The 72,089-nt window shown below is 46.8% G+C and overlaps 2 protein-coding genes across 2 annotated transcripts; both read left to right on the top strand.

Moving 5' to 3' along the window:
- The first annotated feature begins 39,860 nt into the window (after positions 1 to 39,860).
- On the top strand, positions 39,861 to 44,775 carry LOC119286315 (rho GTPase-activating protein 4-like). The gene is made up of 5 exons (XM_037565691.1): positions 39,861 to 40,844; positions 42,987 to 43,107; positions 43,217 to 43,336; positions 43,698 to 43,928; positions 44,004 to 44,775. Exons 1-5 carry the CDS (start codon positions 40,426 to 40,428, stop codon positions 44,568 to 44,570), a joined length of 1,458 nt encoding a protein of 485 aa, XP_037421588.1. The 5' UTR covers positions 39,861 to 40,425; the 3' UTR covers positions 44,571 to 44,775.
- Positions 44,776 to 45,683: 908 nt separating this feature from the next.
- LOC119286314 (protein FAF-like, chloroplastic) lies at positions 45,684 to 46,851 on the top strand. Its single transcript, XM_037565690.1, has one exon. The coding sequence runs from the start codon at positions 45,754 to 45,756 to the stop codon at positions 46,588 to 46,590; it is 837 nt and encodes a 278-aa protein (XP_037421587.1). The 5' UTR covers positions 45,684 to 45,753; the 3' UTR covers positions 46,591 to 46,851.
- The last annotated feature ends 25,238 nt before the right edge of the window (positions 46,852 to 72,089 follow it).

Here is a 72,089-nt window from a genome sequence, read left to right as displayed (position 1 = left end):
GGACTGTTGGACTATGGCGATACAAGATTGAAGACTTCGTCTCGTGTCCGGATGGGACTCCACTTGGCGTGGAAGGCAAGCTAGGCAATACGGATATGTATATCTTCTCCTTTGTAACCGACCTTGTGTAACCCTAACCCTCTCCGGTGTCTATATAAACCGGAGGGTTTTAGTCCGTAGGGCAACATACAATCATACCATAGGCTAGCTTCTAGGGTTTAGCCTCTCCGATCTCGTGGTCGATCAACTCTTGTAATACCCATATCATCAAGAATAAATCAAGTAGGATGTAGGGTTTTACCTCCATCAAGAGGGCCCGAACCTGGGTAAAACATCATGTCCCCTGCCTCTTGTTACCATCGGCCTTAGACGCACAGTTTGGGACCCCCTAGCCGAGATCCATCGGTTTTGACACCGATAGTCGCCGTGACAGAGCTGCACTAGGCGAGGGTTTTTGCGCTGCGTTGGTTCAACTCCTGTAAGGGCGTGACTTATCTCTTGAGTCTGGTGTAGTTCCTCAATGAAGCGCCTGGCCCGAGCTTCTTCCCACTCCCCCGCACTTTCCTTAATGCTCTACGTCCTCAGGTCCCGGCCCTCGAGCGAGCTCAGCCGCCGCTGGTATGACAGGTCGCGATGCCGTGGGTCAAGGCCAGGGGGTGAGGGCTGGAGAGCCAGTAGGAGCCCATGAGTCGTGATACTCAGGCACCCCCCTATTAACGTGCAAGCGGTCCGTGCCGGAGAGAGGGAGAGACAGCTCGCGATGTCCCTAGCGTTGCTCCTGGAGTAGGTCCTGCACACCAATCATGAAGAGAAACAAGACCTATCGTTACGGTTGCCAGCCAACCTTTGTCGCTCCGGGGAAGTGATTGGGGCACTGAGGGCCTGGTGAGGTGGCGCCTTGCGGGGCTGCCGCGGCCAGAGCTCGACCACTCAGATTTATCGGTGTTGCAGGGACGGACCCATGCGCAGACACCGTGCCAGAGCGAGCAGCTCCATAGGTAGGCGTCAATCGAGAAGGCGATTAGGTCGGGTGTGTTAAGCACGCAGGAGGAAATTCATTTAAATAGACGCGAGAAAAGCAAACGCCGCTAGGCCAGGCCCGAGCAGCTCGGGGATGATGCAGCCCGAGGGGCGCCCCCAACAAGGTAAGTAAAGAGCATAAGCAAAACGGATACATGCCACAGGGACGGACCCACGCGGCCTGGGAATGATGCGGCCCTGTGGGCGCTCCCAGCTAAGAATGGAACTTAGAAAGGTGTCACCTGGTGCCATTGAAGATGGAGTGATGCTGAAGAAGCGGGCGATGCGCGATGAAGACGTCGATCCTCACGAGCCCCCAGGCCCAGGAGCCTCGGGAGGCTCCGGGGGCACTGGTGGGTTCCCGAGGGCCATCTCCATCTCTGCCAGGACCGCACGATGCCTGACCTCCTGAGCCTCTAGAATGCTCCTCAGCAGGCGCTGATGAGCGGCGACCGCGTTCGGCAAGCCGAAAGGCATGCGAACGTAGCTGTGAGGTGGACCCTCACAACGCCCCACGCGTGAAGGCCAGAGGCGCTCCTGAGATGCGGCTCGGTTGAGCCCTGGCACGTCGATGCAGACGCGCAGCCCACCATCCTCGCCTGGATGTGGGGCTACGGTGGGCAAGCGGCGGCTGCCGCGCATGACTCTCAACTCCTGTAGCTCCTGGAAGCACCCCTCCAAGTGGTGCCCGAGTGCCTCCCTCGCGACCTTGGCAAAGTCGGTGGCTCTCCAAGAAAGAGCCCCCGAGCCCTGCCTGAGGAGGGTGCCGGGCACGCCTTCCTATGCAAGAGAGGGTGGCGCTCCCTGATTGGGCGCAGATCCTGACGTAACACCTCCGGAGGCGCCTGCCTCCTTATGGCTTGGGTCAGGCGAAACCTTCTTCTTCTTAAGGGTCACCTCGGGAAACCTTCCGTTCCTGTGGTCCGGGTCTTCGATTGCTGTGGCTTGGAACTCACGCTCAAGTGAACACACTGCATCCCTTTCTTCACAGAGTACGGTGATGACTCCACCGCTTCCTGGCATCTTGAGGACATTGTATCCATGGTGAGTCACCGCCATGAACTTGGCCAGGGCTGGGTACCCGAGAATGGCGTTGTATGGCAGACAGATGTGGGCGACGTCGAAGTCGATGAGCTCCGTGCGGTAGTTATTGCGTTGTCCGAAGGTGACTGGAAGGCGAACCTGTCCTATGGGAACAGTGGAACCATCAGTGACTCCTGAGAAAGGCTTGGTCGGCTGGAGCTGATCGTACGGCACTTGGAGATTGTCGAACGTCTCGACGGACAGGACGTTGAGTCCTGCTCCGCCGTCAATGAGGGTCCTGGTGACCTGCACGTTGCTAATGACTGGGGATCAAAGCATCAGGAGGACTCCGGCCGTTGCTGCGCACTTGAGATGATCCGCTGAGCTGAACGTGATAGCGCACGCAGACCACCTGAGAGGGCGCGTGGCCTCAAGCTTGGGGAGGACTGCATTCACCTCGCGAGCAAACTGCTTGAAAATGCGTTGTGAGGCTGGGGCCTGCACGCCACCCAAGATGCAAGCGACTGTGCGTGGCTCCAGGAAGCACCCAGCCCCCTCGTCTTGATGTTGGTCTTCGTTCCTCCTTGGCGGTGGAGGCAGAGGAGGAAGGCCTGCGTTGCCATACGGGCGATCCTCACGAGGCTGATCTCTCCAGCCTCCCTCGCGAGGCTGGTCCTGCCAGCGATCCTCGCGAGGTCGGTCACACCACCCTTGCCGAGGGCCACGGTCTTCCCATCGTCCGCCACCTCTTCCTCCTCCTCGGCCACAACCCCTGTCGTTGCGCTCGGGGCGTCGGCCGACACGTCCATCTCTCACGGCCCTGAGCTCTTGACATTCGTTGGTGTTGTGGGTGTGGAGGTCATGGTACACGTAGTACCGGGTGCCCTTGGATGACTCAGGCTGATCCCTGCCTCGCTTGGTGTCTGGTTCCGCTGCAAGCATGGCAGCCCCCTTGCGCTTCACGTCCTTAGCCTTGGGCTTCTTCTCTTCTGGGTCGGCAGCCGGGAGTTCGAGGAGGGAAAGGCGCCCTTCCTCAGCCCTGGCGCACTTGGTCGCCAAGTTGAACAGCTCCAGGGATGTGCACAGGTCTTCATGGATTGCTAGCTCCTCCTTCATCTTGATGTCGCGTACGCCATCGGAGAAGGCCGAGATGATGGCTTCTTCAGTCACCTTGGGGATCTTGAGTCGAGCGTTGTTGAAGCACTGGATGTATTTCTGCAGGGTTTCCCCTTGCTGCTGCTTGATGCGGCGCAGATCGCTCACGGCTGGGGGCCGGTCGCAAGTGCCTTGGAAGTTGGCGATGAAGCGAGTGCGCATCTCGTCCCAGGAGGAGATTGTGCAAGGAGCCAGGTTCAGGAGCCAGGTGCGGGCCCCGTCCTTGAGCGCCATGGGAAACCATTTTTACCATGACCCTTTCGTCTCCGTTGGCGGCTTCAATGCATAGCTCGTAGAGCTGTAGGAACTTCGCGGGGTCTGTCGTGCCATCGTAGCGAGGGGGCAGGTCAGGCTTGAATTTGCCTGGCCATGCGACGCCGCGTAGCTCGGGGGTGAGGGCGCGACAGCCTACCGTGGCCACCGGTGCCTTTTGCTGGTGCTGGACTTGTTCCTGGGGATTACCGCGCGCCGCCGCTTGGAGCAGCGCTGGGTCTTGGCGTGGGGGTGCAGGGACGCGATCTTGGCACACCGGCGCTGAGAGCGTGCGAGCACCTTCTTGGGGACGAGGGATCTCTTGGCAGCTCCTTTCTTGTTGCGCATGCGCCGGACGCGGAGGGTCTCGCCCTGGGGCTGCGCACCTTGGAGCCAGGGCGCCTTCTTGGGGAGGAGGTGGTGGAGGCGCCTCCTGATCCCTGCCTCCTGCGCGGAATGGAGGGCGAGGCAGCGAGAGGGACGGCAAGGGGGAGCCCCCTGCGGCGCTGACGAGCTCGGTGATGCGGGCGAGCCGGTCCTCGTAGAGGTCGTCGACGGGGTGGTAGTGCAAGAGCTCTCTTGCCAGGAGCAGCGCGGCGTGCACGTCCGTCAGGGCGCGACGTGCGTGGGACGACGAAGCGGCTGGAGTCAGCGACGGTGTGGCGGTGCGGCCCTCCAGCCGCACCGAGGATGCTGGGAGGAGGCCTGCTGCTCGTTCCCCGCTGGGCCGGTGGCGGCGTTGGCGGCAGGCGATGGGGAATGACGAGGACGTCCGCCGACGGGCGCCGTCTGGGCGACGCGGGTGGCGAGAGCAGCCCGGCGCTCGGCGCGAGCCCGACGAGCGTCAGCCATGGACACGACGGAAGATCGTACGCGAACAGCGGAAGAAAGATTCTGGCGCACCCCTACCTGGCGCGCCAAATGTCGGATTTCGGGTTCCGGCAGACCCTTGAGGTTCGAACACTGGGGTGCGCGCGGAGATCTCTACCCTACCGACTTGTGTCCAATCTCCTCACGTGATCTAAGCTAGAAACAACGAACAACATAAGGGACACAAGGTTTATACTGGTTCGTGCCACCGTTGTGGTGTAATACCCTACTCCAGTGTGTGGTGTGGTAGATTGCCTCAGGGGCTGATGATGAACAGTACAAGGGAAGAACAGCCTCACGAGAGGTGTTCTTGAGTTGGTGCGATGAACTGCTTGGGTGAGTTCAATCACCTCTCTCTCTCTATCTCTCTTTTTTGGTCCCTCCTCCTTCCTTCCTATTCTACTCTGTGGTGGCTAGCTCTATTTATAGAGGCCCTGGGCCTCTCCCCAAATAATGAGCGGGAAGGGCGCCAACAATTGGCCATTTTGAAGGGGAACATCTAGTACAAGTTATCCTGACCAAAGGTGGTCTTCGGCTGCCAAAAGTATTGGTGATGACGCCGTCTTGGGCTCCACGGTGACCTCCATCCTGCCGCTCTGTTGGTCTTGGTCTCATTGCACCGGAATGGTAACCTTTGCCCAGTGCCTTGGCCTGTGCTTGCCCCCTTTGCACCAAAGGGGAAACAAGGACACTGCGCAGGCCGGCGCCCTCCTAGCGCCCGCCTGGTCTCGATCGTCATGGCTTGCGTCACGGGCTCCTCGTGAGGTACCCCTGCCTTGATCTCTCCGCCTCCTCGCGAGCCTGCCTGATGAGGCTGCCTCTGAGGAAACTTCCGGTCGTCCGCCCCGCGAGGCTTGGCCCCTCGCGAGGGTCTTGAGCTTGAGCTGATGAAGATGGGCCGCGCTGGGCCCCCACTTGAGCCACGCCGCAGGCCGCAGGCAGGCAAGTCTGGGGACCCCCGTTCCCAGAACGCCGACAAAAGTATTTCTCAAATTCACAATTACTCGACTAGCACAACTCTAATATCACTATCTTCATATCTCAAAACAATTATCAAGCATCAAACTTCTCTTGGTATTCAATGCACTTATATGAAAGTTTTTATTATATCAAAAGCAAATTACCATGTTGTTCTAAAGGACTTTTAAAATAATATAAGTGAAGCATGAGAGATCAATTATTTCTATAGAATAAAACCACCACCATTCTCTAAAAGATATAAGTGAAGCACTAGAGAAAATGACAAACTACTCCAAAAAATATAAGTGAAGATCAATGAGTAGTTGAATAATTATGCAACTATGTAAAGACTCTCCCATTTAATAATTTCAGATCTTGATATTTTATTCAAACAGCAAGCAAAACAAAGTAAAATGACATTCTAAGAATGGCAAACATCATGTGAAGAAGCAAAAACTTAGGATCAACCGAAACTAACCGATAGTTGTTGAAGAAGAAAGGTGGGATGCCAACCGGGGCATCCCCAAGCTTAGACGCTTGAGACTTCTTGAAATATTATCTTGGGATGCCTTGGTCATCCCCAAGCTTGAGCTTTTTTGTCTCCTTAATTCCTCTCATATCACGGTCTCCCTAAATCTCAAAAGCTTCATCCACACAAAACTCAACAAGGACTCGTGAGATAAATTAGTATAAACCAATGCAAAAACCTTATCATACTCTACTGTAGAAAAACACTAAAATTATTATTCAACATTGCATACTAAATTCCTTTGCATATTTAATAGTCCTATCCTCAAATAGAATCATTAAATAAGCAAACATATGCAAACAATGCAAACATAACAACAATCTGCCTAAACAGGAAAGTCTGTAAAGAGTGCAGCAAGACCCATACTTCCCTACCTCCAAAAATTATGAAAGAAAATTCCCACTGTAGTAAATTTATCAGAGCTTATTATTCAAAAGGTTTCAACATTTTATCACATTCTGACTTTTCTAGGGAATTTTTGCAACAGCGGTAAACTTTCTGTTTTCAAACAGCAACATGTGGACTTGTAAAATAGGCATAGTAAAGGCTAGCAATGCCACTTTTATTGAAATAAAAGATGAAAAACATTGTTCTAAATAACAGAAAGCAAACCTAACAAAATAAATTGACACTCCAAGCAAAAAACAAATCATGTCGTGAATAAAAATATAGCTCCAAATAAAGTTACCGATGAACGAAGACGAAAGAGGGGATGCTTTCCGTGGCATCCCCAAGCTTAGGCTCTTGGTTATCCTTGAATATTACCTTGGGGTGCCTTGGGCATCCCCAAGCTTAGGCTCTTGCCACTCTTTATTCCATAGTTCGTCGAATCTTTACCCAAAACTTGAAAACTTCACAACACAAAACTTAACAGAAAACTCGTAAGCTCCGTTAGTATAAGAAAATAAATCACCACTTAGGTATTGTTGTGAACTCATTCTAAATTCATATAGGTGTAATATCTACTGTATTCTAAATTCTCTATGGTTCATACCCTCCGATACTACTCATACATTCATCAAAATAAGCAAACAACACATAGAAAACAGAATCTGTCAAAAACAGAACGGTCTGTAGTATCCTGTAGGTTCCGAATACTTATGTAACTCCAAAAATCCTGAGAAATTAGGAAGTCCTAGGAAATTTGTTTAATGATCTACTTCAGTTGGAATTGGTATTTTATCGCTCTCTGGTAAAACATGAAAATTATTCTCGTGAGCGCATACTTTCTGTTTTTACAGCAAGATCAAATAGGTCCTAAAGGCTTTACTTGGCACAAACACTAATTAAAACATAAAACCACATCTAAACAGCGGCTATATGAATTATTTATTACTAAACAGGAACAAAAATCAAGGAACAAAAATAAAATTGGGTTGCCTCCCAACAAGCGCTATCGTTTAACGCCCCTAGCTAGGCATGATGATTTCAATGATGCTCGCATAAAAGATAATAATTTAAACATAAAGAGAGCATCATGAAGAATATGAGTAGCACATTTAAGCCTAACCCACTTCCTATGCATAGGGATTTTGTGAGCAAACAACTTGTGGGAACAATAATCAACTTGCATAGGAAGGTAAAACAAGCAAATCTTCAAGATTTTCAACATATAGAGAGAGGAAACTTGATATTATTGCAATTCCTACAAGCATATGTTCCTCCCTCATAATAATTACATGTAGGATCATAAGCAAATTCAACAATATAGCTATCAGAAAACATATTACTAACACGATCCACATGTATGCAAACTTGACACTCTTCCAAAATAGTGGGATTAACACTAACCAAAGTCATGACCTCTCCAAACCCACTTTCATAATTATCACAATAAGATTCAACACCCTCCAAAATAATGGGATCATTACTTCCTAACGTTGACACTCTTCCAAACCCACTTTCATCAATATAATCATCATAAATAGGAGGCATGCTATCATCAAAATAAATTTTCTCATCAAAACTTGGGGGACAAAAAATATCATCTTCATCAAACATTGCATCCCCAAGCTTGTAGCTTTGCATATCATTAGCATCATAGATATTCAAGGAATTCATACTAACAACATTGCATTCATGCTCATCATACAAAGATTTAGTGCCAAACATTCTAATGCATTCTTCTTCTAACAATTTGGCACAAATATCGGAATCCTTATTTTCATGAAAGATATTAAAAAGATGAAGCATATGAGGTACCCTTAATTCCATTTTTTGTAGTTTTCTTTTATAGACTAAACTAGTGATAAAACAACAAACTAAAAGATTTGATTGCAAGATCTAAAGATTTACCTTCAAGCGCTAACCTCCCCGGCAACAGCGCCAGAAAAGAGCTTGATGTCTACTACACAACCTTCTTCTTGTAGACGTTGTTGGGCCTCCAAGTGCAGAGGTTTGTAGGACAGTAGCAAATTTCCCTCAAGTGGATGACCTAAGGTTTATCAATCTGTGGGAGGCGTAGGATGAAGATGGTCTCTCTCAAGCAACCCTGCAACCAAATAACAAAGAGTCTCTTGTGTCCCCAACACACCCAATACAATGGTAAATTCTATAGGTGCACTGCTTCGGCGAAGAGATTGTGATACAAGTGCAATATGGATGGTAGATATAGGTTTTTGTAATCTGAAATTATAAAAACAGCAATGTAACTAATGATAAAAATGAGCGTAAAAGGTATTGCAATGCTAGGAAACAAGGCCTAGGGTTCATACTTTCAGTATTGCAAGTTCTCTCAACAATAATAACATAATTGGATCATATAACTATCCCTCAACATGCAACAAAGAGTCACTTCAAAGTCACAAATAACGGAGAACAAACGAAGAGATTATTGTAGGGTACGAAACCACCTCAAAGTTATTCTTTCGGATCGATCTATTCAAGAGTATGTAGTAAAATAACACGAAGTTATTCTTTCTGTTCAATCTATCCTAGAGTTCGTACTAGAATAACACCTTAAGACACAAATCAACCAAAACCCTAATGTCACCTAGACAATCCAATGTCACCTCAAGTATCCGTGAGTATGATTATACGATATGCATCACACAATCTCAGATTCATCTATTCAACCAACACAAAGAACTTCAAAGAGTGCCCCAAAGTTTCTACTGGAGAGTCAAGACGAAAACGTGTGCCAACCCCTATGCATAAGTTCACGAGGGAACTCGCAAGTTGATCACCAAAACATACATCAAGTGGATCACGTGATATCCTATTGTCACCACAGATAAGCACATGCAAGACATACATCAAGTGTTCTAAATCCTTAAAGACTCAATCCGATAAGACAACTTCAAAGGGAAAACTCAATCCATTACAAGAGAGTAGAGGGGGAGAAACATCATAAAATCCAACTATAATAGCAAAGCTCGCGATACATCAAGATCGTATCACCTCAAGAACATGAGAGAGAGAGAGGGAGATCAAACACATAGCTACTGGTACATACCCTCAGCCCCGAGGGGGAACTAATCCCTCCTCGTCATGGAGAGCACCGGGATGATGAAGATGGCCACCAGAGAGGGATTCCCCCCTCCGGCAGGGTGCTGGAACGGGTCTAGATTGGTTTTCAGTGGCTACGGAGGCTTCTGGCGGCGGAACTCCCGATCTAATTGAAAGAAATATGCCCTAGAGGCAATAATAAATCTATTATTTATTTCCTTATATCATGATAAATGTTTATTATTCATGCTAGAATTGTATTAACCAAAAACATAATACATGTGTGAATACATAGACAAACAGAGTGTCACTAGTATGCCTCTACTTGACTAGCTCGTTGATCAAAGATGGTTATGTTTCCTAACCATAGACATGAGTTGTCATTTGATTAATGGGATCACATCATTAGGAGAATGATGTGATTGACTTGACCCATTTCGTTAGCTTAGCACTTGATCGTTTAGTATGTTGCTATTACTTTCTTCATGACTTATACATGTTCCTATGACTATGAGATTATGCAACTCCCATTTGCCGGAGGAACACTTTGTGTGCTACCAAACGTCACAACGTAACTGGGTGATTATAAAGGAGCTCTACAGGTGTCTCGAAATATACATGTTGGGTTGGCGTATTTCGAGATTAGGATTTGTCACTTCGATTGTCGGAGAGGTATCTCTGGGCCCTCTCGGTAATGCACATCACATAAGCCTTGCAAGCATTGCAACTAATGAGTTAGTTGCGAGATGATGTATTACGAAACGAGTAAAGAGACTTGCCGGTAACGAGATTGAACTAGGTATTGAGATACCGACGGTCGAATCTCGGGCAAATAACATACTGATGACAAAGGGAACAAAGTATGTTGTTATCCGGTCTGACCGATAAAAGATCTTCGTAGAATATGTGGGAGCCAATATGAGCATCCAGGTTCCGCTATTGGTTATTGACCGGAGACATGTCTCGGTCATGTCTACATTGTTCTCGAACCCGTAGGGTCCGCACGCTTAACGTTACGATGACAGTTTCATTATGAGTTTATACATTTTGATGTACCGAAGTTTGTTCGAGTCCCAGATGTGATCACGGACATGATGAGGAGTCTCGAAATGGTCGAGACATAAAGATTGATATATTGGACGGCTATATTCGTACACCGGAAGTGTTCCGGGTGATTTCGGAGAAAACCGGAGTGCTGGAGGGTTACCGGAACCCCCGGGAGATGTAATGGGCTTTATGGGCCTTAGTGGGGAGAGAGAGGGGCGGCCAGGGTGGGCCGCGCGCCCCCTCCCCCTCTGGTCCGAATTGGACTAGGATAGGGGGGGGCGGCGCCCCCCTTTCCTTCTCCTCCTCCTTGGCGCACCCCAAGGGCCGGCCGGCCTCCCCCCTTGCTCCTTTATATAAGGGGGCAGGGGGGCACCTCTAAACACACAAGTTGATCTTCAAGATCGTTCTCTTAGCCGTGTGCGGTGCCCCCCTCCATCATAGTCCTCGATAATATTGTCGTGGTGCTTAGGCGAAGCCCTGCGACAGTAGAACATCAAGATCGTCATCACGCCGTCGTGCTGACGGAACTCTTCCCCGACACTTTGCTGGATTAATTGAACTTTAATTTATCATGAACTTAGTCCTGGTAGTATTAGCATATCTATGTTGTAGATCATAGCTCGCGTTTAGCTCCCCTGTTTTATTTTTGATATGTTCCTAGAGAAAACTAAGTTGAAAGATGTTAGTAGCAATGATGCGGATTGGATCCGTGATCTGAGGTTTATCCTCATTGCTGCATAGAAAAATTATGTCTTTGATGCACCGCTAGGTGAAAAACCTATTGCAGGAGCAAATGCAGATGTTATGAACATTTGGCTAGCTCAATATGATGACTACTTGATAGTTTAGTGCACCATTCTTAAACGGCTTAGAATCGGGACTTCAAAGACGTTTTGAACGTCATGGACCATATGAGATGTTCCAGGAGTTCAAGTTTATATTTCAAGCAAATACCCGAGTTGAGAGATATGAAGTCTCCAACAAGTTCTATAGCTGCAAGATGGAGGAGAATAGCTCAAGAAGTGAGCATGTGCTCAGATTGTCTGGGTACTACAATCGCTTGAATCAAGTGGGAGTTAATCTTCCAGATAAAATAGTGATTGACAGAATTCTCTAGTCACCATCACCAAGTTAGTAGAACTTCGTGATGAACTATGATATGCAAGGGATAAACGGAAACGAACCCCAAGCTCTTCGTAATGCTGAAATTGACGAAGGTAGAAATCAAGAAAAATATCAAGTGTTGATGGTAGACAAGACCACTAGTTTCAATAAAAGGGTAAAGGGAAGAAGGGGAAATTCAAGAAGAACGACAAACAAGTTGTTGCTCAAGTGAAGAAGCCCAAGTCTGGTCCTAAGCCCGAGACTAAGTGCTTCTACTGCAAAGGGACTGGTCACTGGAAGCGGAACTGCCCCAAGTATTTGGCGGATAAGAAGGATGGCAAAGTGAACAAAGGTATATTTGATATACAGATTATTGATGTGTATTTTACTAGTGTTCGTAGCAACCCCTCGGTATTTGATACTGGTTCAGTTGCTAAGAGTAGTAACTCGAAACGGGAGTTGCAGAATGAACATAGACTAGTTAAGGGTGAAGTGACGATGTGTGTTGGAAGTGGTTCCAAGATTAATATGATCATCATCGCACACTCCCTATACTTTTGGGATTAGTGTTGAACCTAAATAAGTGTTATTTGGTGTTTGCGTTGAGCATGAATATGATTTGATCATGTTTATTGCAATACGGTTATTCATTTAAGTAAGAGAATAAATTGTTGTTCTGTTTACATGAATAAAACCTTATATGGTTACACACCCAATGAAAATGGTTCGTTGGATTTCGATCGTAGTGATACACATATTCATAATATTGAAACCAAAAGATGCAAAGTTAATAATGATAGTGCAACTTATTTGTGGCACTGCCGTTTAGGTCATATTGGTGTAAAGCGCATGAAGAAACTCCATGCTGATGGGGTTTTGGAATCACTTGATTATGAATCAGTTGATGCTTGCGAACCATGCCTCATGGGCAAGATGACTAAGACTCCGTTCTCCGGAACAATGGAGCGAGCAACAGATTAGTTGGAAATCATACATACTGATGTATGTGGTCCGATGAATATTGAGGCTCGCGGCAGGTATCATTATTTTATGATCTTCACAGATGATTTGAGCAGATAGGAGTATATCTACTTGATGAAACACAAGTCTGAAACATTTGAAAAGTTCAAAGAATTTCAGAGTGAAGTGGAGAATCATCGTAACAAAAATAAAAGTTTCTACGATATGGTCGCAGAAGTAAAATATTTGAGTTACGAGTTTGGCCTTCAGTTAAAAACAATGTGAAATAGTTTCACTACTCACGCCACCTGGAACACCACAGTGTAATGGTGTGTCCGAACGTCATAACCGTACTTTATTAGATATGGTACGATCTATGATGCCTCTTACCGATCTACCACTATCATTTTGGGGTTATGCATTAGAGACAGCTGCATTCACGTTAAATAGGGCACCATCTAAATCTGTTGAGACGACACCGTATGAACTGTGGTTTGCCGAGAAACCTAAGCTGTCGTTTCTTAAAGTTTGGGACTGCAATGCTTATGTGAAAAAGTTTCAAAATGATAAGCTCGAACCCAAATCGGAGAAGTAAATCTTCATAGGATACCCAAAAGAAAATGTTGGGTACACCTTCTATCACAGATCCGAAGGCAAGTTATTCATTGCTGAGAATGGATCCTTTCTAGAGAAGGAGTTTCTCTCGAAAGAAGTGAGTGGGAGGAAAGTAGAACTTGATGAGGTAACTGTACCTGCTCCCTTATTGGAAAGTAGTTCATCACAGAAATCTGTTCCTGTGACTACTACACCGATTAGTGAGGAAGCTAATGATGATGATCATGTAACTTCAGATCAAGTTACTACCGAACCTCGTAGGTAAACCAGAGTGAGATCCGCACCAGAGTGGTATGGTAATCCTGTTCTAGAGGTCATGTTACTTGACCATGACGAGCCTACAAACTATGAGGAAGCGATGATGAGCCCAGATTCCGCGAAATGGCTTGAGGCCATGAAATCTGAGATGGCATCCATGTATGAGAACAAAGTATGGACTTTGATTGACTTGCCCAATGATCGGTGAGCCATTGAGAGTAAATGGATCTTCAAGAGGAAGACGGACGCTGATAGTAGTGTTACTATCTACAAAGCTAGAATTGTCGCAAAAAGTTTTTCGACAAGTTCAAGGTGTTGACTACGATGAGAGTTTCTCACTCGTATTTATGCTTAAGTCTGTCCGAATCATGTTAGCAATTGCCGCATTTTATGAAATCTGGCAAATGGATAAACAAAACTGCATTCCTTAATGGATTTATTAAAGAAGAGTTGTATATGATGCAACTAGAAGGTTTTGTCAATCCTAAAGGTACTAACAAAATATGCAAGCTCCAGCGATCCATCTATGGACTGATGCAAGCATCCCGGAGTTGGAATATACGCTTTGATAAGTTGATCAAAGCATATAGTTTTATACAGACTTGCGGTGAAGCCTGTATTTACAAGAAAGTGAGTGGGAGCACTACAACATTTCTGATAAGTATATGTGAAAGACATATTGTTGATCAGAGATAATGTAGAATTATTCTGCAAAGCATAAAGGAATATTTGAAAGGAGTTTTTCAAAGAAAGACCTCAGTGAAGCTGCTTACATATTGAGCATCAAGATATATAGAGATAGATCAAGATGCTTGATAAGTTTTTCAATAAGTACATACCTTGACAAGATTTTGAAGTAGTTCAAAATGGAAAAGTCAAAGAAGAAGTTCTTGCCTGTCTTACAAGGTCTGAAGTTGAGTAAGACTCAAAACCCGACCACGGTAGAAGATAGAGAGAGAATGAAAGTCATTCCCTATGCCTTAGCCATAGGTTCTATAAAGTATGCCATGCTGTGTACCAGACCTATTGTATACCCTGCCCTGAGTTTGGCAAGGGAGTACAATAGTGATCTAGGAGTAGATCACTGGACATTGGTGAAAATTATCCTTAGTGGAATAAGGATATGTTTCTCGATTATGGAGGTGACAAAAGGTTCGTCGTAAAGAGTTACGTTGATGCAAGTTTTGACACTGATCCAGATGACTCTAAGTCTCAATCTGGATACATATTGAAAGTGGGAGCAATTAGCTAGAGTAGCTCCATGCCGAGCATTGTTGACATAGAAATTTGCAAAATACTTACGGATCTGAATGTGGCAGACCCGTTGACTAAACTTCTCTCACAAGCAAAACATGATCACACCTCAGTACTCTTTGGGTGTTAATCACATAGCGATGTGAACTAGATTATTGACTCTAGTAAACCCTTTGGGTGTTGGTCACATGTCGATGTGAACTATGGGTGTTAATCACATGGTGATGTGAACTATTGATGTTAAATCACATGGCGATGTGAACTAGATTATTGACTCTAGTGCAAGTGGGAGACTGAAGGAAATATGCCCTAGAGGCAATAATAAAGCTATTATTTATTTCCTTATATCATGATAAATGTATATTATTCATGCTAGAATTGTATTAACCGGAAACATAATACATGTGTGAATACATAGACAAACAGAGTGTCACTAGTATGCCTCTACTTGAGTAGCTCGTTGATCAAAGATGGTTATGTTTCCTAACCATAGACATGAGTTGTCATTTGATGAACGGGATCACATCATTAGGAGAATGATGTGATTGACTTGACCCATTTCGTTAGCTTAGCACTTGATCGTTTAGTATGTTGCTATTGCTTTCTTCATGACTTATACATGTTCCTATGACTATGAGATTATGCAACTCCCGTTTGCCGGAGGAACACTTTGTGTGCTACCAAACGTCACAACGTAACTGGGTGATTATAAAGGAGCTCTACAGGTGTCTCCAACAATACATGTTGGGTTGGCGTATTTCGAGATTAGGATTTGTCACTCCGATTGTCGGAGAGGTATCTCTGGGCCCTCTTAGTAATGCACATCACATAAGCCTTGCAAGCATTGCAACTAATGAGTTAGTTGCGAGATGATGTATTACGAAATGAGTAAAGAGACTTGCCAGTAACGAGATTGAACTAGGTATTGAGATACCGACGATCGAATCTCGGGCAAGTAACATACTGATGACAAAGGGAACAAAGTATGTTGTTATGCTGTTTGGCCGATAAAAGATCTTCGTAGAATATGTGGGAGCCAATATGAGCATCCAGGTTCCGCTATTGGTTATTGACCGGAGACATGTCTCGGTCATGTCTACATTGTTCTCGAATCCGTAGGGTCCGCACGCTTAACGTTACGATGACAATTTCATTATGAGTTTATATATTTTGATGTACCGAAGTTTGTTCGGAGTCCCGGATGTGATCACGAACATGACGAGGAGTCTCAAAATGGTCGAGACATAAAGATTGATATATTGGACGGCTATATTCGGACACCGGAAGTGTTCCGGGTGATTTCGGAGAAAACTGGAGTGCCGGAGGGTTACCGGAACCCCCCCGGGAGATGTAATGGGCTTTATGGGCCCTAGTGGGGAGAGAGAGGGGCGGACAGGGTGGGCCACGCGCCCCCTCCCCCTCTGGTCCGAATTGGACTAGGATAGGGGGGGCGGCGCCCCCCTTTCCTTCTCCTCCTCCTTGGCGCACCCCAAGGGCCGGCCGGCCTCCCCCCTTGCTCCTTTATATACGGGGCAGGGGGGCACCTCTAAACACACAAGTTGATCTTCAAGATCGTTCTCTTAGCCGTGTGCGGTGCCCCCCTCCATCATAGTCCTCGATAATATTGTAGTGGTGCTTAGGCGAAGCCCTGCGACAGTACATCAAGATCGTCATCACGCCGTCGTGCTGACGGAACTCTTGCCCGACACTTTGCTGGATCGGAGTCCGGGGATCGTCATCGAACTGAACGTGTGCTAGAACTCGGAGGTGCCGTAGTTTCGGTGCTTGATCGGTCGGGCCGTGAAGACGTACGACTACATCAACCGTGTTGTCATAACGCTTCCGCTGTCGGTCTACGAGGGTACATAGACTACACTCTCCCCTCTCGTTGCTATGCATCACCATGATCTTGCGTGTGCGTAGGAATTTTTTTGAAATTACTACGTTCCCCAACACTATTCTGCTCCCCAATGTTTTTAGGGTATATGGACATCTATAGGCGAAAGAAGTCGGTCAGGGGAGCTACGAGGGGCCCACGAGGGTGCGGGGCGCTCCCAGGGGCATGCGCGCCTCCCTGCCTCGTGGCCACCTCGAAGCTTCCTTGACTTCAACTCCAAGTCTCTTGGATCACGTTCGTTCAAAAAATCACGCTCCCGAAGGTTTTATTCTGTTTGGACTCCGTTTGATATTCCTTTTCTGTGAAACACTGAAACAAGGGAAAAAACAGAAACTGGCACTGGGCTCTGGTTAGTAGGTTAGTCCCAAAAATAATATAGAAGTGTTTAATAAAGCCCATAAACATTCAAAACAGATAATATAATAGCATGGAACAATCAAAAATTATAGATACGTTGGAGACGTATTAGACATCAACAACGCTGTTCTATACGGTCATCTCCAGGAGTGTGTTCTCTGCCAGCAGCCTATTGGTTTTGTTGATCCTACCCGGCCTGATGATGTATGTCTACTATCACGGTCTCTCTATGGTCTCAAATAGGCGCCTCGTGCGTGGTATCAACGCATCGCAGCATTTCTCACCGCTCTTGGGCTTCGCACCACTACCTCTGACACGTCGCTATTTGTGCTTCATCGAGCTGATCATGTCGCCATGCTTCTTCTGTATGTTGATGGCATCGTCATCACTGCCTCTCGCGCGGATTTACTTCGCGACATCATTGGTCGCCTCGGTTCTGAGTTTCGACTGAAAGACTTGGGCGCATTGCACTTCTTCCTCGTCATTAATGTGCGACGTGATTCCTCCGGATTTTTTCTTCATCAAGGACAGTATGCTCTTGATCTCTTGGATCATGCTGGCATGACCGATTGCAAACCTGCTGCTACTCCTGCCGAGCTCAAGCTGAAGCTCTCTGCCACTAACGGACAGCCTGTCACTGACGCCGCTCTTTACCGCAGTATTGTTGGTGCTCTTCGGTACCTCACGCTTACCAGACCAGATACTCAGTTTGTCATGCAGCAAGTTTGCTTGCATATGCACTCGCCTCGTGATGTTCACTGGTCTCTGGTCAAGCGCATTCTTTGGTACATTCGCGGCACACCGACCTTTGGTCTTCGTCTCCGTGCCTCCGCCCTCACTGAGTTGTATGCCTACACTGATGCGGATTGGGCCGGTTGTTTTGACACTCGACGCTCTACATCGGGCTATTATGTCTTCTTCGGCGACTCTCTCGTCTCATGGTCCTCTAAGCGGCAGCCCACCGTCTCCCGCTCGAGTGCTGAGGCCGAGTATCGTGCCGTCGCCAACGTCGTTGCCGAGACTTGTTGGCTACGTCAACTACTTGGCGAACTTCGGGTCTCAATCCCGAAAGCTACGGTGGTTTTTTGTGATAATGTTTCGGCCACCTACCTCGTGGCCAACCTGGTGCAGCATAAGCGCACCAATCACATTGAACTTGATGTTCACTTCGTTCGCGAGAAGGTTCAGTTGGGTCAGCTCCGGGTTCTTCATGTATCGACCACCCAACAGTTCGCCGACATTATGACCAAAGGGCTCTCAACCGCTGCATTTCAGGAGTTCCGTTCCAGTCTTTGCATCGCCAACGCCGACGCTTTGACTGCGGGGGGTGTTGAACATGACATATTTGTACTTCTAATCCTATCTTCTCTAGCCTTGTATAGTTGACTCCTAGAGATATGGTAGGGTTAGTTTCTTTGTCATGCAAGACATCTCTTGTATATATTGTGACCTACTTCGAGGAATACAATTGAGTTGCACCGCATATTCTCTCTACAGACCCAAAAGCAGCCAGACATCCCATCCCCAGAAAGGGTTATGTTATTGCTATCAAAAATTATAATAAACTATATTGATCGTGCCATCACATAGTGCAAGTCCATAAATCAAACTTTTCATGCAAAAAATATACAACCGTCGGGTTGGCATTTCTAAAATGCAGCTTTGGGCTTGTTCTGAACAAACAGGAAGTGCACAAATTGTAGAGCCGGGTACGTCGTATGAAGACTAGAACTGGCAGCTTCAGGGTCAAACTTTAGCTTAAAAGGGTGTAAATTAGCTGTTCAGAACCCCGGTTATTCTGGTCAACGCAAACAGTGGAACGTATGGTGCAAGTTGCAAACCATCGGAATGCCTAACTTCTGAAAAGAAATATTGTCAGTCAGAGTGCATCTTCACCTGTAACTTTTGCTTCTCGGTCACGCCATGCATGCTGCTTTTGCAAGATTGAATTGAATGCATCAGCTTAAAGCCTTAAAGCATGTGAGCAAAATCCCAAGAACTCTTTGTTATTTTTATGTCTTTTCTGTTGTCTGTGGAACTGGGATGTAATGTTCCAGCAATGCAGAGACTTTTAATCGCCTGCTGACTGCTGTAAATATAGTGCAGAGAAACCTCGACTCGAATGAAAAGAAAACTAGTGTCAATTCTCAGGTGAGCCCACACATGCTGAGCACATCACGGGTAGAAGAATCATATGCCTCCTTCCGTTAATGAAGTGTCAGATCTGTCCAGCATAACGGATTGGATAAGAATAGTGATTGTCCAGTTAATGAAGCCTCTAACGTTTAGGAGTATGAAGAAACCCTATGCCTAAGCATCAACAGCCGGATTTAGCTAATCCGGCCCTAAAAGTCCCGTTGACGCGCAGCGACAGTGACCGGTCAATCATTAAATATCCACTTTTACATCGGGTACCTTATTAGCAAACCCTATAATACATACAATCACATGCATCATAAACCACGTTTGCTTAAATACATCTCGATTCCGCACATAGCGTGCAGCTAATTCATTATGCATGCCATCAGACTACCAAAAATTGATACGCTCTACTACATCAATACATGCCATCACACTATCAAAAATTGATATGTTCTACATACGGAAGCTGTGAAGCAGAAAGATCATCCACCGCTTCCCTTGACCTTTTCCTTGTTGCCGCCCTTGTTGTCTTTGTTGCGGAAGTAGAGGTCAAAAATGCAAAATGTCGGCGTTCACCTCTAGGGCTGGAAAAAAAGCTCGAAGCTCGTGAGCTAAAGGAGTAGCTCGTGACTCGGCTCGAATCGACTCGAACTGGAAGAATAACGAGTCGAGCCAAGCTTTAGTTTAAGATCGTTTATAGACCAAGTTAAACGAGCCAATCTCACGAGTACTCGTGTAACTCGTTAGGCTCGGTACAAAAGATCAGCCACTCCCAATACAAAAAAATATCAGCCACTTAGCATCCTATGTCCTAGGCGCACAACACAAGGCCTAGCCATTGAAGGCCCAACCGCCTAGGAGACTCATGCGTTAAAAGGAAATTACTGTTGTTAGTGATATATATGTTTAATATATACATAATAATTTTTATAATATTTGAAGGTTTTATGTACATATCTTTAACGAGCTTAACAAGCTAAACGGGCCAGCTCGCGAGTTATATGAGTCGAGCCAATCTTGGATTTGAGATCGTTATAATAACGAGTCGAGTCGAGTTAGCTCGTTAACGAAACGAGCTCTAGCGAGTCAAGTCGATCTGGCTCGACTCGGCTCGAATTCTAGCCCTATTCACCTCCGACTTGGATCCCGACGCCACGGGGACGAGGCGCCACCGAAGGGGTTGCGTCGCCAACCTGGAGTTGGGGCGACATATGGTGGTCACTGCGTCTAGCGAGGCCGTGATCACACGCCTTGCGCCACCAACCCCGTCGGATCTGAGTGTCATTTGTGCCAACACAATGGATTTCCACCGGATCGAGTCCGACCGCGGTCGAGCGCACTCCTCCGGGAGTGGAAGAGAGCCATGCTGACGACAATCTCCTCCTCATCTCCGCATGGGACGAGGTTCTAATCGACAGATTGAGAGATCTCGAAGTCAGATCCGCTGCCAACACAATGGATTTCCACCGGATCGAGTCCGACCGCGGTCGAGCGCACTCCTCCGGGAGTGGAAGAGAGCCATGCTGACGGCAATCTCCTCCTCATCCCCACATGGGACAAGGTTCTAATCGACGGACTGAGAGATCTCGAAGTCGGATCCGCTGCCCGTCATGTCGGAGAAGGCCTGAAATCGCCGGAATGGAGTTTGGGGGCAGGGTGGAGTGGAGTGTCTAGGGTTTCGTCCGAGATGCGGATATGAACAAATATATGTGGGGTCGAGGCAGGCCAGCGTGGGCTGGATCCGACGTGGCGGACACGCCCAGGTGCGTCCGGATCTCCCCATATCTGCCCTAGATATGGGCTGGATACGAGGGGTGCCGCATGCCGGTTGGCCCAGACGTATAGGGTCATATGGGGGTGCCGCGTGAAGACAAGTTTAGTGCTAAAAGTTTACTTTTTCATATCACTCATTTTATTTTTCCGAAAGTTTCTTCACATGAATGTTTACAACCATGATAAATAGTCAAAGATGAATACACTTTTATTCAAAAAAAGGTATGTATATAATATTCTCCCATCAGAGGAGACACCATCGTCGAGGAAAGCATGACTATCTATATGTACCAGTTAGCCGACATTTTGATCTAACAAAAGGTAGTAACATGAAATAATTATGCCACACGGACAAACTAGCATATTAAAAAACATTACCAAAATAAGTAGCTACATTTTGTGCCGCCGGCTATTCAAACTAGAAAAATAATATAATAGTGCGCCACCAGGATAGGTTTGAAGTTTATACTTTGTCACACAGTTGTATCCTTGATTTAAGCTGGAGAGGCGCGGACGGCTTATTAACAGAAATGATTCTGATAACTATAACGATATGGTACACATTCTTTGAACACAGACAATCACAGATGCTCTCACACACACATATGCATTCATCTTTATAAATGCACACACACATATCCTATCCCTTATGAGTATCTTGATGCTTCGCCGACACAATATTTTAAGATTGACGGAGTTATCATGTGACACATGTGGTAAGCAATTCAAACAATTCAAAAAAAAAGATTGATGAAGTCATTATAGACGTTTCATAATCGATGAAAGATTTCCTCTCTCTGAACGAATATTGTCGGAAAGCTTGAAATAAATACAGAAAAATACGAGTGCCAATGCCAAGTCTAGAATACATATGGTTGTATACACTTGGAAGTCTGAACAACTTTGAGCCCTTTGCTTGCACTTGCAGTGCAATGATGCAAGTATCACATGTCCTGTCAAAGAGCGATGAACTAGCCCATCCTTTTGCACGAGTGTTTCTACTTGATATTGCTTCTTGGTGGACACTTAAACACCTCCTTGGCCGCCTTATCACCGCCATCTACCATTGTCACCTTATACCTCGTCAACACGTAGGGCGTTGACGCTAGACGTCAGCTCAATGTCACCTCATACCCCGCCAGGCAAGGCGTCGACGCTACGCGTCGGTCGCTGATCTTTCAAAAGATCAGCCGAGTCACGAGTGATTGGATCCATTGCGGGATAGCTGTCCGATCCAGCTTACGAGGTTTGCAATATGGGTCATGTTGTGCTTGGAGTTTTGCAACGTATGGATCATATTATGCTTGAGGATTTGCACAAGTGCTTCGCAACATGAGCCATGTTGAAAGGTGATGGGAATCATTATATGGAAAACAAAACAATTTCTACGCACACACAATGATCTCTCCATGAAGATGCATAGCAACAAGGGAGAGAGTGTGTCTACATACCCTCGTAGACCGTAAGCGGAAACGTTTCACAACGCGGTTGATGTAGTCGAACTTCTTCTCACGTCAACAAGTACCGAACGCACGGCACCTACGCGTTCTGCAAACGTTCAGCTCAGTGACATCCCTCTCCTTCTTGATCCAGAAAGACGCCGAGGTAGTAGATGAGTTTCGTCAGCACGACGGCGTGGTGACGATGATGGTAAGTGATCTCCGCATGGCCTCGCCTAAGCACTACGAAAATATGATCGGAGGTGTAAATGGTGGAGGGGGCGCTGCACACGGCTAACAATTGATCTGGTGTCTGCTAGGCACCCCCCTCCCACATATATATAGGTGGGAGGGAGAGGGGAAGCTGCCAGGAGGCGCCCCAAGTAGGCCGAATCCTACTTGGGGTCCTCCCCAAGTGGCGCCCCCTGCCATATTTAACCGAGGGAGAAGGAAAGAGGGGGAGGGGAGGGAAGGAAGTGGGAATCCTAATCCACACTTTCCTTTCCCTTCTCCCCTTTTCTTCCCCTCCTTAGGCCAGCCCATATGGGGGGCACACCAGCCCCTTGTTGCCAGTGCGTTTCCCCTCTTGACTCATAAGGCCCATATCTTTTGCCGGGGGTGCCCGGAACCCCTTTCGGTCATCCGATAAGTACCCAATACCCTCCCCCCCGAAACACTTTCGGTGTCTGAATACCCTCGTCTTATATATATCAATTTTTACCTCTCGACCATTTCGAGACTCCTCGTCATGTCCGTGATCTCATCCGGGACTTCGAACAACATTCGGTTACCAAATCACATAACGCATATAACACTATATCGTCAACGAACGTTAAGCGTGCGAACCCTATGGGTTCGGGAACTATGTAGACATAACCGAGACACCTCTCCGGTCAATAACTAATAGAGGAATATGGATGCCCATATTGGCTCCTACATATTCTACGAAGATCTTTATTGGTCGAACAGTTATGACAACATACGTAATTCCCTTTGTCCATCGGTATGTTACTTGCCCGAGATTCGATCATCGGTATCTTCATACCTAGTTCAATCTCGTTATCGGCAAGTCTGTTTACTCGTTCCGTAATACATCACCTCGTGACTAACTCCTTACTCGTTTGCTTGCAAGCTTGTGATGTGTATTACCGAGAGGGCCCAGAGATACCTCTCTGATACTCTGAGTGACAAAACATAATCTCGATCTATGCCAACTCAACAAACACCTTCAATAGATTTTTTTCTCGAATACGCTATTGTCAGCGTATCATTGCATTGATAGAGGGGTGAGAACATATAGAGTGGCATCGTGAGCACGTACACTACAAGGCGTGCACACGATACAAAGAAAACATTGAGTGGGTTGCTTAGCCCAGACAGTAGAAACTACGTTACAGGAATGATATTACTAAGTCCTTTGGCTCCTGCGTAGGCCCAGGAGCGGGCGTCATCCTAGATCGCCATCAGGAGGGAGGCGGAGGAGGGCGCGATCTTGTCGAAGATGACCACATTGGGATGACGCTAGAGGGACCAGGTTGTGAGCGCGGCAATAGTGGATAGCCCGCGTCGTTTGTCCATGGTTATTGTATCGAGAGCCGAGCTGAGCTAGTTCAGAAAATCAAGAGCGCCATCCGGCGCGGGGATCTCAATGCAGCATCAGGAATGGACGTCGTACCAGATGGTGTGTGAGAAGACGCACCCAATCAAGAGGTGGTGTAGGCTCTCGTCATGCTGGGAGCATAGTACACAAGCTGGCTCATGCGGCAGACCACGTCTCTCGAGCCGGTCAGCCGTCCAACATCGACTGACGGAGGCAAGGTAGAGGAAGAACTTGACAGAGAGGGGGCCCCCTGATTTCCAAATGAGGCGCCAATGTTCAGAGGACGTAGAGCCGGTGAATAGGGCATTGTAGCAAGAGGAAGCGGAGTAAACTCCGTTCTCTGTCCACTGCCAAGCAATGGTGTCAGGTTCTTGGGATAGAGTGACGGCCTGCAGTCGACACCAGAGGTCAAAGTACTCGAGCGCAACAGCCGGACTGAGATGGCCATGAATGTCACTAGTGCACATGCGATCTTGCAAGGCTGTAGCGATAGTGCGCGATCGGCGGCGCCGGTAGGAACAAGGGTTGTAAGACTCGGGGTGAAGTCAACAATAGAGCAGCCCTGGAGCCACTTGTCAATGCAGAAGAGGCAAGAAGTGTCATTGCCAAGAGACCAGGTCGTAGAGGCACGAAAGAACCATAGGGCCTCGGGGTCAGAGGGCGGCTGAAGATGGGACCAAGGGCGAGAGCTGTCCGAGGCATGTAGCCAAAGCCAGCGGACATGAAGAGAGATGCTAGTGCGATGGAGATCACGAATTCCGAGCCCACCAAGCTCAATTGGATAGCAAACTCGTGCCCAGCTGACAAGACAGGAGCCAACACGGGCATCATTACGTCCATGCCACAGAAAGTCACGAATGATCCGATTAGCTTTCTTGAGAATGGGGAGAGACAGTGACATGGCCAGCAAGATGTGAACCAGCATGGCTGTGAGGACTTGTCCGACCAAGGCAAGCCGTTCACCACGCGAGAGGAGTGCGGCTTTCCAAGTCGCCAATTTGTGGAGCAGCTTGTCGATGAGAGGTAGCAAGTGGGTGACGAGCACCTTGCAGAGGGAGAGGGGGAGGCCTAAGTATTGGATGGGGAAGGCCACGACCGGACAAGACAAGGAGGAACCCACAGCTTGAGAGACCTTGGGAGTGCATTGGATTGGTGCCGCCGAGCACTTGGTGAAGTTGGTGCGGAGCCCAGACATGGCCCCAAAGAAGTCGAGTAGGCTGCTAACAACAACAAGATCAGGGGGGTTGGGTGGCAGAAAATGACCACGTCATCCGCAAAGAGGGAGATACTAGAGGTAGCCAGCCGGCCAGTTAGTCCCCGGATGATGCCCTTGGTCACCGCGTGCTGCAAGAGCGAGTTGAGAGCATCAATCACGAGGACGAAGAGCATCGGTGAAATAGGGTCGCCCTGTCGAAGGCCTTGGCAGTGTGCAATGGGAGGGCCCGAAACGCCATTGATCAACACTCGAGTGGAGGCCGTGGATATAAGGATGGACACCCACTCGTGTCACCTGGGTCTGAAGCCAAGATGCTCAAGGACCTAGAGAAGAAACGGCCATGAAACAGAGTCAAAGGCGCGGACTATGTCCAATTTGAGGAGGACTCGTGGTAGCCGGGGCCGGTGAAGTTGCCGCGCTGTTTGCTGAACAAGAATGAAGTTGTCGTGCACGCTCCTGCACGCTATGAATGCACTTTGGTTGGAGGAGACCATCTCGCCGAGTCTAGGAGCCAACTGCAAGGAGAGAACCTTGGCAAATAGCTTAGCAACAATGTGGATGAGGCTGATGGGGCGGTAGTCAAATAAGGTGGCTGCGTCCGGCCTCTTGGGGATCAAAGTGATTAGAGCCTCATTAAGCCTCTGGAAGGCTTGTCCATTGAGGGTGTATTTCTTGTCGAAGACGGCGCAGAGGTCATGTTTGATGATATCCCAACAAGAATGGAGGAATTCCACGGTGAACCCATCCGGGTCTGGTGCCTTGCCGAAAGGAAGCTTTTTGATAGCCTCCCAAATCTAGTCGGAGGTGAACGGGACCTCAAGCTCGGCCAAGTGGAAGGAGGGATGATCAATGGCCTGGAGATCGAGCATGGCGGTGCGTCCATCCCGAGAGCCAAGGATAGTGGAGAAGTGGTCAAACGCAGCGCGGGCGAGGTCGGCCTCTCCAGAGACCCGCTGTCCATTGATAGTGAGATCAAGGATCGTATTATTTTTCGCACGGTGTGATGCATGGATCTTGGATAAGGCCGAAGAAGTTTCTCCTTCCTTGAGCCAGCGGAGACAGGGCCGCTGGCGAGCAATGGAGCGGTGAACGGATGCGAGGCTGAGGTATTTGCGCTTAAGCTCGCGTCGAAGCCAGGCTTCGGCGGTAGGAAGAGGCCTCGAATCTTGGGCAACATCAAATCGCGTGATGAGCTTGCGGGCGACGCCGAGTTGGGTGTAGATGCTATTGGCGGTCCGTGAGCTCCACCTCTGAAGACCACGAGCCGTGGCTTTCAAGCGCGCGAAGAAACACCGAAAGGGGTCCGGGTCAGGAGCCACCGAAGTACAAGCCTCCTCGACAGTGTGATGGAATCCATCCAAACCCGCCCAGAAATTTTGGAAGTGAAAGCGTCTGCCTCCGGGAGAGCGGACGATGCAGTCGATGAGCAGCGGACAGTGGTCGGAGGCCGCAGAAGAAAGGCATCGCAGAAGGCATTGGGGATGTGCTGTCTCCCAGGAGGGGGTGCATAGGACATAGTCATTCTGAACAAGGGTGGGGTTCGCTTGCTCGTTGGACCAAGTATAACGTCGGCCATGCATGTAAATGTCGTATAGGCCATGATCGGAGATGAAGCGATGAAAGCGGTTCATCGTTCTACGGGAAACACGATCATTATTCTTGTCGGCCATCGAGGTTATCATGTTGAAGTCTCCTCATAGTAGCCAGGGGTCGGAGATGCTGGATCGGAGGTCTTGAAGCTCGGTAAGGAAAGCAAGCTTCGCGTCTTCGCCCTGGGGGCCATAGACGCTAGTGATCCACTAGTGTGGCCCACCCAAGGTAGGAGTCGCAACCGCGGAAACATGGTGATCGCCAAGCATATGGTTAGAGAGGGAGATCTGGCTAATTTGCCAGGCAAGGATGATGCCGTCCCGGGTATCGGTCGCCGGGAGGAAGTAGAACCCATCAAATAAGCTGCCAAGAGTCTCGAGGACAAGGGCCGACGAAACCATCGAAAGCTTGGTCTCTTGCAAACACACCACGGAGGGTGACGCGGAGTTAATAACAGTGCGGACAACAACACGCTTGGCCCGGCTATTGAGGCCGCGGACATTCCAAAAAATTATCTTGAGGTTTACGTCCATGGGAGAAGGTTGGTACGCGGGAGCAAGGCCCAATAAGCCTCAATCATGCCAAGACTCGGCACAACTGGGAGGAGTGGGGGGCTAGGCCGTCGATGACCCCTGGGGGAGATGCCACCCATAGAAATCTGCAAAGACGCAAACCACCTCGGTCGCAAGGGGGCGCTCAAAAAGCTTGTAATACCGTTCCAAGATGGCATCCGACACTAGCTCGTCATCCTTCAAGAGGCCCAAGCGGAGAAGTAGAACACGCTTGGCTTTCGCCTCGGAGTCCAGTCCACGATCTGTCTTTGCGATCCGCACACTGCGTTGGGGTGTGAAGTTGGGGGGCACAACACACCTTCCCCGTCGCGGCGTGGGAGTGGGCAGAATAGGATCAATGGCAGTGCTGATCGAGTCCAAGAATCCTTGCAGGGGAGCGACGTGAGCAGCCGTACGTTGCATGGCTGTGCATGGGGAGAGGGTGTGGCTCGTCCCAAGCCACACACACGAGTGGGCCTGCATGCCCAGACGCAGGGTCCGCCACAAGCCGACAAGATGGGGCTGCTGGAGTGGCATGGGGATCCAAAGTAGCAGTAGTGACAGGGGGTGAATCATCCTCGCGGATCGTGCAGGGGAGGATGGGATTGGCATCGGAACCGAGGCCCCAGCCGGTCGCTGCACGGGCCCGGAGACAGGATCCGAAAGACAGGCAGTCTCGGGGACCGGGGGAATCACGTCCGGTACCGCAGACTGGGCAGGTGGGGATGTCTCAGGATCCCCGGATGGCCCGGCTGCCGACAGAGCCAGATTGGCTGGTGTCGTTGCCCGGGAAGCTTCCGGAACCGCAGGAGGGTCATGTGGCACGCGCGGACTGGGGGGCGCCCGCGCAAGGGAGGGGGGAGGTGGGTCTAGCTGCAAAATTTGAACTGGCTCGGCCGAAGGGGGCCCAGGCTCGGTCGTTGCATGGTCAAAAAGCAGGGTGGGCCTGTTGGGGAACGTAGTAATTTCAAAAAATTTCCTACGCACACGCAAGATCATGGTGATGCATAGCAACGAGAGGGGAGAGTGTGATCTACGTACCCTTGTAGACCGACAACGGAAGCGTTAGCACAACGCGGTTGATGTAGTCGTACGTCTTCACGGCCCGACCGATCAAGCACTGAAACTACGGCACCTCCGAGTTCTAGCACACGTTCAGCTCGATGACGATCCCCAGACTTCGATCCAGCAAAGTGTCGGGGAAGAGTTCTGTCAGCACGACGGCGTGGTGATGATCTTGATGTACTACCATCGCAGGGCTTCGCCTAAACACCGCTACAATATTATCGAGGACTATGGTGGAAGGGGGCACCGCACACGGTTAAGAATATGATCACGTGGATCAACTTGTGTGTCTAGGGGTGCCCCCTACCCCCGTATATAAAGGATCAAAGGGGGGTGCGGCCGGCCAGGAGGAGGGCGCGCCAGGAGGAGTCCTACTCCCATCGGGAGTAGGATTCCCCCCTTTTCTAGTTGGAATAGGATTCGGGAGGGGGAAAGAGGAGAGAGAGAAGGAAGGGGGGCGCCCCCCCCTCTCCTTATCCTATTCGAACTAGGGGGGAGGGGCGCGCGGCCCAGCCCTGGCCACCTCTCCTCTCTTCCACTAAAGCCCACTAAGGCCCATATACCTCCCGGGGGGTTCCGGTAACCTCCCGGTACTCCGGTAAAATCCCGATTTCACCCGGAACACTTCCGATATCCAAATATAGGCTTCAAATATATCAATCTTTATGTCTCGACCATTTCGAGACTCCTCGTCATGTCCGTGATCACATCCGGGACTCCAAACAAACTTCGGTACATCAAAATGCATAAACTCATAATATAACTGTCATCGAAACCTTAAGCGTGCGGACCCTACGGGTTCGAGAACAATGTAGACATGACCGAGACACGTCTCCGGTCAATAACCAATAGCGGAACCTGGATGCTCATGTTGGCTCCTACATATTCTACAAAGATCTTTTATCGGTCAGACCGCATAACAACATACGTTGTTCCCTTTGTCATCGGTATGTTACTTGCCCGAGATTCGATCGTCGGTATCTCAATACCTAGTTCAATCTCGTTACCGGCAAGTCTCTTTACTCGTTCCGTAATACATCATCTCACAACTAACTCATTAGTTGCAATGCTTGCAAGGCTTATGTGATGTGCATTACCGAGAGGGCCCAGAGATACCTCTCCGACAATCGGAGTGACAAATCCTAATCTCGAAATACGCCAACCCAACATGTACCTTTGGAGACACCTGTAAAGCACCTTTATAATCACCCAGTTATGTTGTGATGTTTGGTAGCACACAAAGTGTTCCTCCGGCAAATGGGAGTTGCATAATCTCATAGTCATAGGAACATGTATAAGTCATGAAGAAAGCAATAGCAACATACTAAACGATCGGGTGCTAAGCTAATGGAATGGGTCATGCCAATCAGATCATTTACCTAATGATGTGATCCCGTTAATCAAATAACAACTCTTTGTCCATGGTTAGGAAACATAACCATCTTTGATTAACGAGCTAGTCAAGTAGAGGCATACTAGTGACACTCTGTTTGTCTATGTATTCACACATGTATTATGTTTCCGGTTAATACAATTCTAGCATGAATAATAAACATTTATCATGATATAAGGAAATAAATAATAACTTTATTATTGCCTCTAGGGCATATTTACTTCAGTCTCCCACTTGCACTAGAGTCAATAATCTAGATTACATAGTAATGATTCTAACACCCATGGAGCCTTGGTGCTGATCATGTTTTGCTCGTGGAAGAGGCTTAGTCAACGGGTCTGCTACATTCAGATCTGTATGTATCTTGCAAATCTCTATGTCTCCCACCTGGACTAGATCCCGGATGGAATTGAAGCGTCTCTTGATGTGCTTGGTTCTCTTGTGAAATCTGGATTCCTTTGCCAAGGCAATTGCACCAGTATTGTCACAAAAGATTTTCATTGGACCCGATGCACTAGGTATGACACCTAGATCGGATATGAACTCCTTCATCCAGACTCCTTCATTTGCTGCTTCCGAAGCAGCTATGTATTCCGCTTCACACGTAGATCCCGCCACGACGCTTTGTTTAGAACTGCTCCAACTGACAGCTCCACCGTTTAATGTAAACACGTATCCGGTTTGCGATTTAGAATCGTCCGGATCAGTGTCAAAGCTCGCATCAACGTAACCATTTACGATGAGCTCTTTGCCACCTCCATAAACGAGAAACATATCCTTAGTCCTTTTCAGGTATTTCAAGATGTTCTTAACCGCTGTCCAGTGATCCACTCCTGGATTACTTTGGTACCTCCCTGCTAGACTTATAGCAAGGCACACATCAGGTCTGGTACACAGCATTGCATACATGATAGAGCCTACAGCTGAAGCATAGGGAACATCTTTCATTTTCTCTCTATCTTCTACAGTGGTCGGGCATTGAGTCTTACTCAACTTCACACCTTGTAACACAGGCAAGAACCCTTTCTTTGCTTGATCCATTTTGAACTTCTTCAAAACTTTGTCAAGGTATGTGCTTTGTGAAAGTCCAATTAAGCGTCTTGATCTATCTCTATAGATCTTAATGCATGATATGTAAGCAGCTTCACCGAGGTCTTTCATTGAAAAACTTTTATTCAAGTATCCCTTTATGCTATCTAGAAATTCTATATCATTTCCAATTAGTAATATGTCGTCCACATATAATATCAGAAATGCTACAGAGCTCCCACTCACTTTCTTGTAAATACAGGCTTCTCCAAAAGTCTGTATAAAACCAAATGCTTTGATCACACTATCAAAGCATTTATTCCAACTCCGAGAGGCTTGCACCAGTCCATAAATGGATCGCTGGAGCTTGCACACTTTGTTAGCTCCCTTTGGATCGACAAAACCTTCTGGTTGCATCATATACAACTCTTCTTCCAGAAATCCATTCAGGAATGCAGTTTTGACATCCATCTGCCAAATTTCATAATCATAAAATGCGGCAATTGCTAACATGATTCGGACAGACTTAAGCATCGCTACGAGTGAGAAGGTCTCATCGTAGTCAATCCCTTGAACTTGCCGAAAACCTTTTGCGACAAGTCGAGCTTTGTAGACAGTAATATTACCGTCAGTGTCAGTCTTCTTCTTGAAGATCCATTTATTCTCAATTGCTTGCCGATCATTGGGCAAGTCAACCAAAGTCCATACTTTGTTCTCATACATGGATCCCATCTCAGATTTCATGGCTTCAAGCCATTTTGCGGAACTCACTTCTTCATAGTTCATAGGTTCATCATGATCTAGTAGCACGACTTCCAGAACGGGATTACCGTACCACTCTAGCGCGGATCTCACTCTGGTTGATCTACGAGGTTCAGTAGTATCTTGTTCTGAAGTTTCATGATCATTATCATTAGCTTCCTCACTAATTGGTGTAGGTGTCGCAGAAACAGGTTTCTGTGATGTACTACTTTCCAATAAGGGAGTAGGTACAGTTACCTCATCAAGTTCTACTTTCCTCCCACTCACTTCTTTCGAGAGAAACTCCTTCTCCAGAAAGTTTCCGAATTTAGCAACAAAAGTCTTGCCTTCGGATCTGTGATAGAAGGTGTATCTAATAGTTTCCTTTGGATATCCTATGAAGACACATTTCTCTGATTTGGGTTCGAGCTTATCAGGTTGAAGCTTTTTCACATAAGCATCGCAGCCCCAAACTTTCAGAAATGACAACTTTGGTTTCTTGCCAAACCACAGTTCATAAGGCGTCGTCTCAACGGATTTTGATGGTGCCCTATTTAACGTGAATGCGGCCGTCTCTAGAGCGTATCCCCAAAACGATAGCGGTGAATCAGTAAGAGACATCATAGATTGCACCATATCTAGTAAAGTACGATTACGACGTTCGGACACACCATTACGCTGTGGTGTTCCGGGTGGCGTGAGTTGCGAAACTATTCCACATTGTTTCAAATGTACACCAAACTCGTAACTCAAATATTCTCCTCCACGATCAGATCGTAGGAATTTTATTTTCTTGTTACGATGATTTTCAACTTCACTCTGAAATTCTTAGAACTTTTCAAACGTTTCAGACTCGTGTTTCATTAAGTAGATATACCCATATCTGCTTAAGTCATCTCTGAAGGTGAGAAAATAACGATATCCGTCACGAGCCTCAACATTCATCGGACCACATACATCTGTATGTATGGTTTCCAACAAATTTGTTGCTCTCTCCATAGTACCGGAGAACGGTGTTTTTGTCATCTTACCCATAAGGCACGGTTCGCAAGTACCAAGTGATTCATAATCAAGTGGTTCCAAAAGCCCATCAGTATGGAGTTTCTTCATGCGCTTTATATCGATATGACCCAAACGACATTGCCACAAATAAGTTGCACTATCATTATCAACTCTGCATCTTTTGGCTTCAACACTATGAATATGTGTGTCACTACTATCGAGATTTAATAAGAATAGACCACTCTTTAAGGGTGCATGACCATAAAAGATATTACTCATGTAAATAGAACAACCATTATTCTCTGATTTAAATGAATAACCATCTCGCGTCAAACAAGATCCAGATATAATATTCATGCTTAACGCTGGCACCAAATAACAATTATTTAGGTCTCATACTAATCTCGAAGGTAGATGTAGAGGTAGCGTGCCGACTGCGATCACATCAACTTTGGAACCATTTTCCACGCACATCGTCACCTCGTCCTTAGCCAATCTTCGCTTAATCCGTAGTCCCTATTTCGAGTTGCAAATATTAGCAACAGAACCAGTATCAAATACCCAGGTGCTACTGCGAGTATTAGTAAGGTACACATCAATAACATGTATATCACATATACCTTTGTTCACCTTGCCATCCTTCTTATCCGCCAAATACTTGGGGCAGTTCCGCTTCCAGTGACCAGTCTGCTTGCAGTAGAAGCACTCAGTTTCAGGCATAGGTCCATGTTTGGGTTTCTTCTCTTGAGTAGCAACTTGCTTGTTGTTCTTTTTGAAGTTCCCCTTCTTCTTCCCTTTTCCCTTTTTCTTGAAACTAGTGGTCTTGTTGACCATCAACACTTGATGCTCCTTCTTGATTTCTACCTCCGCAGCTTTCAGCATTGCGAAGAGCTCGGGAATAGTCTTATTCATCCATTGCATATTATAGTTCGTCACAAAGCTCTTGTAGCTTGGTGGCAGTGATTGGAGAATTCTGTCAATGACGCAATCATCTGGAAGATTAACTCCCAATTGAATCAAGTGATTATTATACCCAGACATTTTGAGTATATGCTCACTGACAGAACTGTTCTCCTCCATCTTGTAGCTATAGAACTTATTGGAGACGTCATATCTCTCAATCCGGGCATTTGCTTGAAATATTAACTTCAACTCCTGGAACATCTTATATGCTCCATGACGTTCAAAACGTCGTTGAAGTCCCGATTCTAAGCCGTAAAGCATGGCACACTGAACTATCGAGTAGTCATCAGCTTTGCTCTGCCAGACGTTCATAACATCTGGTGTTGCTCCAGCAGCAGGCCTGGCACCCAGCGGTGCTTCCAGGACGTAATTCTTCTGTGCAGCAATGAGGATAATCCTCAAGTTACGGACCCAGTCCGTGTAATTGCTACCATCATCTTTCAAGTTTGCTTTCTCAAGGAACGCATTAAAATTCAATGGAACAACAACACGGGCCATCTATCTACAATCAAACATAAATAAGCAAGATACTATCAGGTACTAAGTTCATGATAAATTTAGGTTCAATTAATCATATTACTTAAAGAACTCCCACTTAGATAGACATCCCTCTAATCCTCTAAGTGATTACGTGATCCAAATCAACTAAACCATGTCCGATCATCACGTGAGATGGAGTAGTTTCATTGTTGAACATCACTATGTTGATCATATCTACTGTATGATTCATGCTCGAACTTTCGGTCTCCGTGTTCCGAGGCCATATCTGTATATGCTTGGCTCGTCAAGTATAACCTGAGTATTCCGCGTGTGCAACTGTTTTGCACCCGTTGTATTTGAACGTAGAGCCTATCACACCCGATCATCACGTGGTGTCTCAGCATGAAGAACTTTCGCAACGGTGCATACTCAGGGAGAACACTTCTTGATAATTAGTGAGAGATCATCTTATAATGCTACCGTCAATCAAAGAAAGATAAGATGCATAAAAGGTAAACATCACATGCAATCAATATAAGTGATATGATATGGCCATCATCATCTTGTGCTTGTGATCTCCATCTTCAAAGCACCGTCGTGATCACCATCGTCACCAGCGCGACACCTTGATCTCCATCGTAGCATCGTTGTCGTCTCGCCAATCTTATGCTTCCACGACTATCGCTACCGCTTAGTGATAAAGTAAAGTATTACAACACGATTGCATTGCATACAATAAAGCGACAACCATATGGCTCCTGCCAGTTGCCGATAACTCGGTTACAAAACATGATCATCTCATACAATAAAATTTAGCATCATGTCTTGACCATATCACATCACAACATGCCCTGCAAAAACAAGTTAGACATCCTCTACTTTGTTGTTGCAAGTTTTACGTGGCTGCTACGGGCTTAAGCAATAACCAATCTTACCTACGCATCAAAACCACAACGATAGTTTGTCAAGTTGGTGCTGTTTTAACCTTCGTAAGGACCGGGCATAGCCACACTCGGTTCAACTAAAGTTGGAGAAACTGTCACCCGCTAGCCACCTTTGTGCAAAGCACGTCGGGAGAACCAGTCTCGCGTAAGCGTATGCATAATGTCGGTCCGGGCCGCTTCGTCCAACAATACCGCCGAAACAAAGTATGACATGCTGGTAAGCAGTATGACTTATATCGCCCACAACTCACTTGTGTTCTACTCATGCATATAACATCAACACATAAAACCTAGGCTCGGATGCCACTGTTGGGGAACGTAGTAATTTCAAAAAAATTCCTACGCACACGCAAGATCATGGTGATGCATAGCAACGAGAGGGGAGAGTGTGATCTACGTACCCTTGTAGACCGACAGCGGAAGCGTTAGCACAACGCGGTTGATGTAGTTGTACGTCTTCACGGCCCGACCGATCAACCACCGAAACTACGGCACCTCCGAGTTCTAGCACACGTTCAGCTCGATGACGATCCCCGAACTCTAATCCAGCAAAGTGTCGGGGAAGAGTTCCGTCAGCACGACGGCGTGGTGACGATCTTGATGTACTACCGTCGCAGGGCTTCGCCTAAGCACCGCTACAATATTATCGAGGACTATGGTGGAAGGGGGCACCGCACACGGTTAAGAATATGATCACGTGGATCAACTTGTGTGTCTAGGGGTGCCCCCTGCCCCCGTATATAAAGGATCAAAGGGGGGGTGCGGCCGGCCAGGAGGAGGGCGCGCCAGGAGGAGTCCTACTCCCACCGGGAGTAGGATTCCCCCCTTTCCTAGTTGGAATAGGATTCGGGAGGGGGAAAGAGGAGAGAGAGAAGGAAGGGGGGTGCCGCCCCCTCTCCTTATCCTATTCGGACTAGGGGGGAGGGGTGCGCGGCCCAGCCCTGGCCACCTCTCCTCTCTTCCACTAAAGCCCACTAAGGCCCATATACCTCCCGGGGGTTCCGGTAACCTCCCGATACTCCGGTAAAATCCCGATTTCACCCGGAACACTTCCGATATCCAAATATAGGCTTCCAATATATCAATCTTTATGTCTCGACCATTTCAAGACTCCTCGTCATGTCCTTGATCACATCCGGGACTCCGAACAAACTTCGGTACATCAAAATGCATAAACTCATAATATAACTGTCATCGAAACCTTAAGCGTGCGGACCCTACGGGTTCGAGAACAATGTAGACATGACCGAGACACATCTCCGGTCAATAACCAATAGCGGAGCCTGGATGCTCATATTGGCTCCTACATATTCTACGAAGATCTTTTATCGGTCAGACCGCATAACAACATACGTTGTTCCCTTTGTCATCGGTATGTTACTTGCCCGAGATTCGATCGTCGGTATCTCAATACCTAGTTCAATCTCGTTACCGGCAAGTCTCTTTACTCGTTCCGTAATACATCATCTCACAACTAACTCATTAGTTGTAATGCTTGCAATGCTTATGTGATGTGCATTACCGAGAGGGCCCAAAGATACCTCTCCGACAATCGGAGTGACAAATCCTAATCTCGAAATACGCCAACCCAACATGTACCTTTGGAGACACCTGTAGAGCACCTTTATAATCACCCAGTTACGTTGTGACGTTTGGTAGCACACAAAGTGTTCCTCTGGCAAACGGGAATTGCATAATCTCATAGTCATAGGAACATGTATAAGTCATGAAGAAAGCAATAGCAACATACTAAACGATCGGGTGCTAAGCTAATGGAATGGGTCATGTCAATCAGATCATTCACCTAATGATGTGATCCCGTTAATCAAATAACAACTCTTTGTCCATGGTTAGGAAACATAACCATCTTTGATTAACGAGCTAGTCAAGTAGAGGCATACTAGTGACACTCTGTTTGTCTATGTATTCACACATGTATTATGTTTCCGGTTAATACAATTCTAGCATGAATAATAAACATTTATCATGATATAAGGAAATAAATAATAACTTTATTATTGCCTCTAGGGCATATTTCCTTCAGGGCCACGTCAGGCGAAGAGCAGGAGGGACCCGAGCGGCAGGTGGGGTGACACTAGGATGCGGGCCCAGCACACCCTGCCAGCCCCGATACGGGAGCGATCACCGACGAAAACTAGCACCGCCGCTGGAGCTAGAGTGTCGCTGGCGCCGGGTTGCAGCACCACCGGAGCACCTGGGGGGATGCTCGTGCCACCGCGGCCACGGACCAGGAACCAAAGGAGAGCCACGGTCAGAACTGTTGCCACCATCAGGATCCGCGCGCGGGGCGGCGGTGTGGGTGGGAAGCGGTTGTCCTCCGTCTCCTCGACATGAATGGAGACTGGGTAGCGAATGAGGGGCTTGGCAAATCGGGAGACACAGTCTAGGTCGGCGCGGTGATCCACGCCATTGCGCGCCGGCAAGAGCGGCTCAGAGGAGCGTGAGATGTTGTCGGGGTTGGTGGTCCAGGAAAACAGGCAGAACTCCGACATGTCGGGGTTACTTGTAGAGCATCTTTATAATCACCCAGTTATGCTGTGACATTTGATAGCACACAAGGCATTCCTCCGGTATCCGGGAGTTGCATAATCTCATAGTCGAAGGAATATGTATTTGACATGAAGAAAGCAATAACAATAAAACTGAACAATCATTATGCTAAGCCAACGGATGGGTCTTGTCCATCACATCATTCTCCTAATGATGTGATCCCGTTATCAAATGACAACTCATGTCCATGGTTAGGAAACCTTAACCATCTTTGATCAACGAGCTAGTCTAGTAAAGGCTCACTAGGGACACGATGTTTGTTTATGTATTCACACATGTATTTAAGTTTCCAATCAATACAATTCTAGCTCGATTTTTCCTGCGAAGGAAGAAGGAAGTCGCGCAGAGCACGAGACGAAAAAAATTGCCAAGCGATAGTGAGTTGCGATGTCGACAGCAAGACCGAGCCAGGACCTCGTCGGAGATAAGGGACAACGCTATGAGCGGCAACGAGTAGCGGCGCCACAGTTGGAGACAAGTGCGGGTGCAAGCACGCGCGGGGGGTGGGGGTGGGGCCTGTCAGCATTGGATCAGGTGTGGTGGTGGTTGGGGGTCTTAGAGGGATGGCCTTCGCCAGCGGCCAACATGATAATGATTTGTGTGTGTTTGTGTGTATGTGTGGGGGATTGAAAGGAGGGTAGGGCGGCGAGGCCATCGAGGGAGCACCACCAACCACGGGTGGTGGAGGCCGACTGTTAGAGCAACTCTAGCAGACCCCGCATCCCGTCCCGACCCGTAAAATAACCGCCAAAATATGGGTCAGGGCGGAAAAACCAGCCCGATCAGACCCCGCATCCCGCCCGGCCCGCAAAAAATTTTAGGGGGCGCGGCAAAATCCCGACCCCAACCCGGGAAAATGCAGGTTTCTCCCTCGCGGATGCGGTGCCCTGCATATAAGCGGAAGCGGTTGGTGGGGGACATTTCATCCCACGCTTTCCCCCACCAACCACCTCTCCTCTCCCCCCTCGCGCCGCCGCCCAAGATTTCGGTGAAAGCAGCCAGCAGGAGCACGCCGGAAGGCCGCCACGCGCACGAGGCCTCCCATCTCTTCCCCCCCTGCGTCGGCGGGCCGCCGGATTTGCAGATCTGCGGCACTTCATCACGGGCCGCCGTATTTGGCATTTTCCGGCCGCCTGTTGCTGCCCCAAGCGATGGAGTGATCGGGGAGCCTCTCCCGCAGCCCAGGCAAGGGCGCATCGCCGCATGTAGGTACGGGTTTGTCTGCCCGCCGCCGCCGAAGGTTTGTGGGCATGGATTCGTCCGGCCGTCCATCGGGCTCGGCGCTCGCGCAACGTCTTTGTGGCTTGCCGATGCCGTTCACAGAGTGCGACGACTGCACGCGGAAAGTGCTGCGGCTCACTTCGGACACGCCGAAGCACCCCAGATGGGTGTTCTTCAAATGCGAAAACCACGAGGTACGTGCACTTGCGGTAGCTCATTTCATAGCTGATTCTTTAGTTCAATTACGATAGCTCACTTCGAGCTTGCTCATTCTTTTGTGTAGGACGATGGATGCTCATTTTGGTTTTGGAAAGGCCAATACATTGATTTGTTGATAGAAAGAAACTTAATAGATGTTAGTGCACTCCTTAGTACAATCGAAGGCAATGATGCGGCTGCATCTGCAACTAGAGGGGAAGCAACGTCTACTTCTTTCAAACCAAAGATGAAGAAAGAAGAATGCAAAATCATGAATCCGCAGATCGACAATGAATGCATGGAGAAGATATTAGTCCAACTTGTGGGAGCAGTTATGGAAGTTGGAAATCTTCTGAAATGCATACTTGTGGTTCTTGTTTTCTTTGGTTTTGCTATTCTAGCAAAGATTTGGTGATGTCTTTTGTATCTAATGTTGTTGCAAAAGCAAAGAAATATATTATGCTAGATCAATTCAAGTTGTAAATCTAAGTTTTGCGGGCCAGAAGGAGCCGCGCCAGATCAGACGCCGCAAAGCCGACCCGTAAAAAAGATATTTCGGGAATATCCCTTTTTACCGTAAAAAAGGATATTCCCGAAATATCTTTTTTTACGGATCCATTATGCCGGGTCTACAACTGTGGCCGTCCAGGCCGACCCGCAAAGACGTTTTTGTGTGAATTGCAAACACGTTTTGCGGGCTGGGAGGATGCGGGGTCTGCTAGAGTTGCTCTTAGGGCTGGGCGGTGGCATAAGAGGAAGAAGATGAACAATGGCATTGTGATCATGCCTGTTGGATGAAAATCCAGCGGCTAGAAAAAGTGTCTTACAAAAATAATTCATTCGACTCACACACGGTCGTTCCTTCAATTCAACGTGTGAATACCAAACCTGCCAAAAGGCACCACCCGCACGAAAATCTACGAAGTATAGTCCTAAAAGTGCTGCCAACGAAAAGCGATAGTCACGGCACCAACCAAACAGTCCGTCCGTCCGTCAGTCGAATGAATCAAGTACACTAGGTAGTTACTTAGTTAATTTGCTCATGGCCACACCACATCAAATCATTACTCTCGGGTTAATTTAGCTCTCGTCTCTCTCTTGGATAGCACGCTTAAATAAATAACTAACTGTAAATAAATAGCAGAAAGAAGAGAAGAACCGCACCGCACGCGTGAAGGCAGGAGGAGACCAAGGATGATGATGATCACATTCACATCATCATCATCATCATCATCTTGGTCGTCGTCGACCCCGGCCTGACCCTCCCTTCAATCCAACTCCAACTCCACCTCCAGCTCCACCTCCACACAAATCCTATCCACCATTACCCACCCAACGCACCACCACAGCAAGAAACCCTCCCTAATCACAGATCCACTTGGATTCCTTTTCTTATTTTTTGTCCCCAGCGCAGCCCAGATTAGAATACCCGTTCCGTTCCGCCCCGCCCCGCTGTGGATTTGGACCACGCGGCCGCATGCAGCACCCAAATCCCGTCCCCTCCCCGTCCCAGCAATCTCCAATGGAGAGCCACCGGAGCAGAAATCAATCCTAAATTAGCGTCCCGCCACCAAGAACTCCACTACCAGGATCCAATCATCCCAGGCATTTGGCCCACTCCACCACCACCACCACCATCGGGGAAGAAAGCTCACATATCCGGGCCGAATTGGTCCTACGCCGCGCCAGATTACTGGCTGCACCGTAATAATTCCCCGAGAAGAAGAAGGGGAGCTCGGGCGGAAAAGGGGCGGAAGCAATGACGGAGGTGGCGCTGTTCCGGGGCCCGGCCAACCTCGCTTCGCCCGCAAGCCGCGGCTCCTCCTCCTCCTCCTCCACCTCCCTGCGCTATTTAGCCGACAGCGACGTGCTCCAGAGAGGCACCACCAGCAGCGACCAGAGCCCTGCAGGATCCGCGGAGCGACAGGCCGGAGGGTTGCAGGAGGAGGAAGAGGAGGAGGAGCGCTGGTCCTTCTTGGCGCTGCTTCTCGAGCTGCTGCGGAAGTCGCTGCTCCGGTGCAGAGCCGAGGACGGCGGCCAAGGCCAGGGCGGGATGGAGATAGGGCTGCCCACGGATGTGCAGCACGTGGCGCACGTCACCTTCGACAGGTTCCATGGATTCCTCGGGCTCCCCGTCGAGTTCGAGCCCGAGGTGCCCCGCCGCGCGCCCAGTGCTAGGTCCGTCGCGCTCTCTTCTCTGTCTCTTCTCATGTTCCTTCATCAGCTGGTACACAAGCTTCGAAAACATGCTTATATTTCTGAACTCAGAATGTTTCTGCATATTCAGTATCATCCAGTTCCCGCTGTTATTTCTGAAGTAGTTTTCACTTTTCAACATTTATATTAGATGCTACTGTTTGCCTATTTTGGTAGTGGTTTTAATCGGGATAAAGAGATGGTACGTTGGCTGGAATTGCGACCTCTGTGTGCTTTTGGTCTGAAGCTTGGTAGGCAGATAAATTCAGGTGGAATTTATATTTCATTTCAGTTATGTGTATATTAATATGAGGCCAACGCACACAACCGGGTTAGGTGCCTCCGTAGACTTCTTCCCCCCTTTGCTGGTACTTGGCTGCCTGAGCTGGAGTTGATCTATGGTAGATAAACTGTTTATGAATTATGATGATGGGCACGCTTTGGACCACCACTCTGTCTAGAAATAGTTTGTGCTGAGTTTTCCCCATGTTTCATTAATAATTGGCCAATCATGGCTCTCCATGCCTGTTATGGGCAGAGTTGCATTGCTTTTCTGTAACGGGTTACTCATAAAATCAAGAAAGAAAAAATTAATACCCATAACTTTAACGAGGCTGGAAATGGAACAGAACACTTGCAACGGAATCTTCATTAGTTGTAAGTAGAGAAAAAAAAACAGAAAATATTAAATTTGAAAATCACAAAGCCTCTACATTTAGTTACAGCAGCCATTCTGTTCACTTTAGTCTTTTCCTGTCCTTCGCAGCGGTGGTATTCTGTCCATGTTGCTTTAGTGTTCCCATCAACTTGAATCATGTTTTGACTTGTAAGCAAACCCACCAAATAAGCGTTTTTTGCCCAACATCCATGTGTTGTGAAGTGCATGGTTGTTTTAATCGGGTTCCGAAAAATCAAAAGGTAGTAGTACTTAGTTGGCACACTCATGCCATTTATTAAGTCTAACTTCTTGTTGGATCAGCTCAGCTGTATCGCCTCTTGCTTTGTTTGGTAGGAGTGCTTATGCTTGCTATACAAATATTAAACTACTAAGGTATTTTTCATTCAGTGCAAGATGTACTCGATGGTGCCTGTATTACTGCATCGCCGCTCTTTATTTCTTTAGCCCATGCACCTTTTGTATGCACAGTTGCACATGCATTACATGGCACGCTAATGACCCCTTTTAAGGAACACTGTATACTTGTAGGAATTCAGTTGATTGACCTGGGAATATCAAGAAGTAGATTATTAAACGCTAAGTCATGTTGAAAGATCAAAGAAGAACTGTTGGGAATTTCATGATTTACAATGGAGAATGGACATATTTTGTCTTGATTAGATGATTCCGCCACCTTGCTCATTATCATTTGTCTGCATCTGTTTGTTGTGTTTTGCAGACTTTAGTGGCTTGAATAACTTTTTTTTTTTGCTTTGTGGTCCTCTTGAGGTTATACTAGAAAAAGAGCAGAAAGAATAAACACACGTAGGTATTATATTGTCTATTGTTTGTCTTGGGAATTCCAGGATGTGGTTATTATTTCTAGGCAATCTAAAAAGAATAAGCTAAATGGTTCTCTGTGCAAGGATGGAATCATTTTGCCTTGAAAAGAAGATAAAGTGGCACAAACACCTAGAACCCATGTTCAAACTGGATTGCAAATTTGCAACCAACAAAACTGGAGCATATGTGTTGTGCTCATTCAATAATCGGGAAACTTCTGGAGTGTGCAAAGATCTTGAAAGAAAATTGAAAACTATTTCCTGGATTGCTTACACACTTGAGTTAGGAAACCGGCACTTAATAATAATGTGAAATCTGCCCACATCTTTATGGTGATGCCAATTTTTTAAGCATGCAACGATATGTAGAGTTCCCGCATAACTTGGGAGAATTCATCAATGTTCTTACAGACCATCTTAATTGCTGAAATATGCTCCTTCAAAAGATGCCTTGACTTGTCTTCAAAACAAAAAACAAAAAACGAAATATGCCTTGACCTAAGTGACTATGTGATCTTTACTTCTACATGTAAGGTGTATTTTAGAGCATTGTTTATGATTAGTTCCAGTTCATGCTTCCTTGTACTGTTGGTGTTCTTTAGCTGATTCAAACTTCAAATGCAGTGCTAGTGTCTTCGGCGTTTCAACACAATCGATGCAGTGTTCATATGATACCAGAGGAAACAGTGTTCCGACGATTCTCTTGATGATGCAAAGACGTCTGTATGAACAAGGAGGTCTTCGGGTATGATGTTTTAGCATTTTAACTAACTGTAACTTTCTTATTTTTTAAGCATCCTGTAGCTTTTCCTGAGTGCTGACTGCATTCATGTTGTTTGTTTTTTACTTTGCAGGCAGAGGGTATTTTTCGTATAAATGCGGAGAATAGCCAGGAAGAGTTTGTGAGAGATCACTTAAATAGTGGAACTGTGCCGGATGGCATTGATGTTCACTGTTTGGCGGGTCTAATCAAAGTAAGCTTTCTTCTGTCATGTAGCTTTATGCCATTCCGACATTCTGTTGACAGCAGCACTCACATATTTATTATTGATTATGCTTATCTTCAATAGCCGGATTCTATCTCAACACTTGTCAGTCCAGATTTTCTTTCTAGTGGAAACCAGTCTTCTTTTTCAAAGGGAAACCAAAGTTACGACTCTTCTGTCCAACAAAATTCTGTTGCAGAATCTAATGCTGCTTTTCAGTGCAGTTATGTGGTGTTATTAACTGGTTTGACGCCACAATTTTATGTCCTTGAGTTAGTCAACTTCGTTTTGCAAACAGTACTCTTGATGACAAAAGTTATACTCATTGCATATATTTTCAATTGTTCAGGCCTGGTTTAGGGAACTGCCGAGTGGGGTGCTGGATTCTATCCCACCTGAACAGGTGATGCAATGCCAATCTGAAGAGGACTGTGCTCGGGTTGCCAAATGCCTTCCACCAACTGAAGCAGCCTTACTTGACTGGGCTGTTAATTTGATAGCTGATGTTGTCCAAGAAGAACAGATAAACAAGATGAGCGATCGCAATGTTGCTATGGTTTTCGCTCCAAATATGACCCAGGTAATGCGTTCTCCTAACAGCAAACTAGCAACAATCATTTAGGTGGATACTAACTCTTGCGCTCATGTAAAGCAGATGGCAGACCCTTTGACTGCACTGATGTATGCGGTGCAAGTGATGAATTTCCTCAAGATGCTAATACAGAAGACCCTCAAGGATAGAGAAGAGTCCAACCTGGAAGATGCCCCTTTGCCACAGAAGGACCCATCTGATGAAAATGGCCATCAGAACCCCAGTCTTCCCATTAATCCTCAACCTGAAGAAACATCTGGGCGCCCCTCTTTTGTCAGCGAGGAGCCTCTCGTGTACAGTCCTACACACAGTGCTGAAGACAAGCCTCCTGTGGAAGGCGATTCGGTAGCTTCCGTTGTCCATACAAGTGATGTCCGTTCGAGCGTGGAGGGGTCCGCTAGTTGCTCGCAGCCTGCTCTTGTCGCTTCGTCTGCCATTGCTGATGCTTCCTGTGCTACAGCTGCCAACTTACTTCCGAGCAGAGGGAGCCGAGGCCTGAATAGCAGGAGGACTAGAAAGGGCAAGCGGCAGTGCGGAACGCCCGCCGCCCCTCCAGCTGAAAAATCGAGAGGCACGAGCATTGTGAGCCGGATAAACTCCAAGGTCGAACGGATCGAAGCGTGGAGGTAGAAACCCCGGTGCGACTGCCTTTGTTGTTGTGTAATAGATGACTGACCCAGTGTTGTTTCCTTGCACATTTTGAATTTTCGACGCGCTTATCATTTCGTGTTTGGATCATCATCATGTTGTTTTGAGGCTCATCCCCCCCTGCCTTCACTAACTTATATGTATCTTGCTTATGAGTAAATTTGTGGCCTTTGCTTCCTTTGTTGTACATACATTTCTTCACTCCCTGGACCCGGAAGTTTCTGGACGTCCTGAACATGTGTTATTCTCACCCTGACCTTTCTGAAGTGAGGTCTCAACCATGGTATGCTGTATGCACGATGTCCCCTCATCGCATCAGATAGCTTTATTCCACCTTCCGCCCTTCATCCTTTTCGTTTGTTGAATCTGTCCCGAGATTTTCACAAGAAAAAAAAGAAGTTATTCTAACCTTTTCTCCTTCGTTCCTTGTCGTTCGTCGAATCCACCGTGAACTCTTTTCCAGTTTTCACGGAGAAAATGAAATTGCTGAAACAAAAACTCACTGCGAGAGGAATTGCAGTGCGTTTTCCTCTACCTAGCTTTCTGCCTGTTCAGCTAGGAATGGAACAGATTCCTGTCTCCAGGGGCACTTGACACCAGTGCGATTTTCAGTGACAGGTGCATCACTGGTCGGGGGAAAATCGCCCCATTTTCTCCCAGGGTTTTTAACCATCGCGGAATGTGCGAATTTGAGCCGTTCCTGCGCCAGTTGGAGCCGGAATTCATTCACCATCAGGAATGCCAACCTTATCAGAAATTCGGTGATGCCAGGGCAGGATCACCATCAAATTTGTGCGAGCTGCAAATGCAATGCTGCATTAGCTCTACCTGCAGATTTCCCTTCCTCTGACATGTTATGCAGGCCAGTGCTGAAGAACAGTGACAACTGTGCAAGATGCACATTTCCATTTCCTCATCCCAAGTTGCAGCAGGAGTATATACCGGCTCCACTCGTGAAACGAAAAGCCTGAAAAACAAGAAACATATTTTCGAATTCCGATTCGACAGCCACATAAATGCATCCACCTTTCCTGGCCTCTCCTTTTCTCTCACTATATATACCTCTCTTCCTCGGAGATTGCTTGAGCAAAATTCGACGGTCACAAAAAATATCGCAGCCTTTTTATTATGTCTGTCTGACTGACTGAGGAGTGCTGCTTGTTGGATGGCGCACATGGCGACGGCGGTGGGGGACGGCGCGCTGCGGCGGCTGTTCGAGAAGCCGTTGCCGGAGAACCCCACGCTGCTGGAGGTGCTGTCGGCTTGCAACAACCACAGCCACCACAAGAAGCAGCTGCCGGCCGTGGACCCGGCGTCCTTCACCGAGATCTTCGGTGAGCTACACTTCTACGAGAAGCCCGACGGCGGCGCCGCCCGACCCGTCCTGCCACGGGTGCCACTCCCTGACGCACGCGCTACGGCGGCGTCGTGGCTCGACATCGCTAGTCAGGCCGAGAAGAGCAAGGACGACTCGTCGCTGGACGCGCTCCTCAGGCCGAAGCCCGCGAGCGCCGGCGACGCCGCCGGTGGCGTCAGGAGGAGCGCGAGCTTCTGCCTGAAGAAGAGCTCGGCGTCGCTGCTGCTGTGCACGGAGGGGCTCGGGTCCGAGAGCACGGTGGACTCGGACGACATGGTCAGGGATGACGGCGCCGACGCGGCCGCCGCCCTCCGCGGGAGGGAGAGGGAGGAGGCGACGCTGAGGGACGCCGCCGCCGCGGCGGAGTCAGGGCTGGTGGGTTCGCCGCCGTCGTTCCCGCCGCCGATACGGTCGATCGGGCGCGGCGGGAAGCCGTGCGTGTGCTTCCGGACGTTCCGCGCGGATGGGCGGTTCGTGCTGACGCAGGTGGTGATCCCCGGGAAGGAGCTGCTGCAGGCGTCCCGCGAGGGCGGCCGGCTCAGGCTCCGGTTCGCCAACCCCGCCGCCGCCGACGAGGAGCTGGAGTTGGGGGATCAAGAAGATGACCGAGAAGACAACATGACATGCATCGACGCGTGCGCTTAGTTAATTATGAATGGATTGTAGTAATTCGCCATGCAAGTGTGCTTCAACCTGCAGAATCCGAAGCTGACGAGTGATGACAAGCTACAGCAACTACTACTCATATACTGCCTCTTGTTCCTTTTCTAATTTTTTTTTAAAGATTCCAATATAAACTACTCTAAAAATATATATCAAAGTACATACGAAGCAAAATATGTCTATACTCTAAAATAGGAAGCAAAATATAAACTTCGTATGGACTCTGGAATATACTTTAATACAGTACTATGGATTGTACTAGTAAGTCCTTTTTGCAGTAGGAGTACATACGAAGCAAAATGAATAAATCTATATTTTAAAATATGTCTATTATCTATATATACAGTTTGTATTAAAATCTTTAAAAAGACTTATATTTAAAAAGGAGAGAGTAGTACTGTATTAAATTGAACTACAAGGTTGATCATGCAAGCACATTGTTAACTAGTGAGTACTTCCTTTATAAATTAATATAAGAGCGTTTAGAATACTAGAAGAAGGGCCACTTGGCGATGGAATCCTTTGGATGCAGCATGCCAGAATATCAATCAACCCAACGCGAACGCGGTGCAATTTTCTCTTTTCTCATATGCATCTTGCTCTTCCTGCTCCACTCTAGCTAGCTGCATCGTCACGAGACTTGACTGATTTCCGTGGTCCATGACCGGACCGGCATGGGAAATGATGGGTAAAAGGCACTTTGATCGCCGACTCTTTACGTAGATGCAGCTAAGCTAGCAGCTAGTCTAGGAGAGAGACGTCTCCTTCCATCGACCTAAAAAAGGCCCGTTTTGTCTGGGATTCTTTTCGTTTGGGTCAACAAAACGATCATCTATTTTCGGCTCTGTTAGATATACCCATTGGGCGGCTGCATCCCAAATTTTATGTCTGTTTTAGACTTAAAAAAGAAAAATGCACCGCACAATATTTTAAAACATAAATATATTATAACTCAATTAAAAAGTCCACGATAGTCATTGCCCGTACTTAAGTTGAAATAATAATAAACGTAAAAACGGTAGATCTGCTGCCCGCTGTCGCTGATGCCGTGGCCATCTCCAGGCGCCACCGTCCTCCTCGTCGTCGTCCCTGGTGAGCGGGACGATCGACCTTACCAGGGACGACGACGAGAAGGACCGACAGTGCCAGCATCTCCTCCAGGCTGTCCTGCTCACTAGCCGCTCCGCCTCTTCGGCGGTCATGGTGGGAGGTGGTGGTGGCAGGGATGCCGAGGGAGAGGGCGCCAGCGTTAGTCTGCGCATGAGAACGCGATCGGGGCGGGCTAGGAGCATGCGCACAGACCGTGTTGGGAGCACACGCATCACGTGGCGGGCTATGAGTACGACCGGCAAAGAAAGTTTGCCGAAGCATGTCGTGCTCGTCCTGGAACCACGTGTCTCACAAGGGGGAAGCAAATGACATACCTGCGATCGGCAGGGAGGTGACTCGGGATATGTGCCCATCGGCGGTTGATCTCCAAGAAGCGGGCATGACCACTCGCCGGGATGGCCGACACCGGCAACCGATCCAGGCTCAAATGCCACCCCATTGGGGAGTTGAGCATCGGGCCAAGGGTGCGGGGTCGCCGTCTCCCAGTAACGCCGACAAATATCCACCTTGACGTACGAGCGATTCCAGGTGCGACGGCGGGAGGGGAGAAGGGGAAGGGGGGCAATGAGGTGGAGTTCAGAGTGGTGCTCCCCGAGAAGGCGGAAGATGACCCAGCTATGTGGTCGTGCTTCCCCTTTGAAAGCACAAGTGCTCCGTGGGTGATTTTGGTAATTAATGTCAACATATCTCTTGTTGAACTAATACTCTTATCCAGTATATTTCAGAATGTTCAACAAAGGCGTGGCATGTATAAGAGCATGTGGAACCCCTTCAAGAATCTAAGGACAAGGATTGGCAAAAGCTCAAGACTCTACATTTTCATTTTAGTGACCCAAGATCACATTGAGTCCATAGGAAAAGCCAATACTATTAAAAGGGGATGAGGTGTTGCTTAATGGCTTGCTTGCTCAAAATGCTTAGTGATATGCTCCAAAAGCTCTCAACCACTTTATCATATCCACATATGTCATAAACCAAAAGTCAAATTCGACCCCACCGATTTGATCTATCCGACGCCACCGAGTTCATTTGACATAGCCATAGCCAGAAACCCTAATCAGTTCGGTCTCACCGATAGGGATCTCGGTCTCACCGAGATGGGATTGCAAACTCTTTGTTTCCCTTCGTAACATTTCGGTCTAACCGATATGAGTGATCGATTCCACCAAGTTCGCAATGCAAACTCTCTGTTTCCTTTTCGTAACGTTTCGGTCTTACCGAAATGAGCGATCGGTCCCACCGAGTTTGCCTGACCAACTCTCAGTTTGCCTATTACAGAAATCGTCTTACCGAGTTTATGTGATCGGTCTCACTGAGATTATGTTATGTCCTAACCCTAATGAAATCGGTCCCATCGAGTTGATCATATCAGTCCCACCGAAAAGCCTAACATTCACATTTTGAACTGAATCGGTCTGACCGAGTTTGTATATTCGGTCTCACCGAGTTTGGTAAATTGTGTATAATGGTTAGATTTTGTGTGGAGGCTATATATACCCCTCGACCCATCCTCCATTCAGGGAGAGAACTATCAGAACGTGCCTACACTTCTACCATATATTTTCTGAGAGAACCACCTACTCATGTGTTGAGACCAAGATATTCCATTCCAACCACAAGAATCTTGATCTATAGCCTTCCCCAAGTTGCTTTCCACTCAAATAATCTTTTCACCAAATCCAAATATATGAGGGAGAGTTGAGTGTTGGGGAAACTGTCATTTAAAGCACAAGAGCAAGGAGTTCATCATCAACACACCATCTATTACCTTTGGGAGAGTGGTGTCTCCTAGATTGGTTAGGTGTCACTTGGGAGCCTCCGTCAAGATTGTAGAGTTGAACCAAGGAGTTTGTAAGGGCAAGGAGATCGCCTACTTCGTGAAGATCTACCCAAGTGAGGCAAGTCCTTCATGGGCGATGGCCATGGTGGGATAGACAAGGTTGCTTCTTCGTGGACCCTTCGTGAGTGGAGCCCTCCGTGGACTCATGCAACCGTTACCCTTCGTGGGTTGAAGTCTCCATCAACGTGGATGTACGATAGCACCACCTATCAGAACCACGCCAAAAATCTCCGTGTCTCCAATTGCGTTTGCACACTTCAATCTCATCCCTTTACTTTCTTGCAAGTTGCATGCTTTACTTTCCGCTGCTCATATACTCTTGCCATGCTTGCTTGAAATGTATTGCGAATGTTTAAACCTGTGCTAAAACTCTGCCTTAACTTAAAGAAATTAAAAACTGCTACTTTTCTTCGTTGAGGGTCTAATCACCCCTCTCTAGACACCTCTTCTCGATCCTGCAATTGGTATCAGAGTATTGGTCTCCATTGCTTTGGTTTAATCACCATTGGAGGAAGATGGATGAGTCTACGTTGGGGAGTCTTAGACGTAGATTGCCTATACTTGATGGAGAGTTCTTTCATGAGTGGAAAACTGAGATGCTTGAGATTTTCAATGAATATCACTTGAACAAGTACATTACTACTCCTTGTGTGCGCCTTGTTGACCCCTTGTATCCTACTGTTGATGAGTCTATTGACATGATCCGTAATCTTAAAACTGTCAATTTAATCACTAGAGGATTACCTAGAAACTTGATTGCTAGCTTGCCTGCTCTTGATTGTGCTTACACCATATGGAGATTTGTTGAGGAACAATTTCCAAATTATTCCTTGCAAAACTTAGATGATATTCTTCACAAGTCTATTGCTTTGAGTAAGATGAATTCCAATGATCCTAAGTTTGGTGATTGTTTATTTGAGCTTACCAACCTCATGCGTGCTAAAAGAGATGTTGGAATCATTAGCAACATCATCTCTGAAGCCATTAGAATTCATAAAGATGAACATTGTGATGATCACTTATCTAATGAATCACTCTCTCTAGGAATTGATCAATCACAAGACGATGTTGAACATGGATACTATGATGAGGATGATGATAGTGACTTTGATCTCGATGAGTCTATGAGACATTTTGGTCTTATGGCAAATCTTCACGGCTACATGGCTGGAGGAAAGGAATGGGTTCTTGATAGTGGATGTACCGATCACATGACCAGAGATAAGGACATGTTTCGTGAGCTTGCTGAAAACAACGGCCCTCGAAAGTATGTCACATTTGGTGACAACTCAAAGGTAAGGTGGTTGGACTTGGTCAGGTGGCCATCTCACATGATAGCTCCATACAAAATGTTATGCTCGTTGAATCCCTTGGCTATAATTACTTTCCATATCTAGACTTGTTGACTTTGGCTTCAATGTCCTATTTACTGAAGTACATTGCTAAGTGTTTCGTAGAGATAATCATAAAATGGTCTTTAACGGTATACGTAGAGGTGATCTATACATTGTTGATTTCACTAAAAAGGCTCAACCTAGAACTTGCTTACTTGCTAAATCTTCTAAAAGTTGGTTGTGGCATAGAAGGTTAGGTCATGTGGGCATGTGGAATCTTGATAAGCTTATTAAAGGTGATCATATCCTTGGAGTGAAAGATGTTATATTTGACAAGGATAGATTGTGCAGTGCTTGTCAAGCAGGAAAACAAGTTGGAGGAAGGCACCCCGTGAAGAACATCATGACCACGAGAAGACCGCTTGAGCTGCTTCATATGGATCTTTTTGGTCCCAATGCCTATAAAAGTCTCGGTGGAAACTCATTTGGTCTAGTCATAGTCCATGATTTTTCAAGATTTACGTGGGTGTTCTTTCTTGATGATAAATCTCAGGTCCAAAAGATCTTCAAGAACTTCGTTAGAAAGGATCAAAATCATTTTGAAGGGAAGATCAAGAAGGTTCGCAACGATAATTGAACGGAGTTCAAGAACGCAAATGTGGATACCTTTCTTGACGAAGAAGGGATTTCACATGAGTTCTTGGCTACGTACACACCTCAACAAAATGGAGTTGTTGAGAGAAAGAACCGGACTCTGGATAGAATGATGCTTGATGAGTACAAGACGCCAAAACACTTTTGGGCGGAAGCGGTTGAGACAACTTGTCATGCAACAAATCGCTTGTATCTTCACAAGCTACTCGGCAAGACGGCTGATGACCCACAAGTATAGGGGATCTATCATAGTCCTTTTGATAAGTAAGAGTGTCGAACCCAACGAGGAGCAGAAGGAAATGACAAGTAGTTTTCAGTAAGGTATTCTCTGCAAGCATTGAAATTAGGAACCTGGTCCAGAATTTCCTAGCCGACTCTCCGGGCTGTTGGACTATATGACTAAGATCATCGGCATCCGGAGGCCGAACATAAGTGCCTTGGAAGTTGTCTCTAATGGCATCTTCCAAGTCTTCCCAGCTTCCAATAGAATTTTCTAGGAGGCTATTTAACTAGTGCCTAGCTGGCCCCTTAAGTTTTAGGGGAAGGTATGTGATGGCGTGTAGGTCATCACCGTGAGCCATGTGAATGTGGAGAAGGAAATCTTCAATCCATACTGCAGGATCTGTTGTGCCGTCATATGATTCGATGTTCATGGGTTTAAACCCTTCAGAGAACTTGCGCTCCATTACCTCATCAGTGAAGCATAGGGGGTGTGCGGCGCCTCTGTATCGGGCCATGTCACGACGTAGTTCAGATGGAGTCCGTATGCGGTTTTCAGCCCGGGGTGGTTATGCTTATCGCACCAGGCTTGATAGCCCTCCTCTCGCACCGGGGTGTGCCCTGCGATCCGTAGATTGACCTGGTCTGACCTGCTCTAGTTTGCAGGTCCTTTCGTAGGTCGTATGTGTATCCCCGAGCTGTTGTTTCTCTGCTTTTACGGCGAGGTGGTGCGGGCTGGTGTTCGGCTTGAGTTGCCGTTCTGTCCCGGCCACGTGGTGGTCTATCGGGTCCGTCAGCCGCATTACACATGGGTGGTATGGGCTCCAACGCCTCATCATCGAATTGGGGTAGCAGATTACGCTTTGGGTAACTCTTTTTTGGTCGCTCGAGGCCGTATTCTTTGGCTGCCAGGACATTAGTCCATCTGTCGTTGAGCAGGTCTTGGTCAGCTTGAAGCTTCTACTATTTATTTTTTAGGCTTCTAGACATGGCTATTAGCCGACGCTTGAAGCACTCTTGTTCGAGGGGTTCCTTTGGCACGATAAAATCTTCGTCGTCGAGGCTTACGTCGTCTTCGGAGAGTGGCAGATAGTTGCTGTCCTCCGAGTCGTTGTTCCCTGTTTGTTCGTCAGGGTCAACTTGCCCGTCCTCCCGATCATCCTGTTCGGATGTTGGTTCGATAGGGTCTTCTTGGTCTTCACCATTCTCTGGAGTATCATTGTCTTCGGTGCCGGTATTACTGTTCTTACCGCGACGCGATTTAGAGAGGTGCCGCTGACGTCGATGTTTCAGCGGTATCTCAGGAGGTTCGTTCTCGACTGAGTTTTTCTCGTCATCGCCATCGCCGTTTTTAGGTGTATCCACCATGTATACGTCATACGAGGAGGTGGCCGTCCAATGTCCGGTGACCGACGGGTTTTGGGCCTGCTCCTCTCCAGCATCGTCGTCCATACCATTGATGTCTTCGGAGGCGTAATCAAGCATGTCGGTTAGGTCCTCGATAGTGGCTATGAAGTGGGTGGTGGGTGGGAAGTAAAATTCCTTGTTTCTAGCCCCTAGTCCGGGCTGGGTGTGATTCAGGAGCGATTCTGATGTGATGACGAGGGATCGCATTAAGTCCAGAGCCTCGTTTAAGAGCGGGGTTTGGACGGGGTCGGAAGTTTCTAGGCCGAGCTCGCATGACACGAGCCTCCAGGGTTCAGAATTAGTGTCCGGAGAAGAGTCCGGCCTTGCAATGATTGCCGGAGGCGCTACTCTCTCAGTGTTGAGCTCTAAGGCCACAGAGAGTCCGGCGGGCTCTAGACTCCCGTCTTCGGACCTGACAACGCGCTCCGGATCTAAGTTCGGAGCGGTGGTTGAGGCCGCGAACCCTTGGAAGATAAATTCTCCTCGGATATTAGTGACATAGTTCAGATTTCTAAAATTGATTTGGTGACCAGGGGCGTAGCCGTCGATCTGCTCTAGATGACCAACCGAGTTGGCCCGCAGTGTGAAGCCGCCGAATACAAAGATCTGGCCGGGGAGAAAAATCTCCTTCACGGCAGCGTTGTTGTAGATGATTGATGGAGCCATCGAGCCTTTCGATGATGGCACAGTGGAACTCTCAATGAAAGCACCAATGTCAGTGTCAAAACAGGCAGATCTCAGGTAGGGGGTCCCGAACTGTGCGTCTAAGGATCGATGGTAACAGGAGACAGAGGACACGATGTTTACCCAGGTTCGGGCCCTCTTGATGGAGGTAATACCCTACGTCCTGCTTGATTGACTTTGATGAATATAGGGGTTACAAGAGTTGATCTACCATGAGATCATAATGGCTAAACCCTAATTGTCTAGCCTGCATGATTATGATTGTGACTGCCTCTACGGACTAAACCCTCAGGTTTATATAGACACCTGAGGGGGCTAGGGTTGTACAGAGTCAGTTTAGAGAGAAAGGAATCTTCATATCCGCATGCTAAGCTTGCCTTCCACGCTAAGGAGAGTCCCATCCGGACACGAGGGAAGGCCTTCTATCTTGTATCTTCACAGCTCATTTGTCCGGCCCACGTCACATAGCCCGGACACCCGAGGACCCCATAATCCAGGACTCCCTCAGCGGGAAACTTCCTTCCTTCCTCCATCCGAGCACACTTACCCACTAGTGTGTACAGCTCCTTCATAGTCTTGGGCAACCGCACATTCATCTTAGAATGAATGCGACGGTTACACACATTGGACTGGAAGGCTCCTATAACAGCTGCAGGATGGATATTCGGAATATTCCTATGGACTTTACTGAATCTTTGTAAATACTTACGAAGAGTTTCTCCTTCTTTCTGCTGGAGAAGTTGTAGGTCGCTGGGCCTGCCGGGCTCTTGGTGGCCATCGGTGAAGGCGCCGATGAACTCATGGCACAGGTCTACCCATGATGAGATGGAGTTCTTCTACAGGTGCATGAGCCAAGATTTCACGTTGGACTTTAGAGCCAACATGAAGTAGTTGGTGAACACCTTCTCATCTCTTCCCTCGGCAGCCTGAACAACGATGATGTAGATGCTCAGGAACTCTGCCGGGTTCACTCCCGCCGTACTTCTCGGGTATCTCCGGCTTGAACATGCGGACGGATGGCCAACGGACTTGCCGCAGCTTGCGCGTAAAGGCAGGGCAGCCGACCTCGAAGGGTGTCGCCAACACCGAACACAGGCTCGTCGATGTTGAGGGCACCGCACCCGTCGGTCTGGCGGGGGTCATCGAGAGGCCATCCCACGACGACGCGTGCGTCTCCCCGCTGCCTATCTTCCAGGGTCCGCCGCTGGCCCGGACGTGCTCGAGGGTTGGAAGAGGCCATCGAGACGTTGTCGGGATCTTGATCTTGCTGCGCTCGCGCCTGCTGTCGGTGTCAAAACCGGCGGATCTCGGGTAGGGGGTCCCGAACTGTGCGTCTAGGATTGATGGTAATAGGAGACGGGGGACACGATGTTTACCCAGGTTCGGGCCCTCTCTATGGAGGTAATACCCTACTTCCTGCTTGATTGATCTTGATGAATATGAGTATTACAAGAGTTGATCTACCACGAGATCGTAATGGCTAAACCCTAGAAGTCTAGCCTGTATGACTATGGTAATGAGTATATCCTTTCTGGACTAACCCCTCCGGTTTATATGGACACGGGAGGGGGGGGGATCTAGGGTTACATAGAGTCGGTTACATAAGAAGGAATCTTCATAGTCAGTTGCCAAGCTTGCCTTCCACGCCAAGAAGAGTCCAATCCGGACGCAGGTACATTCTTCGGCCTTCACGTCTTCACATCCCATCAGTCTGGCCCACGGATAACAGGCCGGACACCCGAGGACCCCTTAGTCCAGGACTCCCTCAGTAGCCCCCGAACCTGGCTTTCAATGACGAGGAGTCCGACGCGCAGATTGTCTTCGGCATTGCAAGGCGGGTTCCCTTCTATCTGAACTTTAAGATAGTCTTCGAATGCGATGATAGTATCTGGACCTGTCACACACACCATACACAACCGCAGAGAGAATATATTCTTACACGAGTTCCGTCTGCTGACAACTTTTTCGCAGCATGATATTACGTCTGACCGGCCATAGTTCCAAACCACTTTCATGTTTCGGCGCCCCACTCTCGAGACACGGTTTCCATTGGCATGTCTTGTCAAAGCAGAGATCATGTCCCCTTATCGCGGGATTCTCGTCAATGCGGGCATGGGTAACCCAACCGTGCCGTTTATACAGCCCTTGGGAATAGGCGAGTTTAAGGCGAGTTTAAGGCGAGTGGGGAGACGCTTGATATTCATGGCCTTTATAAGGGGATAAAGATTCCCTTTCTTCACCCACACCTCGGTTCCTCCTCAGTCCTTCCGTCCCTGAGCTCCAGCGCCCAAGCTTTTAGCTTTTCCCTCGTCCGAGAGAGCACTCCAAAGATGTCCGGATCCCGAGCTGGGGGTAAGGGGATGGCCTCCTCCGTCAAGAAGAGGGATATCAAGGCACTCCGGGAGGCCGGATATCTGGCCAAGGAGATCTCTCACTGACTCCCGGCCAAGGGACAGGTCGTCCCTACTCCAGAGCCCCACGAGAGGGTTGTGTTTCTCACACATTTCGTCCGCGGGCTGGGCTTCCCTCTTCACCCCTTCGTCGGTGGACTGATGTTTTACTACGGGATAGACTTCCATGACCTAGCCCCCAACTTCATCCTCAACATCACGACATTCATTATCGTGTGCGAGGCCTTTCTCCGCATCCCGCCTCATTTTGGCCTATGGCTGAAGACCTTCAATGTGAAGCCGAAGGTGGTGAGCGGTCAACAAGCAGAGTGCGGAGGCGCCATGGTGGGCAAGATGCCCAACGTTACCTGGCCCGAAGGCTCATTCGCAGAGAAGGTGAAAGGGTGGCAATCGGGGTGGTTCTATATCACCGAGCCGCGTGACGCCAACTGGGTGGCGGCCCCCGAATTCTGATCGGGAATCCCTATGCGGCTCACCTCCTGGCAAGAGAGGGGCCTAACCTGGGGTCCCGCGGACGAGCTGACTAGGCTCCAGACATGCGTCCAGAATATGATAGATAGGAAGATCAAGCTTGTCAACGTGGTCCAGGTCATGCTCATTCGTCGGGTCCTTCCGTGCCAACGCCGGACTTGCTATCTGTGGGAGTACGATCCGGCCAAGCACCAGACGCTACTAGATCTCTTCGGCACGACGCACGAAGAAATCTGGAAAGTGCTCTTCAAGGCCGGCGAGACGCCACCACCCATGACCGAAGATCGCGGGCTTAGCTTAAAACGCCAGGCTAACCCGGTAAGTTCTTTTAATGTTTTCAAGGCGTACCCTTTACTAGCCTATTTTGAGAAAAAGCCTAAGCTTTCCTACCCGTGTTTTCAGGCCTGGATCAAGATAGCTGAGGGGATTAACTGCCCGGCTCCGCTGCCCGAAGACCAAGAATTCCCATTACTGACGAAAATGCTTTTTCCAGCACCTTATTGTTGGGGATCGTAGCAGAAATTTAAAATTTTCCTACGTGTCACCAAGATCAATCTAGGAGATGCTAGCAATGAGAAAGAGGGAGTGCATCTTCATACCCTTGAAGATCGCTAAGCGAAAGCATTACAAGAACACGGTTGATGGAGTCGTACTCGCGGCAATTCAAATCGCGGAAGATCCGATCTAGTGCCGAACGGACGGTGCCTCCGCATTCAACACACGTACAGACCGGGGACGTCTCCTCCTTCTTGATCCAGCAAGAGGAGAGGAGAAGTTGAGGGAGAACTCCGGTAGCACGACGGCGTGGTGGTGGAGTTTGTGGTATTCCTGCAGGTCTTCGCCAAGCTCTACAGAGGAGAAGGAAGAGTTGGAGGAGGGAGGGGCTGCGCCAGGGAAGGGGTGCAGCTGCCCTCGCTCTCCCTCACTATATATAGGGGGAAGGGGGGTGGAGGAGGTGCCCTAGGGTTCCCCAAGGGAGGGGCGGTGGCCACAGGGAAAATCCTAGATGGGTTTGGGCGCCCCCACCCCTAGGAAACTTGCCCCCAAGCCGGGAGGGGTGGCTGCCCTAGGTGAGGCGCCCCCACCTCTCCAAGTTACGTGAGATGGGGTGGGAGGGGCGCTCAGCCCCTTAGTGGGCTAATGTTCCCCCTCCCCTTGGCCCATAAGGCCCCCCAACGCTTGCCGGGGCCTCCGAAACCCCTTTCGGACATGCTGGTCGTCACCCGGCACCCCCAGAACAATTCCGGACTCTAATACCCTTCGTCCAATATATCGATCTTCACCTCTGAACAATTCCAGAACTCCTCTTCACGTTCGGATCTCATCCGGGACTCCGAACAACCTTCGATAACCACATACTATTTCCCATAACAACTCTAGCGTCACCGAACCTTAAGTGTGTAGACCCTACGGGTTCGGGAACCATGCAGACATGACCGAGACATCTCTCTGGCCAATAACCAATAGCAGGATCTGGATACCCATATTGGCTCCCACATGTTCCACGATGATCTCATCGGATGAACCACGATGTCAGGGATTCAATCAATCTCGTATACAATTCCCTTTGTCTATCGGTATGTTACTTGCCCGAGATTCGATCATCGGTATCCCCATACCTCGTTCAATCTCGTTACCAGCAAGTCTCTTTACTCGTTCCATAACGCATGATCCCATGACCAACTCCTTAGTCACATTGAGCTCATTATCATGATGCATTACCGAGTGGGCCCAGAGATACCTCTCCGTCATACGGAGTGAAAAATCCCAGTCTCGATTCATGCCAACCCAACAGACACTTTCGGAGATACCTGTAATGCACCTTTATAGCCACCCAGTTACGTTGTGATGTTTGGTACACCCAAAGCATTCCTACGGTATCCGGGAGTTGCACAATCTCATGGTCTAAGGAAATGATACTTGACATTAGAAAAGCTCTTGGCAAACGAACTACACGATCTTGTGCTATGCTTAGGATTGGGTCTTGTCCATCAAATCATTCTCCTAATGATGTGATCCCGTTATCAATGACATCCAATGTCCATGGTCAGGAAACCATAACCATCTATTGATCAACGAGCTAGTCAACTAGAGGCTTACTAGGGACATGTTGTGGTCTATGTATTCACACATGTATTACGGTTTCCAGTTAATACAATTATAGCATGAACAATAGACAATTATCATGAACAAGGAAATACAATAATAACCATTTTACTATTGCCTCTAGGGCATATTTCCAACAGTCTCCCACTTGCACTAGTGTCAATAATCTAGTTCACATCACTATGTGATTGTAATGAATCCAACACCCATGGGGTTTGTTCATATCTCGCTTGTGAGAGAGGTTTATTAGTCAATGGGTCTGAACCTTTCAGATCCATGTGTGCTTTACAAATCTCTATGTCATCTTGTAGATGCAGCTACCACGCGCTACTTGGAGCTATTCCAAACAACTGCTCTACTATACGAATCCGGTTTACCACTCAGAGTCATCCGGATTAGTGTCAAAGTTTGCATCGACGTAACCCTTTACGACAAACTCTTTTACCACCTCCATAATCGAGAAAATTCCTTAGCCCACTAGTTACTAAGGATAAGTTCGACCGCTGTCGTGTGATCCATTCCTGGATCACTCTTGTACCCCTTGACTGACTCATGGCAAGGCACACTTCAGGTGCGGTACACAACATAGCATACTGTAGAGCCTACGTCTAAAGCATAGGGGACGACCTTCGTCCTTTCTCTCTCTTCTGTCGTGGTCAGGTCTTGAGTCTTACTCAATACTCACACCTTGTAACACAGCAAAGAACTCCTTCTTTGCTGATCTATTTTGAACTCCTTCAAAATCTTATCACGGTATGTATTCATTTGAAAGTACTACTAAGCATTTTTGATCTATCCTTATAGATCTTGATGCTCAATGTTCAAGTAGCTTAATCCAGGTTTTCCATTGAAAAACACTTTTCAAATAACCCTGTATGCTTTCCAGAAATTCTACATCATTTCTGATCAACAATATGTTAACAACATATACTCATCAAAAATCTTATAGTGCTCCCACTCACTTCTTTGGAAATACAAGTTTCTCATAAACTTTGTATAAACCCAAAATCTTTGATCATCTCATCAAAGCGTACATTCCAACTCCGAGATGCTTACTCCAGTCCTTAGAAGGATTGCTGGAGCTTTGCATACTTGTTAGTATCTTTCAGGATTGACAAAACCTTCTGGTTGTATCACATACAACCTTTCCTCAAGAAAAACGTCGAGAAAACAATGTTTTTGACATCCTATCTGCAAGATTTCATAAATAATGCAGTAACTGATAACATAAGTCCAACAGACTCTTAGCATCTCTACGAGTGAGAAAGTCTCATCGTAGTCAACTCCTTGAACTTGTCAGAAGACATCTTAACGACAAGTCGAGCTTTCTTAATGGTGACACTTACCATCATTGTCCGTCTTCCTTTTAAAATCCATCTGCACCCAACAGCCTTACGACCATCAAGTAGTTCTTCCAAAGTCTATACTTTGTTTTTTTATACATGGATCCTCTCTTGGATTTTATGGCCTCGAGCCATTCATCGTAATCCGGGCCCACCACCGCTTCTCCATAGCTCGTAGGTTCATTGTTGTCTAGCAACATGACTTCCAAGACAGGATTACGTACCACTCTGAAGTAGTACGCATCCTTGTCGACCTATGAGGTTTGGTAGTGACTTGATCCGAAGTTTCATGATCACTATCATAAGCTTCCACTTCAATTGGTGTAGGTGCCACAGGAACAACTTCTTGTGCCCTGCTACACACTAGTTGAAGTGACGGTTCAATGACCTCATCAAGTCTCCATCATCCTCCCACTCAATTCTTTCGAGAGAAACTTTTCCTCGAGAAAGGACCCGTTTCTAGAAACAATCACTTTTGCTTCCGAATCTGAAATAGGAGGTATACCCAACTACTTTGGGTATTCTATGAAGATGCATTTATCCGCTTTGGGTTCGAGCTTATCAACCTGAAACTTTTTCACATAAGCGTCACAGCCCCAAACTTTTAAGAAATGACAGCTTAGGTTTTTCTAAACCATAGTTCATACGGTGTCATCTCAACGGAATTGCGTGGTGCCCTATTTAAAGTGAATGCGGTTGTCTCTAATGCCTAACCCATAAACGATAGTGGTAATTCGATAAGAGACATCATGGTATGCACCATATCCAATAGGGTGCAGTTATGATGTTTGGACACACCATCACACTATGGTGTTCCAGGCGGTATTAGTTGTGAAACAATTTCCACAATGTCTTAATTGTGTGCCAAACTCGTAACTCATATATTCATCTCTATGATCATATCATAGAAATTTTATCCTCTTGTCACGATGATCTTCAACTTCACTCTGAAATTACTTAAACCTTTCAATAATTCAGACTTGTGTTTCATCAAGTAAATATACTCAGCATCTACTCAAATCATCTGTGAAGTAAGAACATAACGATATCCATTGTGTGCCTCAGCACTCATTGGACTGCACACATCAAAATGTATTACTTCCAACAAGTTGCTTTCTTGTTCCATCTTACTGAAAATGAGGCCTTTCAGTCATCTTGCCCATGTGGTATGATTTGCATGTCTCAAGTGATTCAAAATCAAGTGAGTCCAAATGATCCATCTGTATGGAGTTTCTTCATGCATATCTACCAATAGACATGGTTCGCATGTCTCAATCTTTTCAAAAACGAGTGAGTCCAAAGATCCATCAACATGGAGCTTCTTCATGCGTTTTATACCAACATGACTCAAATAGCAGTGCCACAAGTATGTGGTACTATCATTACTATCTTATATCTTTTGGCATGAACATGTGTATCACTACGACCGAGATTCAATAAACCATTCATTTTAGGTGCAAGACCATTGAAGGTATTATTCAAATAAACAGAGTAACCATTATTCTCCTTAAATGAATAACCGTATTGCGATAAACATAATCCAATCATGTCTATGCTCAACGCAAACACCAAATAACAATTATTTAGGTTTAACACCAATCCCGATGGTAGAGGGAGCGTGCGATGTTTGATCACATCAACCTTGGAAACACTTCCAACACATATCGTCATCTCACCTTTAGCTAGTCTCTGCAGCCTTTTATTTCGAGTTACTAACACTTAGCAATCGAACTGGTATTTTTTACCCTGGTGCTACTAGGAGTACTAGTAAAGTACACAATAATATAACGTATATTCAAAATACCTCTGTCGACCTTGCCAGCCTTCTCATCTACCAAGTATCTAGGGTAGTTCTGCTTCAGTGACCATTCCCCTCATTACAGAAGCACTTAGTCTTGGGTTTGGGTTCAACCTTGGGTTTCTTCACTAGAGCAGCAACTGATTTGCCATTTCATGAAGTATCCCTTCTTTCCCTTGCCCTTCTTGAAACTAGTGGTTTAACCATCAACAATTGATGCTCCTACTTGATTTCTACTTTCGTGGTGTCAAACATCGCGAGTTGCTCAAGGATCATCATGTCTGTCCCTGATATATTATAGTTCATCACGAAGCTCTAATAGCTTGCTGGCAGTGACTATGGAGAACCATCACTATCTCATCTGGAAGATTAACTCCCACTCAATTCAAGTGATTGCAGTACTCAGACAATCTGAGCACATGCTCAATGACTGAGCTCCCCTTAGTTTGCCGGCTTAAGAAACTTGTCAGAGGTCTCATACCTCTTGACGTGGGCACTAGTCTGAAATCCCAATTTCAGTCTTTGGAACATCTCATATGTTCTGCGACGTTTCAAAAACGTCTTTGGTGCCACACTTCTAAACTGTTAGCATTATGCACTGAACTATCATGTAGTCATCAAAATGCGTATGTCAGATGTTTCCCAACATCTACAGACAACGATCGAGGTTCAGCACACCGAGCGGTGCATTAAGGACATAAGCCTTCTGCGTAGCAATGAGGATAATCTTCAGTTGACGGACCCAGTCCGCATAATTTCTACTATCAACTTTCAACTAAATTTTCTCTAGGAACATATCTTAAACAGTAGAACTAAAGTGTAAGCTATGACATAATTTGCAAAGACCTTTTGACTATGTTCATGATAATTAAGTTCATCTGATTATTTAATGAACTCCCACTTAGATAGACATCCCTCTAGTCATCTAAGTGATACATGATCCGAGTCAACTAGGCCATGTCCGATCATCACGTGAGACGGACTAGTCATCATCGGTGAACATCTTCATGTTGATCATATCTACTATATGACTCATGTTCGACCTTTCGGTCTCTTGTGTTCCGAGGCCATGTCTGTACATGCTAGGCTCGTCAACTCAACCTAAGTGTTTCGCATGTGTAAATCTGGCTTACACCCGTTGTATGCGAACGTTAGAATCTATCACACCCGATCATCACGTGGTGCTTCGAAACAACAAACCTTCGCAACGGTGCACAGTTAGGGGGAACACTTTCTTGAAATTTTAGTGAGGGATCATCTTATTTATGCTACCGTCGTTCTAAGAAAATAAGATGTAAACATGACAAACATCACATGAAAATCATAAAGTGACATGATATGGCCAATATCATCTTGCGCCTTTTGATCTCCATCTTCGAGGCGCGGCATGAACACCATCGTCACCGGCATGACACCATGATCTCCATCATCATGATCTCCATCATCGTGTCTTCATGAAGTTGCCTCGCCAACTATTACTTCTACTACTATGGCTAACAGTTAGCAATAAAGTAAAGTAATTACATGGCGTTTCCATTGACACGCAGGTCATAAATAAATTAAGACAACTCCTATGGCTCCTGCCGGTTGTCATACTCATCGACATGCAAGTCGTGATTCCTATTACAAGAACATGATCAATCTCATACATCACATATATCATTCATCACATCCTTTTGGCCACATCACATCACATAGCATACCCTGCAAAAACAAGTTAGACGTCCTCTAATTGTTGTTGCATGTTTTACGTGGCTGCTATGGGTTTCTAGCAAGAACGTTTCTTACCTACGCAAAACCACAATGATGATATGCCAATTGCTATTTACCCTTCATAAGGACCCTTTTCATCGAATCCGACCCGACTAAAGTGGGAGAGACAGACACCCGCCAGCCACCTTATGCATCAAGTGCATGTCAGTCGCTGGAACCAGTCTCACGTAAGCATACATGTAAGGTCGATCCGGGATGCTTCATCCCACAATGCCGCCAGATCAAGACAAGACTAGTAACGGTAAGCAAATTGAACAAATCATCGCCCACAACTGCTTTGTGTTCTACTTGTGCATAGAATCTACACATAGACCTAGCTCATGATGCCACTGTTGGGGATCGTAGCAGAAATTTAAAATTTTCCTACGTGTCACCAAGATCAATCTAGGAGATGCTAGCAATGAGAAAGAGGGAGTGCATCTTCATACCCTTGAAGATCGCTAAGCGAAAGCGTTACAAGAACACGGTTGATGGAGTCGTACTCGCGGCAATTCAAATCGCGGAAGATCCGATCTAGCGCCGAACGGACGGTGCCTCCGCGTTCAACACACATACAACCCGGGGACGTCTCCTCCTTCTTGATCCAGCAAGAGGAGAGGAGAAGTTGAGGGAGAACTCCGGCAGCACGACGACATGGTGGTGGAGTTTGTGGTATTCCTGCAGGTTTTTGCCAAGCTCTACGGAGGAGAAGGAAGAGTTGGAGGAGGGAGGGGTTGGGCCAGGGAAGGGGTGCGGCTGCCCTCTCTCTCCCTCACTATATATAGGCGGAAGGGGGTGGAGGAGGCGCCCTAGGGTTCCCTAGGGGAGGGGCGGCGGCCACAGGGAAAACCCTAGATGGGTTTGGGCGCCCCCACTCCTAGGAAACTTGCCCCCCAAGCCGGGAGGGGTGGCTGCCCTAGGTGAGGCGCCCCCACCTCTCCAAGTTATGTGAGATGGGGTGGGAGGGGCGCTCAGCCCCTTAGTGGGCTGATGTTCCCCCTCCCCTTGGCCCATAAGCCCCCCAATGCTTGCCGGGGCCTCCAAAACCCCTTTCGGACACGCTGGTCGTCACCCGGTACCCCCAGAACAATTCCAGACTCTAATACCCTTCGTCCAATATATCGATCTTCACCTCCGGACCATTCCGGAACTCCTCGTCACATACGGGATCTCATCCGGGACTCCAAACAACCTTCGGTAACCACATACTATTTCCCATAACAACTCTAGCGTCACCGAACCTTAAGTGTGTAGACCCTACGGGTTCGGGAACCATGCAGACATGACCGAGACATCTCTCTAGTCAATAACCAATAGCGGGATCTGGATACCCATATTGGCTCCCACATGTTCCACGATGATCTCATCGGATGAACCACGATGTCAGGGATTCAATCAATCCCGTATACAATTCCCTTTGTCTATCGGTATGTTACTTGCCCGAGATTCGATCGTGGTATCTCCATACCTCATTCAATCTCGTTACTGGCAAGTCTATTTACTCGTTCCATAACGCATGATCCCGTGACCAACTCCTTAGTCACATTGAGCTCATTATGATGATGCATTACCGAGTGGGCCCAGAGATACCTCTGCGTCATACGGAGTGACAAATCCCAGTCTCGATTCGTGCCAACCCAACAGACACTTCCGGAGATACCTGTGATGCACCTTTATAGCCACCCAGTTACGTTGTGACGTTTGGTACACCCAAAGCATTCCTACGGTATCCGGGAGTTGCACAATCTCATGGTCTAAGGAAATGATACTTGACATTAGAAAAGCTCTTGGCAAACGAACTACACGATCTTGTGCTATGCTTAGGATTGGGTCTTGTCCATCAAATCATTCTCCTAATGATGTGATCCCGTTATCAATGACATCCAATGTCCATGGTCAGGAAACCATAACCATCTATTGATCAACGAGCTAGTCAACTAGAGGCTTACTAGGGACATGTTGTGGTCTATGTATTCACACATGTATTACGGTTTCCAGTTAATACAATTATAGCATGAACAATAGACAATTATCATGAACAAGGAAATACAATAATAACCATTTTATTATTGCCTCTAGGGCATATTTCCAACACTTATGAGGTGCCAGAGAAGACGACCAAGAAAGCGGCCAAAGGGGCCAAGAAGGGCCCTCGCCAAAAAGGTGCTCCGGACATGATGTCCGAAGATGAGACTTCCTCCTCGTCCGCTGACGATGACGACGAAGAGGAAGAAGAAAGCGACTCCTCACCTGAAGTGGGGAGGAAGAAGAGAGCGACCCCCACAAATCCAGAGACGAAAGCGCCTAAGAGGGTTAGAGGCTCCCTCGTGGATAACTCCATGTGGGATATTGATAGCAGTCCGGAGCGACCTCGCCGGACCAAGCCTCGGGCTGCCTCGTAAGTACCAGAATCCGAAAACATCTGGCCTTCCCGGTTTGTAATATTGATATACCTTAAACCTTGTTATTGCAGTCCAGCACGCGATGGGTCCTCGCGATCCTCGACAGAGGGGTCTCTAGACTCAAAGGAGATGCCTAGCATGTCTCCGCCACCTGCTCACTCCGTCTCTCCCAAGGGTGACGACGAGTTGGTGTCTGATACGTCTCCGTCGTATCTACTTTTCCAAACACTTTTGCCGTTGTTTTGGACTCTAACTTGCATGATTTGAATGGAACTAACCCGGACTGACGCTGTTTTCAGCAGAATTGCCATGGCGTTATTTATGTGCAGAAACCAAAGTTCTCGGAATGACCTGAAACTTTACGGAGCGTATTTTTGGAAATAATAAAAAATACTGGCAAAAGATCAAGGCCAGGGGGCCCACGCCCTAGACACGAGGGTGGGGGGAGCGCCCCCTACCTCGTGGGCCCCCCTGGAGCTCCTCCGACCTCAACTCCAACTCTATATATTCACTTTCGGGGAGAAAAAAATAAAGGAGAAGGATTCATCGCGTTTTATGATATGGAGCTGCCGCCAAGCCCTAAAACCTCTCATGAGGGCTGATCTGGAGTCCGTTCAGGGCTTCAGAGAGGGGAATTCGTCGTCGTCATCATCATCAACCATCCTCCATCACCAATTTCATGATGCTCACCGCTGTGCGTGAGTAATTCCATCGTAGGTTTGCTGGACGGTGATGGGTTGGATGAGATTTATCATGTAATCGAGTTAGTTTTGGTAGGGTTTGATCCCTAGTATCCACTATGTTCTGAGATTGATGTTGCTATGACTTTGCTATGCTTAATGCTTGTCACTAGGGCCCGAGTGCCATGATTTCAGATCTGAACCTATTATGTTTTCATGAATATATGTGAGTTCTTGATCCTATCTTGCAAGTCTATAGTCACCTACTATGTGTTATGATCCGGCAACCCCGAAGTGACAATAATCGGGACCACTCCCGGTGATTACCGTAGTTTGAGGAGTTCATGTATTCACTATGTGTTAATGCTTTGGTCCGGTACTCTATTAAAAGGAGGCCTTAATATCCCTTAGTTTCCGCTAGGACCCCGCTGCCACGGGAGGGTAGGACAAAAGATGTCATGCAAGTTCTTTTCCATAAGCACATATGACTATATTCGGAATACATGCCTACATTACATTAATGAATTGGAGCTAGTTCTGTGTCACCCTAGGTTATGAATGTTACATGATGAACCACATCTGGCATAATTCTCTATCACTGATCCATTGCCTACAAGCTTTCCATATATTGTTCTTCGCTTATTTACTTTTCTGTTGCTATTGTTACAATCACTACAAAATACCAACAACATTACTTTTGCTATCATTATCTTTTGCTATCATTACCACTACTATCATATTACTTTGCTACTAAATACTTTGCTGCAGATATTAAGTTTCCAGGTGTGGTTGAATTGACAACTCAGCTGCTAATACTTGAGAATATTCTTTGTCTCCCCTTGTGTCAAATCAATAAATTTGGGTTGAATACTCTACCCTCGAAAACTGTTGCGATCCCCTATACTTGTGGGTTATCAAGACTATTTTCTGGTGCCGTTGCCGTGGAGCATAGCTCTATTATTTGAGTCACTTGGGATCTATATCTGCTTATCATTATGAAGAACTTGAAAGATCCAAGAACCAAGATTTATCCCTCAACTACGAGGGGAGGTAAGGAACTGCCATCTAGCTCTGCACTTGATTCACCTTCTATTTTGAGTAAGCTTGCGACACCTAAACCTGCTTTTGCTATTCATTTTGATATGTCGCATGTTATTGATGATGCCACTTCTGCTATGCATGATACTTATGATGAAACTACTTCTATGCTTGATACTACTGTGCCACTTGGTGAATTTCTTGATGAAAAACTTGCTAGGGTTAGAGAGAATGAAATTATTGAAACTGATAATATTGATGAAAGTGATGATGAAGACTCTCCCCCTAATAAATATGAATTGCCTGTTGTTCCTAAGGGTTATGTTATGGATGAAGAAGCTACTAGAGCTATTTTAGCTTGCAATGATAGATATGATCTAAAGAGGTTATTAGCTAAATGGAAGCAACAATCCCTTAATGCTAGAATGAAACCTGACCCTGCTTTTGCTAGTTCACCTATCTGTGTTACTGATAAAGATTATGAATTCTCTATTGATCCTGAGATAATTACTTTGGTTGAATCTGATCCTTTTTATGGCTATGAATCTGAAACCGTTGTGGCATATCTTACTAATTAAATGATATAGCCACCTTGTTCACTAATGATGAGAGAACTCGCTACTTTTATATCCTTAAAATATTTTCGTTCTCATTAAAGGGTGATGCTAAGATATGGTTTAATTCTCTTGATCCTGGTTGTGTGCGTAGTCCCCAGGATATGATTTATTACTTCTCTGCTAAATATTTCCCTGCTCATAAGAAACAAGCTGCCTTAAGGGATATATATAATTTTGTGCAAATTGAAGAAGAGAGTCTCCCACAAGCTTGGGGGAGGCTTCTCCAATTACTTAATGCTTTGCCTGATCATCCTCTTAAGAAAAATGAAATACTTGATATCTTTTATAATGGACTAACCGACGCTTCCAGAGATTGCCTGGATAGTTGTGCTGGTTCTGTTTTCAGGGAAAGAACACCGGATGAAGCTGAAATTCTATTGAATAATATGTCGACAAATGAAAATAATTGGATACTTCTTGAGCCAACTCCTGAGCCTATTCCTAAACCAACTCCGAAGAAAAGAGGTGTTCTATTTCTCAGTCCTGAAGATATGCAAGAGGCAAAGAAATCCATGAAAGAAAAGGGTATTAAAGCTGAAGATGTTAATAATTTACCTCCTATTGAAGAAACACATGGTCTTAATTTACCGCCCGTCGAAGAAATGCATAATTTTAATCCATCTACTATTGAAGAAATACATGGTCTTGATAACCCGACACAGGTAGTAAAGGTAAATTCTCTCTATAGATATGATAAAGCTGAAATCCCATTTACTAAGTTTGCTAGCCCATGCTTAGATGCGTTCAATAAGTTTATGGTTAAGCAAGAAGACTTCAATGCTTATTTTGGTAGAGAATTGAAACGCAGTGCTGATATGCTTGAACACTTGGGTGATTATATGGATAATGTCAAAGGTGAACTTAAACTTATTAGTAAACATGCTTCTATGGTTACCACTCAAGTAGAACAAGTACTTAAAGCTCAAAATGATTTGCTCAATGAATTGAATAGTAAGAATAATGATTTTGATGTTAGAGTGGCTACTAGAACTGGTAAAATGACTCAGGAACCCTTGTATCCTGTAGGCCACCCTAAGAGAATTGAGGAAGATTCTCAGAGAAATAATATAGATGCACCTAGTCCTTCTAAAAGGAAGAAAAAGAAGAATGACAGGACTTTGCATGCTTCTAGTGAACCTATTACTGAAACACCTGAGAATCCAAATGATATTTCTATTTCTGACGCTAAAACACAATCTGGTAATGAACCTGAAACTAGTGATAATGTTAATGATGATGTTCATGTTGATGCTTAACCTATTAATGATAATGATATAGAAATTGAACTTGCTGTTGATCTTGATAACCCATAATCAAAGAATCAACGTTATGATAAGAAAGACTTTGTTGCTAAGAAATACGGTAAAGAAAGAGAACCATGGGTTCAGAAACCCATGCCTTTTCCTCCCAATCCATCCAAGAAAAAGGATGATGAGGATTTTGAGCGCTTTGCTGAAATGATTAGACCTATCTTTTTGGTATGCGATTAACTGATATGTCCAAAATGAATCCTTATGCTAAGTATATGAAAGAAATTGTTACTAATAAAAGAAAGATACCGAAAGCTAAAATTTCCACCATGCTTGCTAATTATACTTTTAAGGGTGGAATACCAAAGAAACTTGGAGATCCAGGAGTACCCACTATACCATGCTCCATTAAAAGAAACTATGTTAAAACTGCTTTATGTGACCTTGGAGCCGGTGTTAGTGTTATGCCTCTCTCTTTATATCGTAGACTTGATTTGAATAAGTTGACACCTACTGAAATATCTTTGCAAAATGGCTGATAAATCAATTGCTATATACCTGTCGGTATTTGTGAGGATGTGCCTGTTGTGGTTGCAAACGTTACTATTTTAACGGACTTTGTTATTCTTGATATTCCCGAGGACGATAGTATGTCTATTATTCTTAGAAGACCCTTTTTGAATAATGCAGGGGCTGTTATTGATTGCAACAAGGGCAATGTCACTTTTCATGTTAATGGTAATGAGCATACGGTACACTTTCCGAGGAAACAACCTAAAGTCCACAATATCAATTCTATTGGAAAAATTCCATCGATTATTTTTGGAGGTTTTGAATTTCCTCTTCCTACTGTCAAGAAGAAATATGATATTCTTATTGTTGGGGATGGGAATATCCCCGTTGAGGTAACCTAGTATTATTCGAAAATTCTCTGGTTCCATGTTATTCAGAATGAGTTTGTTAACAAGACTTGATCAACCTTGTTAATGGAGTCCTTTTGATGATCATGAGATGGATGAATTTAGAAAACACAACTCTTTGTACCCTCCTTTTACTTTCTATTATTTATATTCAATAAAATAAAAATAGTATTTTCTGTCTGTTATCTGAATTATCCGTGAAATATAAAATTCCCCGAAAACAAAAGTTCTCCAAATGCCCTGAAATTTAAATATGATTTTTTCTAGAATATTTGAGAATATTTGGCACTGAGAGCACAACAGGGGGGCATCCACCTGGCCACGAGGGTGGAGGGCGTGCCCTACCCCCTGGGCGCGCCCCCTTCCTCATGGGCCCACGGTGGCCCTCCTCCACTTATTCCTGCACCCACACACTCCTGGTTCCTCCCACAAACACCATTATCCAGCTCAAACCTGAGTCCAAGCTCATTTTGCTGCCAATTTTGATTTCCTTGCTGAAAGCACCTCTCACAAAACTTCTTTGGGGGATTGTTCCTTGAGGGATAAATATGCTTAGGAAAATGTAGCAAGGTGGTTCTTCAAGGAAGCAAGGACCCAGGCTTGCAATGCGTGATGCTGATGATGAGCCACCAAGGAATGCTCCAGTGCAGCCTTGTGAATGTCCTTCAGAGGACTTCATGGATCGAGTGGGAATGCAGGAAGAATTTAATGCATATTTGCGTAACGCTGATCTTGTGAGCATTGAGGAAGAAAAATGCCGTCAATACCACTATCTCACTAGTTCCTTTGTGAGGAGGCAAAAGGGAGATATTTTATAACCAAAGAGGAGGCAGAAGAGTATAAGAGGAGAGCTGAGATAGCTTGCCTCCAAGCTGCAGCCCACGATGCAATGACTGTCGCATCTCAGTACGACCCCAATTACAACTTTGGATATCCGCCAGGCCATCCGTGGCATTAGACAAACTTAGGCCAAAAGCCTAAGCTTGGGGGAGTACGTATCTCTCACCGACATTACATTCATGTTCACACACTCATTGCTAGATGTCGGTACTCATACTTTTTCATTGTAATATCCATGCTACTTTATTTCCTTTTTATTCCTTCTTCTTGTGTGTTTAATAAACCTTAAGGAAAACCCAAAAAAATAGTTGTAGTTTTTAATTAGTTTACTTTCCATGCTTGTAGTAGTAATTAAAAAGAAAACCCAAAAAGATTTCCTGTTCTTCTTTTGCTTGTTGGGAGATTTCCCGTGTAAATAGTTTTATTTCTTTTCTTTTCGTTGGGGGTCGATAGGAGAAGATCATGATTAAATTGTTGAAGTGGCTCTTATATGCATTATTGTTGATCTAACAAAAGAGCCCATATTGCCTTGTCTTCTCCTGTTTATTGAATGCTTGCAGATTCCAGCTTAGTCCAATGCACGTGCACTATTATTATCCACATCG

This window comes from Triticum dicoccoides, chromosome 4A (assembly GCF_002162155.2).
Source record: "Triticum dicoccoides isolate Atlit2015 ecotype Zavitan chromosome 4A, WEW_v2.0, whole genome shotgun sequence".
Taxonomy (NCBI): domain Eukaryota; kingdom Viridiplantae; phylum Streptophyta; class Magnoliopsida; order Poales; family Poaceae; genus Triticum; species Triticum dicoccoides.
The sequence above is the reverse complement of the archived record's forward strand: the minus strand, read 5'-3'. Positions and strand labels throughout refer to the sequence as shown.

Excerpts from the sequence above, each read along its gene's own strand:
- LOC119286315 (XM_037565691.1), top strand. The coding sequence starts at position 40,426 with ATGACGGAGGTGGCGCTGTTCCGGGGCCCGGCCAACCTCGCTTCGCCC. Across the intron at positions 43,108-43,216 it reads ATGAACAAGGAGGTCTTCGG|GCAGAGGGTATTTTTCGTAT; the intron begins GTATGATGTTTT and ends TTTACTTTGCAG. Across the intron at positions 43,929-44,003 it reads TCGCTCCAAATATGACCCAG|ATGGCAGACCCTTTGACTGC; the intron begins GTAATGCGTTCT and ends CATGTAAAGCAG.
- LOC119286314 (XM_037565690.1), top strand. The coding sequence starts at position 45,754 with ATGGCGCACATGGCGACGGCGGTGGGGGACGGCGCGCTGCGGCGGCTG.